At 36.4% G+C, this 72,089-nt stretch overlaps 1 non-coding gene across 1 annotated transcript; it reads right to left on the bottom strand.

Annotated features, from left to right (window-relative positions):
* Positions 1 to 45,540: 45,540 nt before the first annotated feature.
* Positions 45,541 to 45,647, bottom strand: LOC141675495 (small nucleolar RNA R71). Its single transcript, XR_012556144.1, has one exon. It is a non-coding gene; the product is annotated as a small nucleolar RNA R71 (small nucleolar RNA).
* Between the last annotated feature and the right edge of the window lie 26,442 nt (positions 45,648 to 72,089).

The raw sequence follows: 72,089 nt of genomic DNA, 5'->3' as shown, positions 1-72,089 counted from the left end.
GTTATCGAATTCCGATTCGGGCGTGCAACATATCAAAACGAAGCTCTCAAAAACCTCTTTCTGAATTCACCATCTATTTTTATGCAGAAATCAAGGTATTTTTCATATTGAATTGTTTTATTTCAAATTTATTAAGGGTTTATATATGAATTTTTGTTCTTGATGTTGTTTGTGTGATTTGATGCTAGAATCATGTAGATCTTTTCTTCCTGGTCATTTTAGTATATTATATGTCAAATTTGGAGTTCAATAACATGTAGAAAATGATGCTTGATTCTGGAAATTTGAAAGTAGGGTTGTAGTTTCATATGAATGTTTTTAATTTGAATTGGGATCTTCTTTTCTGCTGATTCTGGACGAAATATGATATCATTAACAAGTTCAGTAGACCTCCAGGAGTCGATTAACAGTTTTCAATCGTTCAGAGGAGTAGAATTCAGGCAGATCGGAAAAGAAGAAGACTCGCCGGCGACAGTGAGTTTCTTCGAATTTTCCGATATAATCACGTTATGGGTACTGAATTTGACCACGTAATCAAGTTTCTGGGGACGCCCTCTCGTGTTCTGGAAGTTTTGGTTGTTATTCGCCGCCGATTTCACCGATTCCGGCGAGTCAGAGATCGCCGGTGATGAAATTGCAACTCAGTCCCTCGATTTTTGGGGATGGTGACTTTAAGTCACCAAAGTTTCTGGATTTGCAAAAATTGCCCTGACATATTGCAAACTTACAGTTTAACCCTACGACTAAAACTTTCAAAACCTTACACTTTAACCCCTAAAATTTATATTTTTAAAAATTGTTTTTATTCATTTAGTTTAATTTCAAAATTTAGTATTTAATTACTGAAGTGAGTATGGAACTACTAGTAAGTATGCCACCCATGATTATCTTGTGAAGTGAGCTAGATGAATTTTAAAGAAGTTTGAAAAGATTGGAAATCGAGAATTTTCTTGGAAGTATATGTTGATGTTATGACCAAACATGATGTGTATATATTAGTAATGTGATGTGATATTAGTCAACCTTGTTTTGTAAAATAGATCTGATGATTACTAGATGGATTTGTTATATTTAGTAATCGTAAGAGATGATGACATGAGTGTTACCAGTATGGAAAGTTAGAAGTGAAGTTACGAATAAGATAATATGCAACGGTAACTGGAGTTTTTGTCAACCAATGAAGGAAAATGGACCAATAAAGGGTAGAAGATATATGGAAATGAATGGGCTCTTACCTGATTGTTTCCTAAATTTGATACCTTGTAGTTGTTGAGAAGGACGGCAACCAACTCATATAGTAATGACGACCAGGTGTATGATTTTCAAAATTTTAATCTAGTTTTCAAAATAGATTTTCTTAACAAATTTTTTCTAAAAATCCTCTGAACAAAACAAGTTTGAAAAACTTGGTTGTCCAACTACAACTTGGGTTTCACGATTGTTATAAGATTTGGATTACCTAGAAAAATACTGGTTCTAGAAGTTAGTATGGTTCGTTTAGAAGACCAAGTGGACCCGATATTATAGAGAAGGTTTGATTGTTCCTAGCAGAAGAATGCAAATGTTGTTTGATAAGTTTAACGACAGAACTAATGTAAGGAGAAACTGTTCATCCAATTTCTGAGGCGGTTAGAGTTCGAAGAATATGTCGATTCACAAGAAGCCGAGTATGAGCAAAGAAGATTGAGAAAATTTTCAGACTTTTTTAAAGGAAGAACGTTATTAGCAAAAGAGGCGATATGTTAAATGATCAGCAGCATAAGCGAAATTTGAAGTTATGATTATAAATCTCGTAAGACTGTAATTAGAGTCAAATTATAAATATGAAAGCGCGATGCTAAAGATACAAGACCCGGTACAGGGGATATTATTCTAATGATCGATTAAGAAGGCATGTCAGAGAACTTTCTAAAGTTAATATATGACTCGGATTGGGATCTATTGATCAGACAAGAGTTGAAGCTATAAACAGATGAAATGTGGATGGCGACCAATGGTATCATTCTTTCCTATAATCCTATATATTTCTATGAATCTCGAGTAAAGTATGAACTTCTTTCATGATCAACTCTATAAGGTGACAAGAAAACTGTTGACTCTCTTTCAAATCATTCCTCCTTTAAAATACTGTTTTTTTGATGGAGACAAGTAGTGTTATGGTGTGACGCTTTGTCGAAATGACAAAGAGTTTGTTGGGACGCCACCTAATCATGTGTTGTATACCATATAGTATGAAAGACTGGCCATCTTGAGTACAAATATGGTTGTCTCACTCATATCCAAATCATCATTCATTTTTTCCTTTTTAATTATAATTTCTTGATTTATGGATCTTTCCGATTATTTCTTTGTACTCTTATTCCTTACAAAAGGTCTCCAATGAGAATCATATACACAAATTCCCTTCTTGCGTAAGGTCTATTGCTTGAGTGTTTTATAAAGGAAATAAAATGAACCCGTATAGCAGATGGAGTTACGTAATAAGTGTGGATAACTGCAAGCCAACAAATGGTGGACATTTACGTGCAGAAAAGAACCATTATGCCGATAATGGGATTGTTGCGAGGAAATCAAATCAGAAGCGGAGAATCTGTATACAGGATACGTTTCAAGTCTGAGATTTTAGCATAGTTAGCAAACCCTATGAGGTAAATTAACTAGAGGAATAAGAAAGTAAAGCTGCGTATATCGAATCAGGAAAATGATTGATTGGACAATGGAAGTGAACAAAGAAATTCTTAATGATAATCAGATAATCGATTAATACGTTGTGAAGATGAAGCATACCTCAATTAGGTGGGAGATATTTGTCATGAAAATTCAAGATCGAAGAAACACTAGTTAGGAATAAACTTTGAGTGTGTTCATCAGGGAATGGTTGGGCTTTCCCACTCAATTAAGTGAGTAATGGTAAATTTGATGCTCATAATTGGGTCAGCAAAGAAGGTTCAGTATGGAAAGACATAAGGGGAGATTAAGGTATGGTGGTTTGACTGCAACAATTTTTAATATGTGATACTTTAAAACCAAACGAATTCATTCGCAAGATTATAATAGTGTTGGTTAAGACCACGTGCTGGTTATTAGAAGTTGAACAAGTTGACTAATAAGAATAAGTGTATGTTTTCAATGATGGCTAAACTAATACTTCGAAAGCTTGAATTGAAACATGGACTAGAAGAATTTTAGAATAAGTTGTAATGGTACTCATTAGTGATATTCTGTTATAATCAGAAGATATGAAAAAGTATGGTATAATAAGAATTGTTCGCTATAATCTTAAGGTGAACTAAAGATATGAGTTATACTAATTGGTATTATGTATGGTGGTGAAATGGTGAGTTTAGAAGGCGGAAGTTAATCGGTCTATTTATGGGTTAATTGTTGGTTATGTGATTGATTGTTGTTGTCGGCTTGAGTCCGACTGGTAGTCAATAATATAAAGGAGATGCTGCCTAAATTTTCGGAGAATACCCTACTATTGAAGATAGAAAATATAATTTCGTGTGTTATTGATATTTTTGTTAATACTCCAAATAATTGTGATCTCAGTTCTTGAAAAAGGTTATTACATCCAATCCGACTATAAATAATTGGTCTTTGATTTCATTTAGCTAGTCATCATTTGGTGCGATTGATCAATTAAGTGAGTTAATTGGGTAATTTTACCAATTAATGGTCAGTTAGATGGAAATCGATTCCAATTAGATTAAGTCAAATTTTGTAGTGACTTTCGAATCCGAAATCAAAGCAATGAGGAATTGGGAAAAAGTAAGGACACCTGTAAAATTCAGAAATTGCTGCAAATGTGTAATTTTTTACTTGGATAAATATGCCCTTCATAATGGACAAGAGAAATAAAAAGTTATTTGTATGGACGAGTGAGGAGAATGTTTTCAAGAGCTAAAAGATAAGATAAAGCAACTAGAAGAAAGGAAGGAAAGGAAGAAGGGGGTGGAATAAAGCAGAGATTAATAACTACACCAATATGGGTTTTATTAGACAATCAAAGAGATTTTATCATCTGCAATAAAGTTTATGAAAAGACATCTTGTTTCTAAATTGTTTTGATAATCATACAATAAATGATTTACCAAGTATTTCTGTTTTGGATAAAGTGTGAGATACAGTTTTAATTCAGTTTATGATTGATGTTGATACTTAAGTTTTTATTAAATATCGAAAGTTGTATTAATATAGATGATTGATGTTTACTTAAGAATGGGATATTGTGAGCATCAAAGTTTGTATTGATATCTAATTTGATATGACATCAAAATGAGTATTAATGTCAAGAGTTCGGATTTGAATGAGCTACGAGAATGAAGATGAAAATAGGAAAGGAAGTGGAATCAAAAGGATGATGAAGAAACTTTATAAGATGCCGGGATATAGGTAAGATGTGGGTATTATGTGGGATTGGAGTAAAGTGAAGAGTTTGAGGGAAAAAAATTTAAATTTAGATATGGAATGCATCTCAGAAATACGATTGAGTACCGAGGGCGAAAATAAAATATCCAGTGACCAGATATTAAGAAAAAAATGGGGGGAACATGTAAATAAATGTTATACCCACCCAAGAGTTAAGGCGGGACATGAAAGACTAGATGGATACAGTTCTCCAAGAGACGTCGTAGTGAAATCACCTGAGAACCAAAGGTGAGGAAAGCGTAAATTAAATTATTATTGATAGGTTATCCAAACACAGTCTTGCTCTTTTATTAGTAAGCAGTTTGTCCAATAACTAGGTTAGTTGCTGCCTGAAAAAAATGTTGGTACGTCATCAGATCCAGAAATTAATTGTAAATGATCAATATTGTCTGATTTGAGATTTGACAGGAGTATTTTCTTTTAAGTAGTAAGAGATTTTCACTTGGTAAATATACTCGACGGTGATTTAAGGGAACTAAGATATATTGATAAGTTTGTGCAGAAATCATATCCAGTCAAGCTTTCTCGTTGATTCTTAATTCGAAAGTAATTTCGAGAACGCTAGAAATCGAATACATCATGGTTTCAGCATATCATTCACAGATGGACAGGAAGATTAAGGGAACGATTAAAGAGCCTCGAATGCGATTGAAACTGATTACAACCAGGTTATTTGAACAAAGAAACATTTGGGAATGAGGTTCAACAACTAGTAACTATTGCATACATTCACGATCACGAATTACTAGAATTAGAAAGAAAAGAGAATTAATATGCATTATGTTGGTCCTTTTGAGACGGTAAGATACGGAAGAATATTGTGAGTGAATTGGCTTTATCGCCATATGTATAGCAGGTTCATAGGGTGTTTATACGTGCATATTTAGGAAGAGTAATTTTGCTCCATTATATATAAAATAGAGGCTTGAATTGAATATTATGAGCGAATAATAGAATATGATGTCAGCCAGAGGTTGTTAAGTAATGAATGATGTTGCGAGTAAAATTTATGAAAAGTTGTAAGGTTGAAGGATCAACCTGAGAAAATGGAAGTGAGATACTTGAATAAATCAGTATCTGATCCTTAGTGTGATTCTAAGGGCAGAATCCTTTTAAGGGGGGAAGGATGTAATATCCGGGATATTGCGTGTAATTATTTTTATCGATAAATGATTATTATGTGATTATTATGTGATTTTTGGTGAATTATTTGATGATCGGTGTTGTTGTGTGGATGTTGATATGTGGTAAAGTATAAGTATGTTAATTTTATTATGTCCAGAATAAAATTTAGATAGTTAAGTTATTTTTCTGGAAATTCTTGGACTGTTATATGATTTTATATGATTTTATGAATTTATTAATATTCTCTGAATAATTGCAAAACTATTTTATAAAGCCAGGAATCGTCCGACTTCAACCATTTTTACAACCCGAAACTCTTCCGAAAACTCCTTCATAACCTAATCTGGTAATTCTGGACATTTTCCGTGTTTTTACTTTTTCAATCCGGATTACAGTTTGATACAATAATAATTTCGGTGAATCAACAAAACCCGTACTCTCGAATAATGGGATATTATTACATTATTTTCATATAAAGTGTTTTTATCCAAACCGGGTACCAAATCGGATCATTTTTGCAGTTACTTAGCGGCTAAGTAACTAATTTATCGATCTAAAACGATCCAACATGAACCAATATTCCATAAATATATATAGCCCATTTATTATTTCATTTTATTCGTATAATCATAATCAGTCAGTGAAATCCCGTAAAATACAGTGAAAACATCGAATTAATACCGCATTCTTGAAAATCAATCGCACAAACGGAAAAATTATCGAACTCCGATTCGGGCATGCAACATATCAAAACGAAGCTCTCGAAAACCTCTTTCTGAATCCACCATCTATTTTTATGTAGAAATTAAGGTATTTTTCATATTGAATTGTTTTATTTCGAATTTATTAAGGATTTATATATGAATTTTTGTTCTTGATATTGTTTGTGTGATTTGATGCTAGAATCATGTAGATCTTTTCTTCCCGGTCATTTTGGTTTATTATATGTCAAATTTGGAGTTCAATAACATGTAGAAAATGATGTTTGATTCTGGAAATTTGAAATTAGGGTTCTAGTTTCATATGAATGTTTTTTATTCGAATTGGGATCTTCTTTTCTGCTGATTCTGGACGAAATATGATATAATTAACAAGTTCAGTAGACCCCCAGGAGTCGATTAACAGTTTTCAATCGTTCAAAGGAGTCGAATTCAGGCAGATCGGAAAAGAAGAAAGTTCGCCGGCGACGGCAAGTTTCTTCGAATTTTCTGATATAATCACGATATGGGTACTAAATTTGACCACGTAATCAAGTTTCTAGGGACGCCCTCTCATGTTCTGGAAGTTTTGGTGGTTATTTCACCGATTCCGACGAGTCAGAGATCGCCGGTGATGAAATTGTAACTCAGTTCCTCGATTTTTGGGGATGGTGACTTTAAGTCACCAAAGGTTCCGGATTTGCAAAAACGGCCCTGACACTTTGCAAACTTATAGTTTAACCCTACGACTAAAACTTTCAAAACCTTACACTTTAACCCCTGGAATTTATATTTTTAAAAATTGTTTTTATTTATTTAGTTTAATTCCAAAATTCAGTATTTAATTTCTGAAAATTATTTTTAAATTAAAAGTAAATCTTAATTAATTAATTAATTAATTTTAGTTGATGATTAATTATTTAATTATTTAATTAATTTAAATATTAATTGATTAAATAATTTAATTAGTTATTAATTAATTTAATTAATTATTTAATTAGATTTAATTATTTATTTTAATTTAAAAATTCCGATAAATAGTTTCGAGCTTTAAAATATTATTTTAAATTATTTTCAAGACTCGATAATTATTATAAAATTATTTTAAGGTCAGATTCGGGTGTGTTTGAACCCTATTATTTAATTATAAAATGATTCGGAGTCCCGTTTTAATTCCAAAAAAATGTTCAAAAATTCGTATTAAATTCCTAAAAATCATTTTGACCCTGAATCTTTTTTGATAAATTATTTTAATCGAATATCTTGCATGCTATGTGCTACGTGTTATCTGATTGATGTGTTATATGCGTATGTGGTTACTGTTTGACGATTTTTGCTGTAACTTTCAATCCGTAAATTTGATTTGGGTAAAACGGAGGGTAGATAAAAGCTTATGACGTCTATGTGATGATTAGAATAATATGAGATTGATTATTGATAGATACTTGTCATGCCTAGCAGAGTAATCGAGGCATAGAAACAGAATGCCAGTGATCAGTAAATAGAACTGAAGCATAGAAAAAGAAAGCAAGTGATCGGTCATTAGAAGCAAGGCATAGAAAAAGAAGATAAGTGGTTGTTGAGTAGAAATGATAGACGAATGCAAGTGAAGTTGGTAATCATTCGTGATAAAGAAAGTACTTCTGAACCTTTCTTCAAGATATATTGTAAATATTTTCAAACTTTCTCATAACATGTTGCTATTATTCAAAATAACTCATATTTTATATTACAAGCGCTTTAAACTACTCAAGCTTAAACCCTGATTCTTATTGATCTTGAGCCATAAGCCTTATTCTTCATAAATCATTGACTGTTGAATTCTCAGATACGAGCCAAACGCATACGATACTACTCCACAAGTACATATCTACCACATACTGATTCTGATATTGAATTGCTTGACATACCAAGCCTTATTCCCTGTTTAACAGAAGACCAATCATTGTAACCCTTGAACCCCTGGTTTTCTACTTTTTGATTCTTTCCTTGAGTGAAAGCCAATCTTTTTGAATTCCTTGTTATACCTTCATGGTATTGTGAATCACCCTATGCTTCAAGATAAATGTTGTTTATGTTTCATATTATTTAATTACATTGGTTATCATATTGAATTATTTTAGAATCGGATGGTTTTATAAAAATGGACTAGATTCGTGGTCATAATAGGCCAATACATGCCTTGGATCCAGTATATAGAGCAAAGCTGGGAGCCTTGCTCGGGGTTAGTGCGTGACTGATCAACAGCCTAACCTTGTTTTTTAAAATGAAAAGTGAATATCCAATTCTAATCATTTCTTATTCAGAAACTTGATTCTTCTGAATCATTTCAACTGGTTATTGTTTAACCTCAGTTATTGTTATTATGACTTGTTGAGCTAGTTAGCTCACTCTTGCAAACCTTTTTATATTTTCAACAATTGAAAAGGAAATTATTGGTAACGAGGATTCCCAGTCCAGTGCGCAAGCTAGGATTCCAGGTTAAGTTGGCTCGAGCTAGCAGGAGCTTTATATAGTAGATGATTTATGCGAAATTGTAAGAATGATATAATTATCAGATGTAAGTTGAACGAGTTGGGATTTGGTACGATGTAATAAAAGATAATATTGTGGCTTATTTTCATACTTGAACCTGTTGAGATCCATGGTTATGAAAAGAAGGGTCAATGCATATAATATTTTATATACAGGTTTATATGTTGTGTGTGTGCGTTGTGAGCCCCAAACTTCTGACCCGGGTTTGGAGGGCGTTACACACCCTAGGTTCTTATGAGGGCTATTCTTGAATTGAAAAATCTTTCTAAACATGGCAACCGTGGGAGATACATCGTGTTTGGCACATTGTGACAAAAAACAGATAATTAACCTCCAGGAGTTTGGAGGAAGTTGGCAAGGGCTAATACCCATATCAGCTAGCAAAATTGGAATAAAAGGATGAAAAGGAAGTCTGATACCTGCCCTTAAAATGTCCCTAAAGACACATATGGAGTCCTTCTTCCAGTGGCAGGCCCTGTCGGCTGGACCTACGGGAACCAGTTTGTACGCCTCCTTGATCTTGAAGAAAGATTTAATTTTGTCCAACTCCTTTGGATCCCGAAAAATGTTGACATGATCAAACGCGTCTAGGTGGGCGTTGGATGGATACTCGTCCCCTCGGGTATTGATCATATCAATTAAGGAAGTATACCTTGATCGAATGGGGAACTCGTTCGACTTTTTGGCCACGTTCATCTTGGCCAAACGAGCTAATTTCTTATCTGCCATCTAAGGAAACAGAAAAGAAAACAGTTTTAGACACAAACTTTATACATAAAGAGTGCATAAAAATGAATAAAGTAAAGAAAATGTCTATCTTACCTAAAATAATGCTAGAAAAGGGGGCTGATTTGCTAGAAAGAAAGCATCATGGAACTAGAAATCCGACCTACAGTGATCCTTAAGCCTCCAAGATTTTTGAGAGAAGAAGAGAGGAAGAGAATTGAGAAATGAGAAGTGAGGAGTGGACAACTCCACTCACTCCTTTATATATGGAAAAGAGGGAAGACGAAGGGACAAACAACCCAATAAGTTGGAAGCCCAAAGAAAGAGCCCAAGATCTAAAACATTCCAGAATATCCCCGGGCATTCTGAAGAAATCTAAAGGAAATATATATAAATGTAAATCCAAATTGAATTTGGAAAAGGCCCAATTCAAGGCCCAAATCCAAATTGAATTTGGAAAAGGCCCAATTTAAGACCCAAATCCAATTTGAATTTGGAAAAGACCTAATTAAAAGTCCAATTAGGAGAAGACAAGGCCCAAATCCAAGTTGGATTAAGGAAAGTCCAACCCCATACAATTAACTCATCCAAATAGGCCAGGATTAAGGTCGTGTACGAGGTCGTGAATCCTGTTCGAAATGTTTTGAACAGATGCCAAAAAAATACCCACCATACAGACCAGAATTGAGGTCTTGAATCCTGGTCGAATTTATTCGAACATGAGACAAAAAATGACCAAACTTTCAACCAAGATCCAGGTCATCAAAATGACTAGGATCCAAGTCGAGGTCAAGGTCGTAAATCCTGGTCGAATTTATTCGAACAGGAGCCAAAAAATGACCAAATTTCGACCAAGATCCAGGTCATCAAAACCGCTAGGATCCAAGTCGAGGTCAAGGTCGTGAATCCTGGTCGAATTTATTCGAACAGGAGCCAAAAAGTGACCAAAATTTCGACCAAGATCCAGGTCGTCAAAATGAATAGGATCCAGTCAAAATCCTGGTCGAGGATCCTGGTCGTATGTGTTCGACCAGGCATTAGGAGTTGGCCATAATTTTGATTAGGATCCAGGTCAAAATTTCGACTAGGATCCTAGTCAAAAAAGGGTTGAAATTAAAGAAAAATTCCTGATAATTAGAGAAAATTATTGGAAATTCCTATAAATTAAGGAAAAATCTTAGAAATTAGGAATAAAACCTATAAATTAAGGGAATTCCTTGAAAAATTCCTGAAAATTATGGACGTATTCCGAAAATTAAAGAAAAAATCATGTAAAACCCAGAAATTAAGGGAAAAATACCAGATAATTCATAAATAATAGGAATATAGGTAAAAGAAAAGTGATAAAGGGATTCCAAAATATCCCTGAAACCGTGTACAAGGCAAATTATTGTAAATGTGTAGGTCGCTCCACACTTTACGCAAAAAAGATACCCCGTAAGGGAACGAATGAACTTAACTTCTGCGAAATCTTTTTACGATTTCCCAGAAGTTGGGGGTAAATGATAGGGAATAAAATAAACTCTGATTGCGTAATTGATATCGCACTAATTATATCAGAACTGGGCTAACAGCTAAGGACATTAGAATGGGCCCAAAACCCTGAATATTAATTAATTTCGTAATTAATTAATATGGGATAAATCAGGTGATAAATAAAGTCCGATTAAGGATATAATTTTTTGGAGATTGGTCTCCAAGAAACCTCATAGGATAAAAAGTCAGTTTCCTACTTCCTAGGTGTTATGGATAAAAAATATGTATTTTTTTAATTCGAGTATTTAATGTCAGGGTTTGATAAGCTTCAGGCTTTAATGGCTGCGCTTGTATTTTATGGCTTGAATCTGCCCTCACAAGATGCCTACATACCTTGGCGTATGCCAAAGATCAATCCAAAATATAGGTCTTGGTGATACTTGCCATCGGGGCTATGTCAGCGAGAGCTCACCAAGGACGTAGTGACTTTCATGTCCTTCGAGGACTGAGTCTAAAATGTTGTTCCATGTAATGGCCTCGTGGCTTGTAGGATGCCTTCACGGCTTTGTGACATGTGGAGCACTTATCACCAAAAAATTTTTAGGAATTTTTCCGTACCTCCGGGTATTTTTCATAATTTTTCCTAATATTTTGGGAATTTTTCCGTACCTCCGGATATTTTTCATATTTTCTCCTAATATTTTAGGAATTTTTCCATACCTCCGGATATTTTTCATAATTTTTCCTAATATTTTAGGAATTTTTCTATACCTCCATATCTTTTTCATAATTTTACCTAATATTTTAGGAATTTTTCCGTACCTCCAGGTATTTTTCATAATTTTTCCTAATATTTTAGGAATTTTTCCGTACCTCCCGGTATTTTCATAATTTTTTTAATAGCTTAGGAATTTTTCCGTACCTCCGGGAATTTTTCAAAATTTTTTCTAATATTTTTAGGAATTTTTCTATACCTCGAGGTATTTTTTAATAATTTTTCCTAATATTTTAGGAATTTTTTTCTACCTTCGGGAATTTTTCATAAGTTCCGTACCTCCGGGTATTTTTCATAATTTTTTCTAATATTTTAGGAATTTTTCTATACCTCTGTGTATTTTTTTATAATTTTTCCTAATATTTTAGTTATTTTTCCGTACCTCCGGGTATTTTTCATAATTTTTTCCTAATATTTTAGGAATTCTTCCGTACCTCTGGGTATTTTTCATAATTTTTCCTAATATTTTAGGAATTTTTCCGTACCTCCGGGTATTTTTCATAATTTTTTCTAATATTTTATGAATTTTTCTATACCTCCGTATATTTTTGATAATTTTTCCTAATATATTAGAAATTTTTCCGTACCTCCGTGTATTTTTCATTATTTTTTCTAATATTTTTGGAATTTTTCCGTACCTCCGAGTATTTTTCATAATTTTTTCTAATATTTTAGGAATTTTTCCGTACCTCCGGTTATTTTTCATAATTGTTTCTAATATTTTTAGGAACTTTTCTATACCTCCAGGTATTTTTTATATTTTTTCCTAATATTTTAGAAATTGTTTTCTACCTCCGGGTATTTTTTAAATCCGAGTATTTTTCATAATTTTTTCTAATATTTTAGGTATTTTTCTATACCTCCCGGTATTTTTCATAATTTTTCCTAATATTTTAGAAATTTTTCCGTACCTCCGGGTATTTTTCATAATTGTTTCTAATATTTTAGGAATTTTTCCGTACCTCCGGGTATTTTTCATAATTTTTCTTAATATTTTAGGAATTTTTATAATTAAATGTGTAAATTTTTAAACTTCAGAAACCATCGTGCAAAGTCCGCAAAACTAGAGGTACTAAATAGTAATTTTGCCATTTCCCTCCCAACAATCGACCAACAGTCTGGTCGAACTATCCACTCCTTTGACGCCCTGGTCGAGTTACTTTTCGAGCAGGATTCTGTTTCATTTTCAAGTAGAATTCTCGTCGACCAATTTATTTATTTTTTCTTTCTGTCTTTTCTCCCTTTTTTTCTTATTTTTAAAAAATATTATTATTAAATAATAATATTTAATTATTCAATTTTTTTTAAATAATATTGGCCCCAAAATTAGGGGTGTCCAACCCGGATAAAATTTCACACGAATAAATTTTGATCCGAATTTTAATATTATTATTTCTAATAATGATTTCCTTCCTTATATTTATTATTTGAATAATAAATAAAGTTTTTATGGAGGGGTCTTATGCAACATGATTGAGGGATTCTAATCATTGTAGACCAGGAATTTGCACCTTTCGGATCAGGAATTCATACCCTTTTGACCTGAATTCTTGGTAGAATTTCGACCAAGATGCATCCTGGTCAAAATCGACCAGGACTCTCGTCGGATTATGGATGATTTTTTCACTCTGGTCTGATTGATTTTCAACCAGGATGCAGCCCCCTTCCAATAAGGACTTTCGTCAGATTATGGGTGATTTTAACACTCTGGTCGAACTGATTTTCGACCAGGATTCCTGACATCGTATACCAGGAATCCTAGTCTTTTAGACCGAGAACTCTGAATTACGGGTTACAAGCCTTTTAATTGCCATAACGTTTCGCTCTTTGCTCTGATTTGAGCATATAATATACCGAAATGAAGCTTATTACGAGCTCTAACTCATGATGGCATCTTTAAATTTTTTCTTGTGTTCCTCGATTCCTCAATTTTGACAGAAAGTGGCCTATAAGAGCTTTCAATTAACGGGATCTCTACGAGCCTTATTTCTACTTAGTCTAACCAGGTGAGTTGTCCTACTTATATTCCCAACGATATTAAACCTTGAGGGTTAAGGTATGTCAAGTTTGAGTACCTTATTTTCTCAAACTGTTTCCAAGTTTGTGGGATCCTTGTCCCAAATATGTTAATATTTAAGATGACTTTTCGAAAATAGGTATTGCCTTTCCTTTTTACCCAACTCGGAACACCTTGAGTTTTACGAGGACTAAGTCTCTCTACCGAAGAAATCGTTCTTTTATTTTTACAGTATGGTCATCGAAACTTGTTTCAGATGCTCAACAATCCCGATGTTGGCTTCATCAAATCTAAAGTATGTGTCATGTCTTCCTCATTCTCCCCGGGCTCAAAGACCTCAACCTTTGGAGTTGTTTGAGTGATTCATAATGGCATCACAACCTCAGCTTTATCATCCATCAAGAATGGTATAACTCCTATCATTTCTTTACAAATGGCATGTCTGCCTACTGCCTAGTCATTTCTCGAGTATTCTTCCCTCTTTCAGTCTATCAAGGATTACTCGACTTCCTACCTCGGCTTGCCCTTTCGTTTAGGGGTGAGAAATAGTTGTGGAGCAGGATTTATTATCACTCTTCTCAAATCATTGATGTTGTACTGTCTTCTATCACCCGTCACTAGGATTCGTGGGAGTTCATACCTTTATATCGCACTTTTCTGTGGGAATTGTGTCACTTGGATGCTATTTATACAACCAAGGGTTTCAGCCTCAATCCTCTTTATGTCAGGATCTACCTCCAGGAAATGTGTGTGCTGACATAAAGTATACTTTCTTATCATAATATTTGGCATCATCCATCATCTTTAGCCAATATAATTCCAACAAGTAAGTTTTGAGTGTCGGCCCCGTACCCCGGACGTAACCAATGTTTCTTCTCATGTATTCCTTTAAGACCAACTCCATTTTTAGGGTTCTCAGGCATTTCAGGTAAGGAGTCACAAACTACTTCTTGTATAAAATCCATGCAATCGGATTAAGCTTTAAAGCTTTTTCCAGCATTTTTCATGTTTTCATGGCATCGTCGGGTCATCGACTAGTTTGAGTCGAGACTTCTAGGAAATGAGTCCTCGCACATATCGGTGCTATCAGCTTTGTATTATTTTTTAGGTCTTTGAGACTTAGAAGTAAAAACTTCCCGTATAATTTTGTATCTCTTGAGTCACAGCCCTCATGCCTTCCTTCCTCAGGATGTAGAATTCATCAAATTCAGTCATGACTTCACAAGTCTCTCATATCTTGTTGGCAAATCTATTTATTCTAAAACTCCAGCCTTCTGGTCGACTTATCTTTAATTTAGACATCCTGGTTGAACCGTATGTCGGTCAGGATTCAGTCTCCTTTAGACCTGAATTCTGCTCGACTACTTTTTTTTAGTGTCACCCCTGCCCCCTGGGTGCTGTTTATGGATGAACTTCTTTTGAGGTTAATTCCGCTTCTTAGGGTCCCAGGTATTCCGAGTATGGAATCACGAAGAATTTCTTATGTAACACCTCTCAACCAGAGCGTACCTAGGCGCTTTTCCAATGGCTTTCATGCCTCATATGCATTGGGAAACCACTAGTTTCTTGGTAAACCTTCATAAAATTAACCCAACAATTTTCCACACCTACTGGTGGTATCAACTTGGAATCAATGCTTCAGGTTCCGAAATTTATAAATCTCTATCGTTGAATATGCAAACTCAAATAGGATATTATCCTTCATGATTTCCTCCACTAGGATGTAACTTTACATAACATCCATTGAATTTATTCACGGCTTTGCATGCCTCTTTCATACTTTGTTTCGAATTCCCTGTTTACTTGAGAAATCACCAACACCGAGTCTCCATTGACTTTGAGGTTTTCAACCCTCAAGGTTCGAGCTAAACCAAGTCTGACCATCGAGGCCTTATTTTCAACTTCATCATTCGTTATTGAGAAATCCAATGTCGAGGTTAACTATATCATTAATCCGTCACGAATTTGCAACACTCACTTTTGTTTTAAATGTTCCATCAAAATAGAGAACCAAATAGTACTTCAGTATGATCTCTTTATCTTGTCCTACATATTTCCTTGCCCTCATAGGGTATCTCATCCTTCCCCCGACTTCTTGGTTGTCAATGGGACATTCGACCATGAAGTCGGTCAAATCTTGAACCTTAAATACGGTACATGTTTATACTATATTTGTCAGGCACGGTTGTCAACTTAAACACCTTTCACCAGCCTCAGGGTTGTGCATTGTGCCCCCCGGGGCTAGTTTTGAACATTTGGAAATACAGTTTAACTTCCTCATGTCATGGTCATGGCTAACACGAACTTCTCAATACTAGTGTTATTCACATAAAATTTCACTGTCCTAGCTTGTGGGTTGCTGAGCCTCCATGTCTTTTCTCACAAGGGAAAGTCTTAACTACGCAAATGAGTTTTTCATGTATAAATTTAGTACTTCTTCTGGTGTTCTGGTTTTCTGTTTCTTCAATTTCTCAAAGATTTCATGGCTTTCATCAATCCATAAAGGGTCCTTTACTTTCTTCAATATCGTGAAGAAGGGAAAACACTTGTCACTGGGTTCGGAGATGAACCTCTCCTAAATCGCACTTTTAATTTCTCTACGTTCTTAATGAAAGATGAGGGTTCTATAACCAGGAATCTTATCAACATTGGCCTTGATTCCCAACTCAGAGATGTGACCTCGAAGACAAGCCTTATTGGATTTAACATTATCATGTGGTGCATCAGCACTTCAAATGCCTCTCGGAGGTGTTTCATGTATTCTGCCTTGTGTAGGCTCTTAATTTTATTATACGATAGACTCTCATGGTCTTTCAATAGAGATGCTCAAATTTTTTTACTTTCTAGCCTTTCTAAGGTGGCATCTGGTTTCTCAAATTAAAAGAAGTAAAAAGATACATAATATTACAAAGTTAATGAGGAGTGGTACCTTAGAAATGTCGTCCTTATAGTTAGCTTACTGTTTTGTAGTTTCTCGCCTACCAAGGGCAAGAATTCCTCTTCATTTTTCTCACTGTACTCCGGTTACAAGTGGATAAAAATCGTATCTGCTTTGAATTTCCTCATTACTCGTCGAACTTTCGGAATTTCACGTCTTCTTTTGGGAGGACCTGCCCCCCGACTCAATCAGGCCTTTAATCATAGGAACATATCATAAAAGGCAAGTTGGGAATTAGCGAGTCCCATTTGTCAAGAATCTTTCAGAGTTTTATATTATAATATGACGATCATCAGGTCTTCATGGAGGAATTTCATCCCTTCCGAATCAGAATCATCAAAGTTAGTGGCCATTTCCACTGTCGCTCCTTACGGTGTACTATATTTCAGGCACAATCTTTCATTAAGCTTCTTGAAGTCCCATCAGTCCTTAGCCTTCTAAAGGTCATTTTGATAACTGGCACTCAGGGATGCGTGTTTCTCTAGAGTATCGTGTTCTCCCCTCTATTATTTTAATATTCCACTCTATTGCTTCCTTCACTATTCTGGTGAACCTGTTCGGTAATCCTCTCTGGACTAGGAACTCAATTTTATTCCTTAGCTAACGTCAATCGTCGATGTCCTCTTCGTGAAATCATGGATATAAATTCGTGTTCCTCTTTTCAGGGTTGGTGCGCAGTGGCATCGGCCATATACAGTCTTCATCTTTTCTAATTTTCATCAATATGCGGCTTTTTGGAGCATTAAAATGTGCATGCTTGGTGAACTTCGATTCTCTATTGTTCTTCCTCGGGGGAGAGTCTCCATCAGGGATACTTATCCTTAGCATCATACTTTTGATCTTCCTGTTGCTTCTAGTTGTTATCTTCATTTCCTCCTATCAGGGGTCAAATTCTTCTTCATGTTATTTATTTTCACCTCCCCGCTGTTGCAACCTATATCTGTTTTTCATATTGTTTTGGGCGAACGATAACTTAAAGTTAACATCCCAGGCTCCTTGTTGGACTATCACTGACATCCTATTACTCAAGTATATGTTGATCATGGGTTTTCTTTGAATCGGTCTAGGTCATACAAGGATTCTTTTTATCCTCATTTCATGTTCTTGGGGATGCAGTGTGGCTCATGCACATTTGCACCATAATCGAGTCATGCCCCCCGGGTTTAATAAAATGTCACGCACTTTATAAAATCATGCATCGGCTATTGTAATAGAGAGTTTGAAAACTTTCTTACATGGTTATATGGAATACTGAATCCATCATACGCCCAGATTAGGGGTACCATCAACTTTCTTGAAATATAGGTATTCGTAGTTTCTCTCATGGAGAGATACGTGGGATTATTGAGACCTTCAAAGGGCATCAAATCCTTGGGATCAATCCTTGGAACTTCCGTCTTCTTTTTTCATGGAAGGACGTCTGAACCAACTATATTGGGTAATCGACCCTCGGGGTCCAGGCTTTCCAAATGTTGCAAGTATTTGAGTTTGTTATTCCCTCTTCAGGTTTCTCTTTCCTCCATTAAATCACGAGTTTGATGAGATGAAAATCCGATCTTCATCATCCTAAGCTTTCAGTCCTTGAGGCCTTCGAGGCTTGGGACATCTTTCTTTGGTCGGTCACTTCCTGGACGTTGCCTTCTTGGAGTGGTATCCTTCTCACTTCATATTTCATCGTCCTCTGTCTAGGGACTAGAATAATCACAAATTTGGTCATTGATGGGTTTCAATCCTTGAATATAAGGGGGTGTATATCCTTTGCATGGTTGATGTTGAATTCCGCTTCCTTGGTTATAACCTTTAAATTCATATCCTGGATCATCCATGGTTCGGGAAAGGAGGACATTGGTAGAGCTAAGGTCTCAATTACCATCTAAAATTGGGGAATCGACCCTTAAACATGAGGATTCTATCTTTCAAATTTGGGGATCTAAAATTGTCCCTTCGGATTAAGATCAAGTTTTTGCCTAACGCATCTCCCAACTTGTTAAATCTTGTTGATGTGCTCCTCATGAGCTCGAATTCTTTTTTGCAATGGGTCAAGTAATCATCCTTTCGCGCTCTCGAGACTGAGAACCTATTCTGAAAATGGGCTATTTGTTTGGTTGTCTCCTTCGTGGCTCGGTCACCTTATCAGATGGACGATCACTGTCTTAGATATTAGGACAAAAGAAATCTCTGACTCATTAAAGAATGGGGCTCGACCCTTACAAATACCATAATTCTACTCCTAATGTGGTCGATGCCGAAGTTTAGTCTAATCAGGTGGGTTAGCTTCCTCCTAGAAGAAAACATAATTGTTAACATCTGAAATACGATTGGGGATTCATCCCTTGGTTTTGTACTCCTTGAGATTGGATATCGGTCCTTTGAATCAGCGTTCGGGTCAAAAGAAATTCCATAATTATGGGACCGGATTCTTGATTTTGTGATTGAGAGTTGTGGTACTCCTCCAATGATGGAAGCGATAACTTGAGTTGTGGCTGGTAGATCTTGATTGCTTCATGATTTCAGATCTTTTTGGGGTTTTCGGATGTGTGCTTCATGAGCACATATCCTCTTCTTTATGATTTGGGAATTCATCCTTTCATGTCTTCGGGGCTAAAAAATGCCCTTTAACAACAGGTTCCTCAATCGGCTGTACCCTTCTTGGGGCGATCTCCTCTTCATATCAACGGTCACTATCCTCGATATGGGGAACATAGAAATCGTAACTTCTTCCTTCAATAAGGTTTAGCCCTTGCAAATACTGATGTTCGTACTCCTCATGTACTCGGTCTTACATTCTTCCTCAAAATTTTACATCCCGTAAGGTGGGTGATCATTCACCTTTAAGGCAAGCACAATTATTAACATCTGAAATTCAGGTGCTCATTAATGAGAGTACCATCTATAGTTTGGGATTCTTCCCCTGATTCTTCATCCCCTAGAGTTGGACACCATTCTTTGGATCAATAGTTAGGTAATGGAGATCTCCATCCCTAAGAGATCAGTTCCTCAGATATTGAGGTTTGACTGTGGTAAAATCTCAATAATGGATGCGATGTTGCGTATTTCAGAAGGTCATTTCCCGGTGCTTTTTCGTGCTTTCATGGTTGTCGTATTCTTCCCACAAACGGTGCCAAATATTATGGATAAAAAACATGTAATTCTTTAATTCCAGTATTTAATGTCAGCGTTTGATAAGCTTCGAGCTTTAATGGCTGCGCTTGTGTTTTGTGGCTTGAATATGCCCTCACAAGATGCCTACGTACCTTGGCGTAGGCCAAGGATCAAGCCAAAATGTAGTTCTTGGTGATACTTGCCCTCGGGGCTATGGCAGTGAGAGCTCACCAAGGACGTAGTGACTTTCATGTCCTTCGAGGACTGAGTCTAAAACGTCATTCCACGTAATGGCCTCATGGCTTGTAGGATCCCTTCACGGCTTTGTGACGTGAGGAGGTCTTGTCCCCAAAAAATGTTCTGCCGAAGTTTAAGGGGTAAGACCCTTTATATAGACGTTGAGATTCTCCACCTCAGATTGGACTTTGGAGTCCTAGAAAGCAGGAATTAGTTTCCTTCTGAATTTGGGTTGCTAGGAGACTACTTCTTGTAGAAGTAGTTACTTATTTGAACATATTTATTGGGCTGTTTAATTAGCCCCTTTATTAATTACGAAATTAATAAATAGTTAGGGTTTTATGCCTCATTAATTGGGAATTCCCCTTTGAACAAATCATGTCTAATTAATTGGACATTAACTCCGCAATTAGGGTTATTTTTATTGCCTATCACTAGGACTCCAAAGTCCATTCTAATTTAGAGACTTGCCCACCAAGTCTCCTAACCCTAGTCCAATTTAAGGAATCCCAAATATCTATAGAAGGGGCCTCACCCCAAAGATCAGAACTACGTTTTGACTTGATCATTGGCAATTAGCAAGGTACGTAGGCATCTTGTTAAGGCAGATCGAGTCACGAGACATAAGAGCAGTCAAATCGAGCCTCAAAGCTCACAAACCCTAGTAGTAAATACAACGATTAATATAACTTAGTTTTCATTCCATAACAATATACAAGTTACTCAAGGCTCTCTATGGACTAAAACAAGCACCTAGAGCTTGGTATGACAGACTATCAGAATTTTTGATTAAGCATGGATTCACTAAAGGCACTATTGACAAGACTCTCTTCTAGAAGAAGCATGGTGATGATATGATCCTAGTTCACATCTATGTGGATGATATTATCTTTGGTTCTAAAAATGAAAAGTTGTGCCAAAGAGTCTACAAGCTTATGCAAAGTAAATATGAAATGAGTATGATAGGGGAATTGTGTTACTTTTCTTAGACTTCAAATCAGTCAAAGAAGTGATGAAATCTTCATCAGCCAAACTAACTACAAAGTTGGATAAAGATAAAAAGGGCAAAAGTATAGATATTTCAAGCTACAGAGGAATGATCAGATCCTTGCTGTACTTAACTGCCAAGTAGACCAGACATCATATTTGTAACCTTTCTGTGTGCAAGATTTCAATCCAATCCAAAAGAATCACATTTGATGGTTGTGAAGAGAATTTTTAGATACTTGAAGGGAACTCCAAACTTGGGATTATGGTATCCTAAGGGAACTGGTTTTGAAGTTGTTGGATACACATATGTAGATTTTTCTGGATGCAAGGTTGACAGAAAGAACACTAGTGGAAGCTTTCAGTTTCTTGGACAAAGACTTGTATCCTGGTATAGCAAGAAACAACAATTTGTATCAACTTCTACAGCTAAAGCTGAATACATAGCTTCTGGAAGTTGTTGTGCTCAAGTGCTTTGGATTAGAAATTAGCTTATGGATTATGGCCTAGTGTTAAAAAAATCCAATTATATGTGACAATACTAGTTCTATATCTATTCTGGCTAATCCAGTTAATCATTCTAGAACAAAGCACATTGATGTAAGGTACCATTTTATTAGAGAGCATGCTGTAGATGGTACCATTGAGCTTATTTTTGTTCCAACAGAAAAATAGTTAGCTAACATTTTTACCAAACCTTTGGATGAAGCAACTTTCACCAGGCTTGTTGGTGAAATTAGAATGTTAAATTCTTATCCTGAAGGAAAGAACTCAGCTAATGTTTTGCAGCTGATTAATTTCTAGTTAATCAAAACTAATTTCATTTAATTAGAAATTAACTGGAATATGAATTTCAAATATTTTGAAATCTCTGCATATTTATTTTTCAAAATTCAAAAATTTAGCTTGGAATTTTTCAATTCTAAGAAAACTGTCTGAGTGTTGATTTTCTTTTTCCGTATGAAAATTTAACACAAAGCAGAATCAAAGTGATCAAAAGTATATAGAGAACTGAGTTCTCAATAAGTCTAATTGACTTATCGACAAGTCATTTTAAGATTTCTCGAGTGAGTTCTCGATAAGTCAATTTTCTGACTTCTCGAGGGACTTCTCGATAAGCTTTGTTATGATTTATAGATAAGTCATTGTAGAGTTCTCTATAAGTATTAACTCACAGAGTTCTCTAAAAGCATGAATTTTAGACCTATAAATAACTCAGAACTGAGATAATTTAATATGATAAATTATTTTGGTTAAATACTTTTGATAAAAAATTTCTGATTTTATTTTGATTTATTCAAATAAAAATTGAGAATAATTCAGTCTATTTAGGACAAACTGGGTATTTATTTGACATCTCGATAAGTCTTTTTCTAGTTCTCGATAAAAGTCTGGAAAATAATATATCGATATGTATCTATTCTTTTAATATGACTTCTCGATAAAAAAATTCCAAATGTTTATTTTAAGTTCCTGACAAGTCATTTAACTTTTACTATAAATACCCATACATCTCGACATACAGCTCTTTACGCGTTCGAGAACTCTGAGTGACCTAATTTTCTAATCCAAACCGATTTCTCTCTCGTTTCAAGCTCTTTCTCTCTCATTTTTCTTACCCATTCTTTCTTACTCAACAACAATGGCACTCAACAATGTTAGAGATGAAATCCCCAGAAATGGAACCAACTACCTTGCTTTCACTGATGCTAATCAAGCTCTTGATAGTTTAAAGGGGTTTGTCAAGTTTTTGTCTGAATCTTATCTTGTAGGTGCTTTAACAGCTAACCCAATCCTGTACTTGGATGTCCTGCATGAGTTCTGGACAACAGCTGTAGTAAGGACAGTTATGCATGACAACTCTGTATCTATGGTGGTGAATTGCTCAATTGGAGGCCAACAAATAGAGTTCAATGAGCTAAATGTGAATGCAGCTTTAGGTTTCCCAACTGAAAATCTGGTGGAGGTGCCAACACAGGATGAGCTAGCTGAATTCATGGATTTCATAAACTATGGTGGAAGAATCAACCTAGCAAGTCTGAACAGAACAAACCTGAGGAAGGAATGGTCCTTCTTGTATTATTCTATAGTGAGGGCCTTCACTTGCAGAAAAACAGGATATGACAACGTATCAAGTGTGGTGCAGAAGCTGGTGTTTTTCGTAGCCCACAACAGACACTTGAATGTTGGTCTATTGATCCTGGAAGAACTTGCCACCAGGCTCACAATGCCCCTAGCTGCAAGAGGTAAGGAAATTTTCTTTCCTAGGTTTATTATGTCTACATTATATCATAAAGTTTCTGACATTCATTTACGTAATGGTATAGATAATATAAAAATAGGCAATTGTAAGCAAATGTCCAAAATTATATTTGGCTCACTTATAGCAAAGAATAAGGTAAGTGTGAGTCTTAAAATCACTCCATTTATAATGGAGAGGTTTAAGACTTACCCTTATCCTATGCCTGATATGAGAAGCAATGCTAACTGTAGTACAACTATGGCACCTGTCTCTGTGGAAATACAAACGTAGGACAACCAACAGGGGCCTTCCCAAGCTGAGACCACTTCTTCTATAGCACTAGAATCTAAGAAACCAACCACTTCATCCTCTCAAAAGGATGAAGTGAGTAAAAAGAAGAGAAAACAGGCAAACTTGACAATCATAAATGAGAGTGATGAGGAATAGATAAAAATTGAGTCACCCTTGTCAAAAAGACAAAGAAGGCTAAAAACTTAGAGCTGACCACTCAAACCACCTCTACATCCTCTCAAAAGAATGTAGTTGTAAAACAGGGACAAGAACAGACTCTAGGGGCATCCTCTCAACAGGGTGTCTCTATTGAAAAGAGCACTCTCCCTAGTGTACCTTGTAAAGAGTCTGCACAAATATCACTTGAACAAATTTAAGTGTATGAAAGGAGAAATAAAGATGGCACACACAAGGAGAGCACATCTCTTGAAGCTCCCTCATTTACTTTGGGGAGCTCCCAATATTCAATAATGACACTCAAAATCTCATATCTCAAATTTATTCTTTCTATAATGAAACTCTTGATTAAAGTTCTCAAGAGTTACCAACTTCAAGTGACATAGTTCTAGAAACTGTGATCACCACACATGAACCGCATTCAGTTGGTGAGAGGCTACATGCTGGGGTAGACCTTGATGACACAAACACAAACACAGGGGTTTCATCAGTTTTCACTGAAGACCCTGTGATAGATAGAAATGCACCTTCATGTGCAAATCAAGCTTCACATGTTGTTAGGTTTGAGGGTAGTACTCCTGAGGGGGAGATATCTAAATCCTCTCCAATTCAATTGGAGGTTCCTCTTATGGGAACAACTCCCCTCACAACCCTAGCTGAGATTGTTCTCATAATTGAAGCTAGGAGTTTAATTGCCAATGATCCTGCTATGGCGGAAGCAAGTTTACCACATTCAAGTGCAAGCTCACTGTAAAATGAGCAAGGGTTTTATGCTAGAGTACATGACAGTAACCTAGATAACTCCCCTCCAATCCAAATGGAGGTTCCCACCACAAGAAAGGAACAACAAACTGTCAAAACCACAGAGCATTCTGTGAGTCAAACTGTGACCTTAGTCACAGGTGGTTTTAACCCATTAGATCAACCTTCTACTTCTCAACAACAATAACCACATCTTATCTCTTAATGGTTAAAGACAGCTGAAGCTCAACCAAATACTGTAAATGATCTTCTAGTTGATCAACTATCTGGACTTGCTCAAATCTCTTAACAACTGTTAACTTCAGATATGTCCAACCAGGATTATCAGGCCATAATGCTCACATATCAGACAGAGGTCCAAGAATGACAAGCTAAAATTGTTAATGAAGCTGAACAGGATGGCAACTGTGATGCTTGGCTGAACAAAGACTACAGTCTTGAGATGGATGATGTCTTGGCCAAATTCAGGGAAGATTATCTAACCATTCCAAGAAGCAATGCAAAGACCTTAACTCCTGAGAAAGTCTATGAAGCAGTTAATGAAATTCACAAGGCTCAACTCAAAGCTTTTCACCTAATTGGTAAATCTCTAGTATTATCATTGAATGGTCATCAAGATAAAATCAGAAAGATGGTGAGAGGGAAGAAGGATGAGATTATACCTTGTCAAGTCAAGATCACTTCCAAATTTCAATATTTTGTCGACCAAATGGCAAGATTTGATCTGACTGCTGTAGATAAATATGTCAAAAATCTCAGATAGTCCTTCATAGCTTTGCATAAGGTGGTTCAAAAACAAATTACAAGCTCAAATGATACCAAGATCAAATTGAACCAGCTTCATGAAAGTAGATATGATCCTTCTGCACTGCTCATGGAAGGAATTAAGGAAGCTGTGGAAGCAACCTTTGGGTCCTCAGTCCCTTCAAGCTCTCAACAACCAACTTGTACATCCACAAATTTACAAATTCAATCTCTTCAAGAACAAGTTTCAACTTTGCAGTCCTCCACTGACTCACTCACAGCTCAAGTGCAAGCTCTCAATACTCTAGTGAAGAGTCAACATCCAGATATACAGATCTTGGTGGACTCCCACAAGCATTTACAAATACAAAATTTTGTGGCTTTGGGAGCTATCATGGGAAAGCTTAACATTTCATTGCCTGCACTTCCTGAGATTGTGAGGCCGGAAATACCAACTTCCCTACTCATGCCTATTCCCAAGACTAAGAGGGAGATAGAAGCTAGGATTCCACAATCCAAGGATGCTGGTAAATCAAAGGAGCCTAGAAAATTGACATCGACTACTCAGAATGGTCAAAGCTCTTCTAAAGCTTAATTATCAAAAGATGTTAGGAAGGACAGACTTCTAAAAGCTGCAGAAGGACCCTGTCAGGATAAATAATTCAATGAACTTCTGTCAGTTTTAAGGGTGTCTCTCCAGAACAACTACATCACTTACAAAAGAGCACTGACCATCAATATCAAATTTGTTAGAGTGGTGATTGTCAAAGTTGATAACTTTCTGGAGAAAAGGATCATATAAAATATGAATGATTGTGGACTGGGAAGATGTCTACATGTGTCTTTCTTCAATATTCAAAAATTGAGAGCATCTGAGCTGGATGTGGTGATTGACAACGTACACACAGTCATTCCAAAGGACACACAATTGCTACATGAACTCAAGAAGGCTCATATAGATACTTTTCCTGAAGCCTATCTCTATACAAGCAAAGGTGTGGCCTACATCTGTTCTTAATCTAAGAAATGTAAACTCTTCACTACTCCTAAAAATTGTGTGAGAGGAAACATGAGGTTGATTATGACTTTTCAATCTGATCTAAAATACAAAATGAACAAGAAAATTAAAGATGAAGAGATGATCATGATTCTTGAAGGATACCCTGTGAATGCTGATACCATATTGCCAAATTTACAATACAACTTAAAGGATGACAAGGATGATAATGAGCAGAAGCAATATGATCAACAACCTTCTAGCTCAAATCCAAGTCAATCCTCTAGAGCAACTGGCAACAAAGAAAAGAAGCAGGATGAGAAGAAAGGAGATGAGAAGAAGAAAGGGGATGAAAGAAGAAAGAAGAAAAAGGAAGATGGCTTAGAACCACAACAACCCAAAATATCCAAATCAACCAAGCTCAGTCTTCTAAGCCAGCAAACTCAAATACCAAACCACCTCAAACCTCAAAGCCAAAATTCTTATACAAACAAACTGCTAACACCTTACTAAAAATACCAATCATTTCAAGCCAAACATCTCTAAAGAAAATCTCAAACCTACCTTCTGTTAAGCAACCAACCAAAATTCATTATAAATTTGTTTGCAGAAAACCAAAGAAAATGCAAGTTACTGAGAGGGCCATCGGGAATTATTTCAATAAAAGTGACTTTCTACCTCTAAACTAGTGCACCTCAGATGAAGACTACTTTCAAAAATTAGCTGAAGAAATGGTCAGAGTTTGGGTTGTAACATTGGGGAAGTAAGAATCTACTATCAGGATGGAACCTTCACATTTCTTGGGAGCAATATAATGGACATATTTTCACCAACAGAACTCAAAAGGGTGATAAGCTTACTGAAGAACAAGGACACTGCAACTAAAGTATGGAGATCTGTTTTGGCTGAATGATTGGTACAAAGGGAAAAAAGAAGAATAAGAGAAAAGGCTGAAAGTGAGGAGAGTAAAAAAAGTATATTGAGGAGATAGAAATATATATACAAAGATCAGAGGAACTCAAGGCAAAGGGGATGAGCAGAATCACCAAGGATGGAGAATTTCTAAACATCAAGGATGGAAGATTCTCAAGATTTAGGACTGGGTTCTTGAATGGTTATTCATTAGCAGATAAACCCAAACTTGTAGAAGCTCTAAGAGGAACACCAAACATAGAGGAACTGGAAGTGCTTGTAGAGTTAAAATACCTCGTTAGAAAAGAAACAGGAGATGAGAAGTTTGATTAATGAATGTATATGTTAAACTCAAGAAATACTTATGTATAAATTATGTATTTCTGTCAATTCTTATGTAATGTTCTATTGTTAATTGTAGCTTGGGGTTAGTCTTGTTACCAGGCATGAATTTATGATAAGCAGTCTTCTCACAAATTGGGGAGATTGTTGTGCAAGACATGCCTATACTATAACAAGACTAAGTCAAATTGATAGCCCTAAGTAAGTTGTATGATAATCTAAGTTTGCATTCTGTATTGTATTACTTGAGTCTGTAAAAGTGTAAATAAATTAGACTAGAGTATTTTTCTGTAAAAAGTCTCAAGCCTAAGAATAAACTTTGGAAGAAGATCATGAAGATCATGCCTCAGAGAAAGTGTGAAGAAGCTTGGAGTTGAATAAATCTGTTTTGAGAAAAACATTCTAAGTCAAGAAATCTACAAGTCACAGGTCAAGTCATATTGAGAAGTCATTTGAGAACTCCAGAATGACTTATCGACAAGTCAAAAATAGCTTATAGAGAAGTCTCAGAGATATCGAAAAGCCAAAATGAAGATATAAAGATTAGAGACAAGTCATTTCTGAATTAGAGAACTATGAGATATCGATAAGCCAAAATAAAGACATGAAGACTAGATATATCGACAAGTTATTTCTACATGCAAAGACTTGGAGACCACGACAAGTCAAGCTCATTCGAGAACTCAGAGATCTCGACAAGTCAAGCTCATTCGAGAACTCATAGATCTCGATAAATCAAGTTCACATTCAAGAACTCAGAGATCTCGATAATTCAAAACATCTATAGAGAACTAAGAGATCTCGATAAGTCATTATACTTATCGAGATGTCAGTTCTCTATAGTTCAAACTGGAGATCTCGATGTAAAACTCAAAGTACAAAATGCAGACCAGTTAAAGATCCAAGATTATCAATCAACAAACAAATCAATCACTGATTTGAAAAGTCTATAAAAAGCAGCTTGAAGAGTACAAGATCAAAGGCCAAGATTAACTGACAAAGTAAAGTCACAGACATGCACGATTTGCAAAGATACACTAAGCCAGAAATAGAAAGTTTTAGTTAACTTAAAATAGGGTTTAGTACATGCTATTGAATGTTGTGTAAAGCCTGTATTTACTATTCTATAAAGTAAACACCGGATTCTTTGTTTTAGGGGTAACAAATAGATCTAAAAATCTTGTAACTCTCTCAAGAAAGAAGCTGAGTTCTTTATCAACAAAGAACCCATAAATTTGTAGCAAGACATACGTGATTTTGATATAAAATTAAGTGAGTTTTGAAGATAGTGTGTTCATGTGCATGTTTTATTATTTCTGTTAAAACACTTTATCTCTATAAGTTAGATTACTTTGTTCACCATATCCATAACAGTTCAAAAAGGTTAAAATAATCCAAAACACATTCACCCCCCTGTGTTGTATTCATTACCTAACATACTATACTAATTTCTAATTTTATCCTACATGCTGAAGCTGGTGATGAAGTTCAACAAATTATGCAAAATCCAATTGCTATTGAAGAATCTAATGATGATGAAGAAGCTAATGTTTCAAATGCTCTTATAGATCCTGAGGATGATCTTTTCTTCCTTGAAGATATGCCTATACATGTAAGACAACATAAAATGAAAGAGTTAGATGCTAAGAAGGAACATGATTATGTTGATAATCTCTGGAATGCTAAATAGAAAGATGATACATAACCTATTTCCAGAACAAAAGCCGTTGCATATCTGGAAACAGAAGAACATAAGATTAAGAATCCTGATATGCTGAATCATATGAAAGCATCAACTTTGGTTGTCAGATCTTTACATACAGCTCAAGAAGCAACTACTTCAAAATCAATTAGATCAAAGATTCATTAATTGCTTCAAGGATGACTACATATCAGAAAATTCAGAAACAAATTGCACCAATAGTTGTCAGACAGAATGTAATTGAAGTCAATCAAGCTAGATTGGAAGCTAAGCAAGCTCAAATGTCTGATCAACTTACAGAAGTACAAAATTCAATAGAGATGATTCTTTCTCTACTTCTTGGTCATGATGCCAAAAAGGGGGAGAAAATTATTAAATATAAATACAAGTAGCTGACATTGACAAATACTGATGATGAAAATCCCGATGGAGGTAATAAGGGGGGACATAAGGATAGTAAAAGGAGAAGAGGTGAAGAGCTAGTTGGAGTTAATGGTTCATCAAAATCAATCACTAGACATCAATCTTGACAAGGAGGAGAGAGTAAGATATTTGAAAGAAGAGTTAAAGAATTGATTGTGACAACAACAATGCAACATTCTTTATAAGTCACAACTGCTAATGAAGACCAAGGTATTCTGGAGATAGAAGTTGGTACTGAAGCAAGTCAATATCTTCAAACTCTGAAAGTAAAAGAAATAAAGACAACTCTATTCTACAAGGATTCAAAGATTCAAGCACTTGACTCTGAGGTGAGTAGAAAGAGAAAATCATGGAGTTGATCTTGAACAACTATGATAAATGGAGGAAGACTTCAAGAATTCCATGAAGACGGAAAATACTGATATTGCTGTTATGTCTCAAGTACTTTATGAAGATGATCCTTTTAACAGAACAACTAGAGGTGTAGTTATAAGGGAAGTGAGTCAGGAAGAGGATGAAAGATCTTACCAATCTCAAGATATCTAAAGGAAAACAGAAGATATGAGAGAAGTCTAAAATTTCAAAGCCTAAAGCCAAAGCTGTTGCAAATAAGAAATCTGTATCTAAAGTAACTAAATCATAAATACTGATAGATCCAATCTACATAGTTGCTCAATATTTTGATACTGATGAAATTACTGAAGAAGAAGAAAGGATTATGGAGCTGACTCAGCTGATAAATTGAATTTAACCTCTGACATTACTCAAGTTAAAGAAGAAGTTGTTATTTCAACCAAACCTTTGATTCTACTCATGTTGTTGATTTCTCAAACAAAATTTAAGAAGATTTATCAAATCCTTATTCTGAAGACATAGTCTTGATAAGTGAATTTTATATCTACGTGGAACACTTCATTACAATCTTAAGTTGATGTTTTCGACTCAAGTTGTTGGTATTTTGATATATTTTTATGTTTTTGCTTCTCAAGCACTAGTTGGAGGATGAATAGAGCTTTTATTGAATATATGCTGAAAAGAGACAAGAATCTGAAGTGAAGGCCATTCCCAATTTGTGGAGGATCTCGAGAGCTTTGTGTGGACTGCTTATTCATCAAATTCTGATGAGTGGAGCAAAATTTACAGCAAAAAAAAGAAAAATCAGTATTCCAACTACAATAGCACGGCGCGCCCGCCGGACTTCCAGAAACAGAGCGCGCCCGTGCTGCGAAGTGGGGAGGCTGCGCTGGAACCACAGAAACAGAGCGCGCCCATATTGGGATAGCGCGTGGCCGCGCCAGGTCGTTTTCACAGAATCCTGATTCCAGTCTGATTTTGAAAGTTTGGAAGCCCAGAATGACCAGAAGCCTATATATATCAATAAAAATACATTTTTAACAATAAGGAGACCTTAGAGAGCAATAAGAAGACCTAGAGAGCACGAGACGGCTACGAAAAAAAGACTTTCGTATTCTTTAATATAGTTGATACTTGGATGCTAGTTTTCGATTTGTTTTTCAACCCTAGCACTCTTATATTATTTATTATCATGTTTTTATTGGAACCAATGATGACGATGAGTTCGATTATGAACTAATCGTTATCGTTGGGTTCTAGCGGATTTATTTATGGATCTTTTTAGTTAAATTATTTAAATACTGTTACGACCGGCATTTTGTGTAATATTATTTGTAGACTTGGTATAATATTAGAGCTGAAAGTAAATATACTTAATTGTTGTACGTTGTGTGAATGAAAATTTCTGCATTTTAAATTTGCTTTATGTAGTATATGATTTTTCAAAGCAAGAGTTTATTTATTTCCCTTATTTTTGATTTATAAGGAATATTCTAAAACTTGGAAAATTTTCTTTTAAAAGTTATTTTGCTCACAAATTTCAAAAGTGATTTTATAAAATTTCTAAAAATCCAAGTCATTTTATGGTATAAATTTTATAATTTTTGAACTTGTATTTTATTTTATAAAAATAAATCTTTACAAATTTTATTTGTTATAATTAGCAAATTACATAGAAGCCCTTGCATGCAAATCACCCTTCTATTCTCTCAAAGGGCAAAGAAGACCTTTCCAACCCCACTAACTCATTTGTTGATTACCAAATTACCACAATAACCTTGCATGCAAAATGGCATAACTTTAGCTAGACATCATTTTTGTACATTCTCACTTCCACTCATTATTTTGTCAACCCAAAAGCATAAAACCAAAAACCAAGTGGGAGAAGTCATTTTTCACTCACTCCACACTCCAACACACCTCATTTTTTCTCTCCTCCCCTCCCTCCCTTGTTGCTCTCGGCCGAAACCTCCCATCCCCCACTCCCTTCCATTTTTCATTCCATTTCTCATATTCCCTAGTGTAAATCTTCTACCTACATTCATTTTATATACTTCCCAAGAGTTTTGTGACTTGAGAGATGAAGTTTCATGGTTGCATGTGTAGTTCTTGTGTGATCTCCAAAGAGAAACTCTTGATTCTTGTGAATTCAAGAGCTTTCTATGAGATACATTTTATATATGTGTTAACTAAGTGTTTTATGGAGAAAACATGCTTTAAAATCCTTTACATTCTACTGAAATTTCATTATATATTCATGTTAGCCATGTATGCTAGTTTTAAGATATTAAAATGATGATCAACCATGTTTTCCATGCTACTCTTTTCGAAATCATGTTGTTATGTCTAAAAATCTATAAATTCGAAATATGTATGCTTAAAATAGATTGTTTCCATGATAAATTTCTTATTAATAGTTAAGAGAAGATATATTTCATGAATATTAAGGATGAGTAATAGGTACAAGTCGAATTTGCAAGCATTTAAACTTTATGCTTTAGCCGAAATTTTGTTAAGTGTTTCCATGAGTTGCATGTTATATTTTTTGTTGCATGTTGCCGTTCTTGGGAATGGATGATCTCTCCTCCTGTTGAGGCACTATTTTAGGACATTAATTCACTAGGTTTGCTTTGGTAAGGGTTGGATGCTTGGTTTTTAAGCGGGAGTTAAGGTGGAAAGGCATTAGTTAGTGTTTGTATTTTTCCAGATTTGATGCACTAATTTATGGGGAAGTTTTGAATGAGCATTTGTTGTGCACTTTGAGGCCCAAGACACCAGAAGCTAGCACTAGGAGTATATAAAAGGTTTTAGGTGTTTGTTGGAGGTTTATAAGTCGTTTGGTTGGGTGCACGAGTGGAATCACAAAATCTGTCCAGCAGGGGACAATTTTGTTGCAACTTAGAAATAGGAAGTTTTGATCATGTCATGGGTAGGCCCTCATTAGGCCCTGTTGGGCCTTAGTTAGAGGGAGTGTCAGAGGAGTTTTTCCAGCCATAATTCATAGGATTTGAGTTAGAACCATGTGTCACAAGTTAGTTCAATTCTGGTCGTATTCTGCCCAGAAAAACAGGGGAACCATGGACTTTAAGCTTAGGCCCAAGGAGGCCCAAGCTAGGCCCTTGAGCCACATTGAGGTTGGGAGATGCCTTATGGTCAGAAGAGTCTAGTGTAGAAGTTTTGGAGGTAAAATTGTAGTTTAAGAGTGTCTAATGCACTCAAGAAACCATAGATGTCATTCTGAAATTTTCCTTAGTGAGCACTTTCACTTACCACATAGTTTTAGAGCACTTATGAGTGAGACCTAGGTTTACCACTATGGTTGCAAGATAGTATAAAGCCAGTAGAGTAAAAGGCCAAAGTGAGGGTAAATAGGTTTTGGATAGTTTAGTAAAGGCACATCGAGTTAGGAGGCCAAAATTTGGAGACTTTGTCTAGTTTAGCGATCAAGTGACTTAGTTGGGGATCGAGATCATCCAAGCCTAGTGTTGCATTATGGTGTGTGTGATATTATTTGATATTAAAATATGATATGTGAGTATATGTGGCTATGTGTACATTTGTATTTATAAGGTGATTAGAAATTGCGTGCATATAGGCCTAAGTGCCATTTGTGCTTAATTTCGGGTTGTAAATAGGTTGAGTTGGTGAGAATATATTATAATGAGGTTATTATTATTTATGTAGGATCTCGAGACGAGGGTAAACTTGCCATAAAGGTCGAGTAAAGCTTCCAGTTGCCCCTACCAGCCAGACCAGACCAGCCTTTCTCAAGGCAAGTGATTCAACCTATTTTTTGTTTACACTGCAAATGTAAGATAATTAGTTCATATATATTGATGCGAGTATCCTGAGTTATCTTGATATAATTAAACCAAGCAATTCTTAAATCTATCTTCGTATTATATAGAAATGCCATGAACCCTCAAGTATATATTGCAAGTAGATCAAAAGTCGTATCACGCTAGAATATCAAAGTAATTGGAATGCAATGATAAAATAAAGATTTGATATAATACTTGATTGATCCTCTTGATTATCATGCTATTGATTCCTAAAATATTGACATCTCACCCTGATGCTTGAACCCCAATGGAAACTTTACCTTGATACCTAAAAGCCAGATATTCTTTAAAGTTGTTCTTAATTGATTGATAACCCTTTTTCTTACCCTAAAGTTCGACAATCCTGATATACCTTGAGCTAAAGATCATTTTCTTCATACCTTAACACCCCTAGTATTAATGAAGCTTATCTTCTTGATGTTCTAGTACTTGTACCTTGTCGAAAACCATTGCTTTAAGCCTAGTTTGGCATTACTCTTTCATATTATCCAATAGGCTTGCTAAATCTCCTTGTCAAAGTTCTTGTATATGGAAACCTCTCAATTACCCTAATATAGTAAAGTCTAATGGATCATGGCCCTGAAATTTGGTAACATATTTCCAGTTTTTCAAAGTTGATCTATAATCCCTTGATAAAAATGTTTACTATTTAAGAGATTTTATTATAAATCGGCATCAGTTTTTGAAATGATTAAAATGTGGATTTTCAGTCCCAAAGGGGGATAAATGTTTTCTTTGAATAGTGGATCTGGACTGAGACGCGAGTCCTTTCCACACTTATATTGTAGGCTTAAAAGTTGCCTAGGGATCCCATTAATATTTTAGAACCCAACGAGGTTCGGGATTACTTCGCGGCTGATCACCGGCTGTAATCCGTAGCGTCATAAAATGATTTTGGATTAAGTTATGATTTTGAAAATGTTTTGATTCAAGCAAATGATGCCATCACATAAAATTTCATCTCTTGTTATTATTAGTTATATCTTCGCATTGTCATTCTTTAATATATATCTCGATTTATGTTTCGTATCGTACTATTTAGCACTTGTTGAGCATTTGGCTCACTCCTTGCTTTAACCCTGATATTACAGCTAGCATCTATGGTTAGATTCAAGCAGATAGCACGTAAGACTTGTGACGCCGATGCGTATGTCCGAGCTCAGGTAGAATAAGAGATAGTTTTATGTGAGGACTCGATATTAAAATCAGTTGTAATAGTTAGTAGTGTTGGGCTGTTCCAAACCCTAAACTGTAAGATCTTGGATTCATATGTATTTACTTTCTTTTAAATATTGTAATAGTTATATATTATGTTTTGTTTAGTTGGGGGTGTGACAGGTTTTAGTATCAGAGCCACGGTTTAGAGTCCATGGACAGCCCAAATAGGTTATAGGATATATGTATAGGTTATAGATAATATGTGAGAGAGTAGGTTAAGTTAATTTATTATTAATACTCCTCTTATTGGTTTGTCAGCAAAGGGCGCATTCCTCGTCATCCTCTGGGTCGGACGACACTATTGCTTTCTCCGTGTATGCTGAGTTGAGGCACGAGTTTGACATGCTTCAGGGCAAGTACGACCTACTGATAGATCGACTGAAGAACGTGTATCCGGACAGCTGAAATTATGAAGGGAAGCCTAAAGAGCAGATGACTGCGAGACTTGAGACTTTGGTTCAGTACGTCAACACTAAGCTTGAGGAAATGCCATCACACCGAGACCGTACCAGTCAGTATATCATCCAGATGGTGGCGGATGACCTCCAAAGCATTGTGAAGACGCTTCGAGAAGAGAAGACTACCAAGCCCCGTTCCGATGGAGTGGAGCCTTAGTTCTTTCCATTATCTACCTTCCATGTTGTAGTATTATCAGACTTCATAGAAATTCCCAATTTTTTCCTTTAAATAAGCATGTTATTACTAGAATTAGACTTTATCTCGATCTTGATGTAATGAGACCTTTAGATTTCCAATATTATGCACTATCGTTCCATTTTCTATCAACTGTTATCTTACGTCTTTATATGCATCACCATATATATTTAATTTTAAACTTGACCTCATATGTAAATAAGAATGCCATGCGATACCCTCAAATTATTTCATCATTCATACCTGTTTTGACATAACTCTTGTTTCAGGATCATGTCACCCAAAAAGAAGAACCCAACAACCACATCCACCACAGATCCAAATATTCTTCGATTACTGGAAACCTTGCAACAACAAACCAACACTATAGCTCAACAACAACTAACTCTTCAACAACAATTTGAAAACCAAGATAACCGTGAACCACACCAACCACCTGATCCACCAGTACCCCCTCGACAAGTTGTCACTTTCAAGGCTTTTCAGAATGTGAATCCACCTGCATTTTATGATACCACTGATCCAATAATAGCTAACACATGGATTAAGGAAATGGAAAGGGCTTTTGAGTTGGTACAGTTAGGAGACAATCAGAAGACACCATATGCTACTTATTTTTTGAAGGGCGAAGTCATCTATTGGTGGGAATCGGTAAAAGCTATGGAAGCAACTCAGCAAGTTTCTTGGGAAAGATTTAAGAAGTTATTTCTGGAAAACTATTACCCTAAGTACATGCAGAATCAGATGGAGCTTAAATTTCTTGAATTGAAGTAAGGGAACATGACTGTACTGGAGTATGAGAAGAAATTCACAGAATTGTCAAGGTTTGTGAAAAAGTATACCAGCAGTGAGGAGGAAAAAGCGAAGAGATTTCAACAAGGATTAGAGCCTTGGGTCAGAGATAGAGTGGCTATATTTGAACTTGATACTTATGCGGGAGTAGTATAGAAAGCTGCTCTGATTGAGAATAATGGGATGCAGTCAAAAAAGGAAAGGGATAACAAGAAGAGAAAGGTTCCATTTTATGGAGAAAAGTCTGAAGCCAGAATTTCACAAGATCGGAATGTAAAGATGTTTGGATTCCATAAAGGCGGAAATTTTCAAAAGAAAGGGGATTTGGGCAAAAGACAAGAATCGAAAGGGAACAACCAGACAAGTCAAGGGCAAGTTGGAGAAAATAGATTCCAGAGACCGGAATGCAAGCATTGTGGAAGAAGGCACACCAGAGTGTGTAATAAGCTGAGCATGACATGCTATAGGTGCAACTAGAAGGGACATTTGGCAAATGAGTGTAAGATGCCGAAGCCAGGAGTTACATGTTACAAGTGTGGAAAGACTAGACACATAGCTAGGGAGTGCAAGACAACCGGACCAGTCAAAGCTCTAATGAATGTGGCAAGTACCAGTGTAAGCGTGCCAGCCGAGGTATTGGCATTACCTCCACCACCTACAACAACCCCGCAAGCAACAGCAAGGATATTCGATTTGAAAATGAAGGATGCTGTTTAGAACTCTGAGGTGATAGCAGGTGCACTTTTACTAAATAATGTCAAAGCTAAAGTATTGATTAATTCGGGAGCAACGAGATCTTTCATATCAGAAACTTTTGTTGATAAACTTCAATGTGATAAAATGATTATGAGGGAGGTAGTAAATGTGGTAATTGTGAACCAAGAGAAGATTCTTGTGAACCAATTATGTCCGAAGTGTGAGATTGATATTTCGGGGCATAAGTTTTCAGCCGACTTGATACTCTTCAAGTTGGGAGAGTTCGATATAATTTTAGGTATGGATTGGTTAGGGAAGAATAACGCCCAGATTAATTGTAAGACCAAGAAAGTGTATTTAAAGACGAAGAGTGGAGAGAAGGTAGTAATTAAAGGACAGAGGCAAGAGTAACTGTTTCTTATAATCGTTCAGGCTAAGAAGTTACTTAGAAAAGGTTATGAGTCGTTCCTAGCTTATGTAGTGGATTCAGAAAAGGGCAACCCCAGCATAGAAGATATTCCCGTAGTTAACGAGTTCCCAGATGTGTTTCTAGATGAACCACCGGGCTTACCTCCAGATCGATAAATCGAGTTTGAGATCAACCTTGCTCCGGGCACGAAACCAGTTTCAAAGGCCCCATATAGGACGGCACCAGCAGAAATGAAAGAGTTGGTGAGCCAGCTACAAGAATTGTTGGATAAGGGAGTGATACGGCCATGTACGTCGCCATGGGGAGCACCTGTTCTGTTTGTAAAGAAGAAAGATGGAAGTATGCGGCTATGTATATATTATCGGGAGTTGAATAAGGTGACGATTAAGAACCGCTACCCGCTACCAATAATAGATGACCTATTTGACCAGCTGAAGGAAGCAAAGTGCTTTTCAAAGATTGACTTGAGATCAGGATACCATCAACTTAAGATCAAAGAAGAAGATATTCCCAAGACAACATTCAGGACCAGATACGGACATTATGAATTCTTAGTAATGCCTTTTGGATTGACTAATGCCCTGGCCGCATTTATGGATCTGATGAATCGGGTATTTAAAAAGTATTTGGACAAGTTCGTAGTAGTATTCATTGATGATATCCTTATTTATTCAAAGTCGGAAGAAGAACATAAGTAGCATCTATGGATAGCATTGGAGATACTCCGGCAAGAGAAGTTGTATGCCAAGTTTTCCAAATGTGAGTTTTGGTTAAAGGAAGTTCAATTTTTGGGACATGTCATTGGAGATGAAGGAGTTAAAGTAGATCCGGCAAAGATTAAGGCGATTATGAGTTGGGAGAGGCCAAAGACACCTACGGAAGTGCGAAGTTTTCTAGGATTGGCAGGGTATTATAGAAGGTTTGTCAAGGATTTTTCGAAAATCGCCACGCCATTGACTAAGTTAACCAGGAAGAATCAGAATTTCGAATGGAGTGCAGAATGTGAGGATAGGTTTCAAGAATTGAAACAGAGATTGGTAACAGCTCCGGTGTTAGTACTACCAGATGACCAAGGAAACTTTGTGATTTTCAGCGAAGCTTCACATAAAGGATTGGGCTGTGTGCTAATGCAACACAATAAGGTGATCGCGTATGCATCAAGACAGTTAAAACCGCATGAATTAAAGTACCCGACGCATGATTTGGAACTAGCCGCCATAGTGTTCGCACTTAAGATTTGGAGACATTACCTCTACAGGAAAAAGTGTGAAATCTATACGGATCACAAGAGTTTAAAGTACATTTTCACTCAGAAGGAGCTCAATATGAGGCAAAGGAGATGGTTGGAATTAATCAAGGATTACGATTGTTCAATAAATTATCATCCTGGAAAGGCGAATGTTGTAGCCGATGCATTAAGTAGGAAGGAGATGTTGAATATGATGGCAACACCAAAGGAACTGTCTGAAGAGATTAAGAAATTTGGATTAGAACTTTGTGATTGTGGAATAGTAGAAGAAGTTTGTCGTGTAATGACTTTTCAGCCAACACTAGTGGAAAGGATAAGGAAATGTCAGGAAGAAGTAATGGAGAAAGAAAAGAATCAGCTAATTGGAGAAGAGATTGGCACTCAAAGGGATGAGCAAGGTATACTAAGGTTTTCCTCAAGAATTTGGATTCCTCATGTACCTGAATTGAAGAATGAGATCCTACAAGAAGCCCACAATTCAAGATTTTTAATCCACCCGGGGAGCACCAAGATGTAACAGGACTTAAAGCAGAACTTTTGGTGGCCAAATATGAAGCGAGACGTGGCAGAATGGGTTGCAAAGTGTTATACTTGTCAGAAAGCGAAGGCAGAACATCAACGACCAAGCGGATTAATTCAGCCCCTAAAGATTCCATAATGGAAATGGGAAAATATTGCTATGGACTTTATAGTGGGACTACCGCGAACGAAATCCGGATATGACGCTATATGGGTTATAGTTGATCGCCTTACAAAGTCGGCGCATTTCCTTCCAATTAATGAGAAGTCGTCAATGGATAAATTGGTTCATCTATACGTGCGTGAAATCGTACTAAGGCATGGAGTACCCGTATCGATAGTTTCAGACAGAGATCCCCAGATTTAACTCGAGATTCTGGAAGCAATTTCAAGAAAGTCTTGGCACGAAATTGAACATGAGTACGGTGTACCACCCGCAGACCGATGGTCAGAGCGAAAGGACAATTCAAATAATCGAAGACATGTTGCGCAGTTGTGCAATCGATTTTGCAGGAAGTTGGGACGACCACTTGCCATTGATAGAATTCTCTTTCAACAACAGCTATCACTCCAGTATTGGCATGCCACCATACGAAGCTTTGTACGGACGAAAATGTAGATCACTGACAAGTTGGGATGAAGTAGGAGAAGGAAGGATTCTAGGCTCAAAATTGGTACAACAGTTGCATGAGATAGTCAAGTTAATTTAGAAAAGGTTGCTTGCTGCTCAAGATAGACAGAGGAAGTATGCGGATCCAGCGCGTAAGGATGTTAGATTCCAAGTAGGCGAAGCCATTTTGTTAAAGGTGTCACCAAGTAAAGGGTTGTCTAGATTTGGCAAGAAAGGGAAGTTAGCACCTAGATATATAGGTCCTTTTGAAATTTTGAGTCAAGTGGGGAAGGTAGCCTACGAGTTAGCCTTACCACCTCAGTATCAGCATGTGCATAATATGTTCTATGTGTCGTTGCTTAAGAAGTACAATCCTGACGCCAGCCATGTAATAGAATATGAACCTGTAGAAATTCAGGCAGACCTGTCATTTGTGGAGCAACCTGTCAAATTACTTGACTGGCAAGTGAAGAGTCTTAGGAATAAGTCGGTAAGGTTAGTGAAAGTACTTTGGAGGAACCCCAAGGTCGAAGAATCAACTTGGGAGTTAGAGTCTGATATGCATTCCCGGTATCCTCATCTGTTCTCTTAGATTCTCGGGACAGAATCCCTTAAGGAGGAGAGGATGTTATGACCTACATTTTGTGTAATATTATTTGTGGACTTGGTATAATATTAGAGCCGAATGTAAATATACTTAATGGTTGTACGTTGTGTGAATGAAAATTTCTGCATTTTAAATTTGCTTTATGTAGTATATGATTTTTCAAAGCAAGAGTTTATTTATTTCCCTTATTTTTGATTTATAAGGAATATTCTAAACCTTGGAAAATTTTCTTTTAAAAGTTATTTTGCTCACAAATTTAAAAAGTGATTTTATAAAATTTCTAAAAATCCAAGTTATTTTATGGTATAAATTTTATAATTTTTGAACTTGTATTTTATTTTATAAAAATAAATCTTTACAAATTTTATTTGTTATAATTAGCAAATTATATAGAAGCCCTTGCATGCAAATCACCCTTCTATTCTCTCAAAGGGCAAAGAAGACCTATCAAACCCCACAAACTCATTTGTTGATTACCAAATTACCACACTAACCATGCATGCAAAATGACCTAACTTTATCTAGAGGTCATTTTTGTACATTCTCACTTCCACTCATTATTTTGTCAACCCAAAAGCATAAAACCAAAAACCAAGTGGGAGAAGTCATTTTTCACTCACTCCACACTCCAACACACCTCATTTTTTCTCTCCTCCCCTCCCTTCCTTGTTGCTCTCGGCCGAAGCCCCCCATCCCCCACTCCCTTCCATTTTTCATTCCATTTCTCATCTTCCCTAGTGTAAATCTTCTACCTACATTCATTTTATATACTTCCCAAGAGTTTTGTGACTTGGGAGATGAAGTTTCATGGTTGCATGTGTAGTTCTTGTGTGATCTCCAAAGAGAAACTCTTGATTCTTATGTATTCAAGACCTCTCTATGAGATACATTTTATATATGTGTTAACTAAGTGTTTTATGGAGAAACCATGCTTTAAAATCCTTTGCATGCTACTGAAATTTAATTATATATACATGTTTATCCATGCATGCTTGTTTTAAGATATTAAAATGATGATCAACCATGTTTTGCATGCTACTCTTTTCGAAATCATGTTGTTATGTCTAAAAATCTATAAATTTGAAATATGTATGCTTAAAATAGATTGTTTCCATGATAAATTTCTTATTAATAGTTAAGAGAAGATATATTTCATGAATATTAAGGATGAGTAATAGGTACAAGTCGAATTTGCAAGCATTTAAACTTTATGCTTTAGCCGAAATCTTGTTAAGTGTTTCCATGAGTTGCATGTTATATTTTTTGTTGCATGTTGTTGTTACTGGGCATGGATGATCTCCCCTGCTGTTGAGGCACTATTTTAGGACATTAATGCACTAGTTTTGCTTTGGTAAGGGTTGGATGCTTGGTTTTTAAGCGGGAGTTAAGGTGGAAAGGGATTAGTTAGTGTTTGCATTTTTCCAGATTTGATGCACTAGTTTATGGGGAAGTTTTGAATGAGCATTTGTTGTGCACTGTGAGGCCCAAGCCACCAGAAGCTAGAACTAGGAGTATATAAAAGGTGTTAGGTGCACGAGTGGAATCACAAAATCTGTCCAGCAGGGGGACAGTTTTGTTGCAACTTAGAAATAGGAAGTTTTGACCATGTCATGTGTAGGCCCTCATCAGGACCTGTTGGGCCTTAGTTAGAGGGAGTGTCAGAGGAGTTTTTCCAACTATAATTCATAGGATTTGAGTTAGAACCATGTGTCACAAGTTAGTTCAAGTAAGGGCGTTTTCTGCCCAGAAAAACAGGGGAACCACGGACTTTAAGCTTAGGCCCAAGGAGGCCCAAGCTAGGCCCTTGAGCCACATCGAGTTTGGGAGATGCCTTATGGTCAGAAGAGTCTAGTGTAGAAGTTTTGGAGGTTAAATTGTTGTTTAAGAGTGTCTAATGCACTTTCACTTATCACATAGTTTTAGAGCACTTATGAGTGAGACCTAGGTTGACCACTATGGTTGCAAGATAGTATAAAGCCTGTAGAGTAAAAGGCCCAAGTGAGGGTCAATAGGTTTTTGATAGTTTAGTAAAGGCACATCGAGTTAGGAGGCCAAAATTTGGAGACTTTGTCTAGTTTAGCGATCAAGTGACTTAGTTGGGGATCGAGATCATCCAAGCCTAGTGTTGCATTATGGTGTGTGTGATATTATTTGATATTAATATATGATATGTGAGTATATGTGGCTATGTGTACTATTGTATTTATAAGGTGATTAGAAATTGCGTGAATATAGGCCTAAGTGCCATTTGTACTTAATTTCGGGTTGTAAATAGGTTGAGTTGGTGAGAATATATTATAATGAGGTTATTATTATTTATGTAGAATATCGAGACGAGGGTAAACTTTCCATAAAGGTCGAGTAAAGCTTCCAGTTGCTCCTACCAGCCAGACCAGACCAGCCTTTCTCAAGGCAAGTGATTCAACCTGTTTTTCGTTTACACTGCAAATGTGAGATAATTAGTTCATATATATTGATGCGAGTATCCTGAGTTATCTTGATATACTTGAACCAAGCGATTCTTATATCTATCTTCGTATTATATAGAAATGCCATGAACCCTCAAGTACATATTGCAAGTAGATCAAAAGTCGTATCATGCTAGAATATCAAAGTAACTGGAATGCCATGATAAAATAAAGATTTGATATAATACTTGATTGATCCTCTTGATTATCATGCTATTGATTCCTAAAATATTGACATCTCACCCTGATGCTTGAACCCCAATGGAAACTTTACCTTGATACCTAAAAGCCAGATATTCTTTAAAGTTGTTCTTAATTGATTGATAACCCTTTTTCTTACCCTAAAGTTGAACAATCCTGATATACCTTGAGCTAAAGATCATTTTCTTCATACCTGAACATCCCTAGTATTCATGAAGCTTATCTTCTTGATGTTCTAGTACTTGTACCTTGTCGAAAACCATTGCTTTAAGCCTAGTTTAGCATTACTCTTTCATATTATCCAATAGCCTTGCTAAATCTCCTTGTCAAAGTTCTTGTATATGGAAACCTCTCAATTACCCTAATATAGTAAAGTCTAATGGATCATGGCCCTGAAATTTGGTGACATATTTCCAGTGTTTCAAAGTTGATCTATAATCCCTTGATAAAAATGTTTACTAGTTAAGAGATTTTATTATAAATCGGCATCAGTTTTTGAAATGATTAAAATATGGATTTTCAGTCCCAAAGGGGGATAAATGTTTTCTTTGAATAGTGGATCTGGACTGAGACGCGAGTCCTTTCCACACTTATATTGTAGGCTTAAAAGTAGCCTAGGGATCCCATTAATATTTTAGAACCCAGCGAGTCCTTTCATCTCTTGTTATTATTAGTTATATCTTCGCATTGTCATTCTTTAATATATATCTCAATTTATGTTTCGTATCGTACTATTTAGCACTTATTGAGCATTTGGCTCACTCCTTGCTTTAACCCTGATATTACAGCTAGCAGCTATGGTTAGATTCAAGCAGACAGCACGTAAGACTTGTGACACCGATGCGTATGTCCGAGCTCAGGTAGAATATGAGATAGTTTTGTGTGAGGACTCGATATTAAAATCAGTTGTAATAGTTAGTAGTGTTGGGCTGTTCCAAACCCTAAACTGTAAGATCTTGGATTCATATGTATTTACTTTCTTTTAAATACTGTAATAGTTATATATCATGTTTTGTTTAGTTGGGGGTGTGACAAATACCTTAGTGTATGGTGATTGTATGATAACCTAGTATTGGTTGTGCTTATTCGTCTTATGTGTGTAGCTAACATATAAGATAGTGTGTTAATCTTTATTGAAGCGACAGTGAATATGGAGGTTTAGAACTTTCCATGCTAGCATAGGTTTATGTGTTATTATTATGCATGATTGGTAGGTAATTTTTACCATCTTACTTGCCCTATGTAATCACGATAGATAACTTGCGCATTAAACGGTTATGTTTTCAATTCTTATAGACGTATAAGGACTAAGAATAATTAGTGTCTATTCAACTTCTATCTCTTTTGTGGATGCTTGATAGTAGGGTATTCGTACAACAAAAGTTGGCGTTTACTAGTTTCGTGTTATCTGATTAGTGTCATCACCATTACATGCTAAGGTTAAGAACAAAAAGGCTATTGAATAAAGTATTTAATGAAGTTAGGATCCCATGTTTGTTATATATATTAATTCAACCATTCTTGTTCTCTTAGTTATAATTGTTAATTTAATTCTTAGTTATAAATAATCTCAACTTGTTATTGTCTTAGCATTGAGTGATAGCCATACCATTGCTGCATAGGTGTATAATCTTAATTTAACTAAAAGAGTCTCTGTGGGAACGAATCTGATTTATATCTTATACTACTTGCGAACGCGTATACTAGCATGAATTTTAGCGCATGTTTTCATCCTAACAGGTTTTTGGCGCCGTTGCCGGGGACTCGATGTTAATTTTTAGTTTATGTGCTTGTCATCAGTGGTCGTTAAAGTTCACTGACTCGGACTCTTTTACTTTCACGGTTTACTTGTGTTTCAGGTACTCATTATAATGGGAGATCCAGCACCACGAACGAAAGCCTTGATATATTTTTCTCAACCCAAGATCAATGACAGTTAATCTAGTATTATCAGGCCAGCGATCGCAGCTAATACCTTTGAGATCAAACCTGGCATAGTTCAAATGGTACATAATTCAATCCAATTTGGGGGTTCTCCAAAGGAAGATCCTAATATGCATATTAGGGATTTCATCGATATCTATGACACCTTCAAGTTCAACAATGTTTCTGAAGATGCTGTGAAGATGAGACTTTTCCCTTTATCTCTAAGGGATAAAGCCAAGTGTTGGTTACACTCTCTACCAGCAAGTTCTATCACTACTTTGGAGGATCTTGCTCAGAAATATCTTACTAATGTATTCCCTATGGAGAAGACAGCTGCACTCAGGAATGCTCTTACTCAATTTGTGCAGCAATCGGGAGAAACTCTATGTGAAGCTTGGGAGCGCTATAAGGAGATGCTTAGGAAGTGTCCTCATCATGGAATGCTTGATTGGATGATCATCAATTATTTTTACAATGGTTTGGGAGCACAGTCAAGACCAATACTCGATGCAGCATTAGGTGGAGCATTATGGGCAAAGAGCTATGAGGAAGCTTATGAGCTAATTGAACTGATGGCTACTAATGAATATCAGTATCCAACCCAGAGATTGCCACAGGGCCAGGTAGCAGGAGTTCTTGAGGTGGATACAGCTACGGCTATCACTGCTCAACTAAAGGCGTTGTCAATGATGATCGATTCTCTGGCTAACTACGGTGTTAATCAGATAGTCAGTATTTGTGAGCTGTGTGCAGGTCTGCATGCGATGGAGCAATGCGCTATATCTAGTGACTAAACTCAGTTTATGAGCAACTTTCAGAGATCGCAGCAGCCAGTTCCTGCCACTTATCATCCTGACAACTGGAATCATCCTAACGTCAGTTGGAGCAACAATCAAAATGCGATGCAGCAGCCATTCCAGCAGTTTGGAAACAAGCAATTTAATTCTCCTGGTTTTCAGCAACAATTTACACCAAGACAACAACTCCAACTTTAACAACAAACTCATGATTCAGGTCAATCTTCGAATGAAAAATCTGAATTGGAGGAGTTGAGACTTATGTGCAAAAACCAGGCTCTTATATGCCAAAGCCAGGCTATTTCTATCAAGACTCTGGAGAACCAAATAGGGCAAATTACTAACGCCTTATTGAATCAACCGCCAGGAACGCTTCCTAGTGATACAGAAGCCAATCCAGGAAAGAGGGAAGCTGAAGAACAGGTGAACGTCATCACCTTGAGGTTTGGAAAGGTCGCAAGTCCCCAAATTCAGCAAGACGAAGAGCCTGAGAAATCTCAAGTTTCAAAAAATACAGTTGTGGCTGAAGAAGATGTGCATAAGGAAGCAAAAGTGGAACCAAGGAAGAAATTCTGTGGAACACACTCCTCCTGAGGGTAATACAGGGGAGAAATAGGTCTATCCTCCACCTCCTTTTCCTAAGAAGCTACAGAAGCAGAAGTTGGATAAGGAATTTGCTAAGTTTCTGGAGGTGTTCAAGAAACTTCATATCAACATACCTTTCGCTGAAGCACTTGAACAGATGCCTAGCTATGTGAGGTTTATGAAAGGTATTCTCTCTTGGAAATTGAAGCTCGATGACCTAGAGATCGTTGCTCTAACGGAGGAATGTAGTGAAATGCTGCAATAGAGGTTGCCTCCGAAGCTTAAAGATCCTGGAAGCTTCACTATTCCTTGCACCATCGGAAACTTGTCTTTTGACAAATGCTTGTGTGATTTGCTTGAGGTGGATACAGCTATGGCTATCACTGCTCAACTAAAGGCGTTGTCTATGAAGATCGATTCTCTGGCTAACTACGATGTTAATCAGATAGTCAGTATTTGTGAGTTGTGTGCAGGTCCGCATGCGACGGAGCAATGCGCTCTATCTAGTGACAACTCAGTTTGTGAGCAACTTTTAGAGATCGCAGCAGCCAGTTCCTGCCACTTATCATCCTAACAAATGGGATCATCCTAACGTCAGTTGGAGCAACAATCAGAATGCGATGCAACAGCCATTCCAGCAGTTTGAAAATAAGCAATTTAATTCTCCTGGTTTTCAGCAACAATTTACATCAAGACAACAACTCCAACTTCAACAACAAACTCATGATTCAGGTCAATCTTCGAATAAAAAAGATGAATTGGAGGAGTTGAGGCTTATATGCAAAAACCAGGCTCTTATATGCCAAAGCTAGGCTGTTTCTATCAAGACTCTGGAGAACCAAATAGGGCAAATTACTAACGCCTTATTGAATCAACCGCCAGGAACGCTTCCTAGTGATACAGAAGCCAATCCAAACAAGAGGGAAGCTGAAGAACAGGTGAACGCCATCACCTTGAGGTCTGGAAAGGTCGAAAGCCCCCAAATTCAGTAAGACGAAGAGCCTGAGAAATCTCAAGTTTCAAAAAATACAGTTGTGGCTGAAGAAGATGTGCATAAGGAAGCAGAAGTGGAACCAAGGAAGAAAACTGTGGAACACACTCCTTCTGAGGGTAATACAGGGGAGAAATAGGTCTATCCTCCACCTCCTTTTCCTAAGAGGCTGTAGAAGCAGAAGTTGGATAACCAATTTACTAAGTTTCTGGAGGTGTTCAAGAAACTTCATATCAACATACCTTTCGCTGAAGCTCTTGAACAGATGCCTAGCTATGCGAGGTTTATGAAAAGAATTCTCTCTCCAAAATTGAAGCTCGATGACCTAGAGACCGTTGCTCTAATGGAGGAATGCAGTGCTATGCTGTAACAGAGGTGGCCTCAGAAACTTAAAGATCCTGAAAGCTTCACTATTCCTTGCACCATCGGAAACTTATCTTTCAACAAATGCTTGTGTGATTTGGGAGCTAGCATCAATTTGATGCCCTTTTCTATCTTCAAGAAGCTTGGTCTACCTGATCCGAAGCCAATATATATGTCCTTGCAGTTGGCCGATCATTCTATCACATATCCACGAAGCATTGTGGAGGATGTGTTGGTCAAGATGGAGAAACTTATCTTTCCTGCTGACTTTGTAATTCTTGACTTTGAGGAGGATAAGAAGATTCCCATCATCTTGGGGAGACCATTCTTGGCTATAGGCCCAACTATGATCGATGTGCAAAAAGGAGAGCTTACGATGAAGGTTCAAGATCAGAAGGTCACTTTTCATGTGTTCAAGGAATTATAGTTACCCACAGCTAAAGAGGAGTGCTTTAAAGTAGAGTGGGTTGACTCTGTCATGAATTCAGAGCCTGAGCAATTGCCAAAGTCAGATACCTTAGAGATATCCTTAATAGGGGAATCAGTTATTGAAGATGAAGAAGGAGCAGAGCAAATGCAGGTTTTGAATGCACCTCCGTGGAAGAGGAGGTTGGATATGCCATTCGATTCTCTTGATTTAGCAGAGCTAAAAATTTCTCAGGAGCGTTTTGAACCATCTATTGAAGAAGCTCCCATACTTGAGCTTAACCGACTGCCAGATCACCTGAGTTATTCATTCCTAGGTGCACCCTATGATAAGGGCTTGGGATATATTTTTGATGATGTAGAGGGTAGTCGAACGGATCCTCTAGTGCCTACAGAGGGTTCTTCTCATACGCAACAGGCAGTTGATAGGGCCGGTGTTAGTGATATGTAGTACAGGCAATTGACTAGGCGTATGGAGGCCATGCATGACATTCATCATTGTTTTGCTACAGATTTGACACAGGCTTTGGGCACTATTTTCCAAGCCACTGGTGTCGAGGTTGATTGACCACCTGATCCTCCACCCAAGGACGGTGTTCTTTCTGACGACTAGGTATGCCTAAAATCCTTATTATTACCTTCAATGAGGACATTGAAAATTTTAAGTTTGGAGGTGATAATGTAAGGATTAGTTTGTGTGTGTCCATATTGTTCATATAGATCCATGTTGCATATAGTTGTATTTCATTTGTAGTGTTGCATGAATGTTCATATAAGACATATTTATTTTTTTTTTTATGTGATTTCATATAGTTGTATTTGAATGCATATTTAGCATGATCCCTTCAGATGAACTATGTTATTTGATAAGTTGATGTTGATTTGAGTGTGGTGAGGACGAATAGAGGGATGTTTAAGTCTTAATGAATTGATTTGCATGCCAGAAACAAAAAAAAATTCACAAAGTCTTATAGTTTTGCTTTTAAACTAGATCATGATCATACTTGTTTATTAGTTGAGATTTAATCACTTGGTTATATTTAGAATTTGTGGTATTCTCATAATGACAAAAAGAACACTGGATTTTTAAACTGGAGAAAAACTTGGATTTCATTGTTTGTTGTGAATAACGCTAGGCCTCAAATGGCTAGTAGCCGGCTCATATTTTTATTATTTGTCTAGGGTTGAATGAGATGGAGTGAAACGCACTCATTCAGAAATCGTTGAAAAAAAAAGCAAAAAAAAAGAAAAAAGTATGTGTTTATGCATAATTGATCAAGAGTGAGCTCTGTTGGGAATATGTTATGAACTTGATGATTTCATTATGAAAACGCCTTAGTAGATTCAACTTAGTGAGAAATATAGCACTCGACGGTTGATCAAATATAGTCCCGACGGATGACTCAATATAGTCCCGACGGATGATGATTTGACATCCATCGAGTGGGTAGCTTATGTAATAATGAGTCATGTAGCACATTTCTACAAACACCTTTGTATAGATTATGTAGTAGCATATAAGTCATGTTGACTTTAATTAGATATGCAGAATAGGTTTTATTAATTGTAAATATAAGATATCTTGTAATTCTGTATAAATGAAATGAAGTCAAGTGCCAAATAGCTACCTGACGGATGATCAACAAAGCTACTCGACGGATGATAATCATGTACCCGACGGATGATCAATTCAAACATCCGTTGACAGTGACAACATAGTCACATGCGTCGAGTGTATGCAAAAGGAATCTGGCAGCCTATTCAACTAGGTTTTTGAGAACAAAGAAGTATTGCCATTTCCATGCTATTATGAAGATATTCAAAGATGCTGGAATAGAGTAATGAAGCAGCATAGTATTAGAATTGATAGGTTTTGTTTTATTATCTTGTCTTATTACTGTGTAATCTTGATGATATATAAACCAAGAGTAGCAAGTAGAACAACAACAAGACTAAGCAAGTATTTTCTCAGAGAAACAATTGTAAGCTGTATCCTGTAACATTTCTCTGTAAGTTTAGTTGTTCATATTTGTAAGCACCTATGAGCTATTCAAGCTTCACAGGGTTCTCTCGATATATATATGTATATATATCTCTGGTGGATACATTCAAATCCACCAGAAAGTTTTAAAGACTTGTGTTTTTATCACTTTGTGTTTTGATTCATTTTAACTTGTTATAATTCAGAAAAAGTTTCAAGAATTCCATTCAACCCCCCTTCTGTAATTCTTGTTGCATTGTTAGGGAATAACAATTGTTATCAGAGAAAACTCTTGAAGAACAAAGAGTTTAAAGATCACAACAAACAACAAGATGAATAAGAAGGATGTTGGAGACAAGATTCCTTTTCTGGACAAAGATAATTACCATCACTGGAAGGTAAAGATGCATTTTCATTTACTTTCTCAAGATGAGGCCTCTGTGGATTTTATAGAGAGAGGCCCTCATGTACCAATGAGAGCTGCAACTAGAAATGAGCCATCAGTTCCCAAGTCAAGTCATGAATGGTCAGATCCTGATATTGAACAAGTCAGGAAAGACAAGAAGGCCATGAATATTCTGTTCAATGGAGTTGATGGTGACATGTTTGACAACATCATCAATTGCTAAACTGCCAAGGAAGTTTGGGATATAATTCAGATTATTTGTGATGGCACTGAACAAGTTACGGAAAATAAGATGCAGCTGCTAATTCAGTAATATGAGCACTTTCATTGTGAAGATAGTGAGTCTCTCACTGACATTTTTAGTAGATTTAAAAAACTACTAAATGCTCTGAAGTTGCATGAAAGAGTCTATCAGACAAAAGACTCCAATTTTAAGTTCCTTAGATCTCTTCCAAAGGAACGGAAACCAATGACAGTCTCATTGAGAAACTCTCAAGATTACAAGGAGTTTAGTTTGGAGAGACTGTATGGCATCTCAAAAACTTATGAGCTTGAAATAGAGTGAGATGAGAGGATGGAGAAAGGAAAGAAGAAAGGAGGGTCCATTGCACTGGTTTCTGAGATAGAGAAAGAGAAGGAGATGAAGATAGAAGCTGTTGAGTCTACTTCGAAGGTCTGTGAAAACAAGGGCAAGTGGCTGGTAGCAGAAAATGAAGATTCTTTGAGCCAAGATGATATGGATGACATTGATAAACATCTAGTATTTCTTTCCAGAAGATTTGCCAAGCTCAAGTTCAAGAAGAACTTTGGAGCAGCTAAGCCAAATAGAAACATGGTGGATAAATCAAAATTCAAATGTTTCAAATGTGGCTTGGCAGGGCACTTTGCCGGTGAGTGTAGAAAGTCAGATTCCAGCAAGAAGAAGTTTGAGCCTGTGGATGATAAACAGAAATATTTTGAGTTACTCAAACAAAAGGAAAGGGCTTTCATTACACAAGAAAATGACTGGGCAGCAGATGGTCTGGATGAGGATGAAGATGTCAGCTATGTCAATCTAGCCCTAATGGCCAAGTCTGATAAAACAGAGATAAGTTCTTCAAGTAATCAGGTAATCACCACTAACCTTGCACATTTATCTAAAGCTGAGTGTAATGATGCAATAAATGATATGTCTACATAATTATATCATTTGCGTGTTACACTTAAGTCCCTCACTAAGGAAAATGCTAAAATCAAATAAAACAATTTGTTTTTAAGTGAGAGAAATAATGTGCTAGAGTCTCAGTTTATTCCTTGAAGAAAGAAGAGATTTTAAAGAAGTAGCTTGAACAAGAACAGAAGGTGATTAAGGCATGGAAAACATCTAGAGATGTTCGTGCTCAAATCACCAAAGTTCAAGGTATTGAGTCCTTTTATGATGCAGCCTGGAAGAAGAATAAGGAGAAGCTGGAATCTAAATTGATTGAAGGATTGCTAATAGATGTGGACTCGACGGATGATGAGAGCCATCCGTCGGATAACCAAAAGGATTATCCGTCGAGTGACATAAATCCTCATCCGTCAGCTGTAAGCAAATCTTTGAGTAAAGCCAAACTTGCTAAGTTAAATGAAAAATATGGATCAGTTTCCAAAAACTTCATTTCAGAGAAACTAGTCAAGTGAAGAAAGAGAAGAAAGTGAATGTTGGTCATCTGTCCATCAAGCAATTGAATGACAGACTAGAAAAGATTGAAGTTAAAATAGAGGCTAAAAAGAACAACAATAGAAATGGTAAAGTAGGGATTAACAAACATAACAACTACACACCTGATAAGTATGCTCCAAGAAAAAACTGTGTTAAGTGTGGTAGTGTAAATCATCTGTCTGTTAATTGCAAAACTGCCATGCCCACTTCCATATCTGTGCCACCTCATTTTCCCAACATGAATGCCATGCCTTCTATGCATATGAATGCTATGTCTACACAGAATATTAATGCACAATTTGCTAATATGCCATTTGCACCTAATCTTTATTATGTTGCATTTAGTATGCCTCAAATGCCATTTAGCATGCCCTACTGGAATAACATGTTTACTAATAGCATGCCATTTCCTGTTAATCAAAATGTGCATGATAATTCTGTTTTAATGAATGGTTTCAATGGTCCAACTCAGATGACTAAGGATGAATCTGATATCCCCAAGTCAAATGAGATCAAACCTAAGAAACAAAAGAAGAAAGCTAACAAGGCAGGACCCAAGGAAACTTGGGTACCAAAATCAACTTGATTTGATTTTAATATGTACAGGGAAACAGAAAGAATCTGTGGTACTTGGATAGTGGTTGTTCAAGACACATGACTGGTGATTCTACCCTGCTCATAGAGTTCAAGGAGAGAGCTAGCCCAAGTATTACTTTTGGAGATGACAGCAAGGGTTATACTGTGGGATATGGCTTGATAGCAAAAGACAATGTCATCATTGAGGAGGTTGCCTTAGTGGATGGTCTCAAGCACAATTTGTTGAGTAGCCAGCTTTGTGATAAAGGCAATTCAGTAACCTTCAACTCAGAAGCTTGTGTTGTGACAAACAGGAGGAGCAACAAAGTGGTTCTCACTGGAGTGAGAAAAGGAAATGTGTACCTAGCTGACTTCAACTCATCAAATGCAGAATTTGTTGCTTGGCTTCTCAGTAAAGCAAGTCAAGATGAAAGTTGGCTATGACACAAGAAGGTATCCCATCTAAACTTCAAGACCATGAATGAGCTTGTAAAGAAAGAACTGGTTAGAGGTATTCCTGAAGTGGAGTTTTCTAAGGATGGACTGTGTGATGTTTGCCAAAAGGGAAAAAAAATCAAAGCATCATTCAGAAAGAAGCTTGATTCAACAATTGAAGAACCTTTGCAACTGCAATATATGAATTTGTTTGGACCAGTCAATGTGTTGTCCATCTCAAGGAAAAGATTTTTCCTAGTAATTGTAGATGATTTCTCAAAGTTCTCTTGGACATATTTCCTTAAGTCTAAAGATGAAGCTAGTGAAATCATCATCAATCACATAAGGCAAGTCAACAATCATCCTGATTTCAAAGTTAGAAGAATTAGGAGTGACAATGGAACTGATTTCAAGAATTCTGTTATGAGAGTATTTTGTGAAGAGAATGGTATTATGCATGAATTTTCAGTAGCAAGAACTCCACAACAAAATGGAGTAGTAGAAAGAAAGAACAGATCACTTATTGAAGCTGCAAGGACAATGCTTCAAGAATCTAAGTTACCAACATATTTTTGGGCTGAAGCTGTAAATAATTCATGCTACACTCAGAATATTTCTTTGGTTAATCAGGAAAAATGCATGACTCCCTACCAATTGTCCAAGAACAAGAAGCCAACTCTAAATTTTCTTCATGTCTTTGGCTGCAAATGTTATATCTTGAGAAATCAAACTGATCAGAATGGGAAGTTTGATGCTAAAGCAGATGAAGGAATTTTTGTTGGATATGCTGTTGGTAAAGCATACAGAGTCGATAATCTGAGAACCAACATTGTTGTGGAATCAATATATGTTGTATTTGATGATAAAAAGATTGAAGGACTACAAGATGGAGATTACCATGAGAGCCTCAAATTTGACAATAAGGAGATGGTCAGTGATGACAATGATGATGAAAGTGATCAAGAAACAGTATCAAAGGATAATGCAGAAAAATCTACTAACAATGAAGCACAAAATTCAACATCTGTCGAGTTGCAAAATGCTTCATCCTTCGGGAGACAATCTACTTTATCCGTCGGGAGATAATCAGCTTCATCCGTCGGTACTCAAAATTCACAATCCGTCGGGTCATCAAAAGGAGCTGAAAGTCAGAATAGATCACTTACAGAAAATTCCCCTTTCTCAAATCATAGATTCACAAACTCAAGGGGAGTTTCTACTAATCAAAACTCAATCACACATCAAGACAACAATGAGGCCTCTTTATCTAGAGCTAATTTACCTCAACAAAGGAAATAGACAAAACATCACCCTTTTGAGCTCATCATTGGTGATGTTTTTTCTAGAGTTCAAACAAGGAGAGCAACTGAAGAAGAATGTCTATATAGCAGTTTCCTATCTAAGGAAGAACCAAAGAAGGTAGAAGAAGCTTTGTTGGATCTTGACTGGATTTTAGCTATGCAGGAAGAGCTAAACCAATTTGAAAGGAACAAAGTTTGGAAGCTGGTACCCAAGCCTAAAGGAAAGAATCCAATAGATACCAAATGGGTATTCAGAAACAAGAAGGATGAAAATGGCATTGTAGTCAAAAACAAAGCTAGATTGGTTGCTAAAGGCTATTTTCAACAAGAAGGAATAGATTTTGATGAAACCTTTGCTCCTATTATAAGACTTGAAGCCATCAGAATCTTCTTAGCCTATGCAGCCCATGCCAATTTCAAGGTCTATCAAATGGATGTCAAAAGTGCCTTCCTTAATGAAGATTTGGAGGAGGAAGTCTATGTCAGTCAGCCTCCTGGTTTTGAAGATCCAAATTTTCCAGAATATGTCTACTATCTTTTGAAAGCACTTTATGGACCGAAGCAAGCACCTAGAGCCTGGTATGACACTTTGTCAAAGTTTCTTTTAGAGAATCACTTTACTAGAGGTACTGTAGACAAAACTTTATTCTTTAGAAATGTTAATGGCTCTAGCATACTTGTTCAAATTTATGTAGATGACATTATTTTTGGCTCTACAGATGAGAAACTTTGCAAAAAGTTTGCCAAATTGATGCAAAGTAAGTATGAAATGAGTATGATGGGAGAACTAACTTACTTTCTTGCTTTGCAAGTTAAGCAAGTTAGTGATGGAATATTCATCAGTCAAACTAAATACATTTATGATCTTTTAAAGAAGTTTGATCTAATGGATTGCACATCTGCAAAAACTCCCATGGCCACTGCAACTAAGCTTGAATTAAACACTACTGAAAAGTCTGTGGATATTTCAAGTTATAGGGGCATGGTTGGCTCACTTCTGTACTTAACAGCTCGTAGGCCAGATATAATGTTTGCTACATGTCTTTGTGCTAGATTTCAGGCTGATCCTAGAGAATCTCACTTAGTATCTATTAAGAGAATTTTCAGATATATCAAGAGAACACCAAAACTTGGCATTTGGTACCCTAGAGATTCTGGTTTTGATCTAACTGGTTATTCATATGCAGATTATGCAGGTTGCAGAATTGATAGAAAAAGTACAACATGAACCTGTCAATTTCTAGGAAATAAGCTTGTGTCCTGGTTCAGTAAAAAGCAAAATTCAGTTTCTACTTCTACAGCTGAATATATTGTTGTTGGCAGTTGCTGTGCACAGATTTTGTGGATGAAAAAACAATTGCTAGACTATGGTCTGCAAGTGGAAAGGATTCCTCTTTTCTATGATAACACAAGTGCAATTGCCATCACTGAAAATCCCGTACAGCACTCAAGAACAAAGCACATAGACATCAAGTACCACTTCATAAGGGAACATGTGATGAATGATACTGTGGAACTACATTTTGTTCCAAGTGAAAAGCAGCTGGCATATATATTTACCAAGCCACTGGATGAATCCACCTTTTCAAGGTTGTTAAGTGAGTTAGTTATGCTTAATTACTCTTGAATCTATTCAGATAATTTGCAAGTTGTAATACAGCCAGAAATTTAATTGCTTTTTCAGTGTTGGATGAAATTTTGACTAAGTCAAAATTTAAATCCCGACGGATGATCATTATTCATCGAGTTTGATCATTCGTCGGAATACAATTTATTGATAAAGTCTATTATTTTTTCAGAATATTTTATGTCTCGACGGATAACTATTTATCCTCATCCGTCAAATTGTCTAAATCCTAGCCGTTAATTTTTTGAACATTATCCATCGAGTATACTTACAGTTTGTAAGCATAACACGACGGATAAGTAATGGAATTTTTACAGTTTACTTTTAAACGGCTATTTTGGGCAATTTTTATTGGTCACTTTATTTTACTTTATTATTTTTGACAGTTATTTTTGAGAGAGTATAAAAGCAAAATTCATTTTCATTTCTTTTCTTTTATCACTCTCAATTCATCTGCTCTAACTTCTCTCTTTCTCAAAAGCACTTACTCTCTCTCTCTCAGCAAGTTTTTACTCTCTAACAATGGCACCAGTTGTCAAAATCATGTCACAAACTGAATTTATCTATGAGAAGAACAACTTCACAGCTCTTGTGAACAAGGGGATTCAGCAGTTTGGCGACTACCACAAAATGATGCATTTTGTGAAGAACGGCAAACTCAACTATGCCATGCTGGAATCACCCACCATCTACTGTGAGGTTGTTGAAGAAATGTGGACGACTGCAGTGTACAACTCAACTGATAAGACTATCACTTTCGATATTAAAGGTAAGGAATTATGTGTTAATAGTGATATTGTTAAAGCATGCTTCAAGTTTCCTGATAATATTGTCACTACTCCACACACAGACACTGATATTGTTAATATGCTTAATTCCATGGGCTATGCACTCTCTACTTCTAAAGTAAGTGAAATTAGGAGATTGGGTCTTAGGAAGGAATGGAGTTATCTGTGTGATGTAGTCACTAAAGTATTTTCTGGTAAAATTAGCAATTTTGATTCAGTTAATATCTCTATGCTCAACATGCTTTACATGCTAGTAACTGATAATTTTTCAACTTTAGTGATCTAGTCATATTTGAGTTGGGGTTTAAGTTAGGGTAGCTGAATAAGAGGGGTAAATATGTTTACTATGCTAGATTTTTAATGTTGCTTGCTAACCACCTCTCTGAGGATATTGTGCTTGAGAACCCAACCAACAAGTTAGATTGTTGGGTTATTGGTTGGGTTCAAGAAAGGAGAATCATTGCAGATTTGAATAGGGCAAACCATCATAAAGAGGTGCCACTCTTCTACTTCCCATTAATGGAAGCACCTCACGTAAGTGAGGTAATTTCCACTGTCTCTACTCTTCCAACCTCACAAACTTCTTTGCATTCTAGTGTAGCTATGACAACTGTGTCATTGACCCAACAGCTGCCTACCCAAGCTACCAAATCCAAAATTTCAAAAAAAAGACAAAGAAAGCCCCCTATGGTGTCTCTCAAAAGATGTCAGTTGTAAAATCAACCAAACCTAAAGAGGGGAGTGTGAAGGTGGGTAAGAAAGGTGAGGGACAGGGTGAACATCAAAGAAACCCTAAGGATAAGGTTGGAGAGGTGAGTGTTTCCCAGCCTAGACACACTGCAGTTTCCCAACAAACTGCAGTGCTTAATAAGGATATCAGCTCATTACTGGTTTCATCCTCCCAAAAGGATGTTACCACTGAAACAAGCTCTCAGCCAAGAGCACAGGCAAAAAGGGTAAAGGACACAAGCTCACCCCAAACTTATACTAGAAAGAAGAAATCAAAGACCCTTGGGGATGCACAGGGTTCACACACTGTGCAAACTGGTGCTAAAGACACAGTCACTGCACCTTCTCAAAGTCAGGTTGATGTGGCTCCAATAAATGTGGAGTCACAGCCAAAATCACTAATAATAGAAGCACCTGAAACACCAAATTCTCCCACACACTCTTTGGATGTTGACATGATCAACACATCACTTCCAAATTCTCCATCTTTAACTCTCATAGAGAAGCCAAAAATCCAAGCAAGTGAGCATCATCTTCTAGATGATTTGTTGGCTCACTTGCCATTTCTTTCTGTGACTGTTGAGACATCTGTGCTAAAATTTTCATCAATCTGCACAGAGTCCACAATAGTCTCCACTCCAAACTCATTTATTTCTGTTGGGAATATGTTGTGAACTTGATGATTTCATTAACAAAACACCTTAGTAGATTTAACTTAGTGAATTATGTAGCACTCAACGGATAATCAAATCTAGTCCCGAAAGATGACTCAATATAGTCCCAACAGATGATGATTTGACATCCATCGACTGAGTAGCTTATGTAACAATAAGTCATGTAGCACATTTCTGCAAACACCTTTGTATAGATACTGTAGTAGCATATAAGTCATGTTGACTGTAATTAGATATGCAGAATAGGTTGATTAATTATAAATAGATGATGTCTTGTAATTCTGCATAAATGAAATGAAGTCAAGTGCCAAATAGCTACCCGATGGATGATCAGCAAAGCTACCCGACGGATGATCAACAAGGCAACCCGACGGATGATAATCATGTACCCGACGGATGATCAATTCAAACATCTGTTGACAGTGACAACATAGTCACATGCATCGAGTGTTTGAAATAGGAATGTGGTATCCTATTCAACTGGGTTTTTGAGAACAAAGAAGCATTGGCATTTCCATGCTATCATGAAGATATTGAAAGATGCTGAAATGGAGTAATGAATCAGCATAGTATTAGACTTGATAGGTTTTGTTTTATTATCTTATCTTATTACTGTGTAATCTTGGTGATATAAACCAAGAGTAGGAAATAGAACAACAACAAGACTAAGCAAGTATTTTTTTCTCAAAGAAACAATTGTAAGCTGAATCCTTTAGCATTTCTCTATAAGTTTAGTTATTCTTATTTGTAAGCAGCTGTGAGCAATTGAAACTTAACAGAGTTCTCTTGATATATATATATATATATATATATATATATATCTGGTGGATACATTTAAATCCACCAGAAAGTTTTAAAGACTTGTGTTTTTATTACTTTGTGTTTTGATTCATATTTAACTTGTCATTCTGCACTTTGTAAATCAAAACACTGACATATATATTTTAAGTTAGAACATTTTATAATTCAGAAAAAGTTTCAAGAATTCCATTCAACCCCCCTTTTGTAATTCTTGTTGCATTGTTAGGGACTAACAATTGGTATCAGAGTAAGCTCCTGAAGAACAAAGAGTTTAAAGATCACAACAAACAACAAGATGAACAAGAAGGATGTTGGAGTCAAGGATCCTTTTCTGGACAAAGATAATTACCATCACTGGAAGGTAAAGATGCATCTTCATTTACTTTCTCAAGATGAGGCCTATGTGGATTGCATAGAGAGAGGCCCTCATGTACCAATGAGAGCTGCAACTGGAAATGAGCCATCAGTTCCCAAGCCAAGGCATGAATGGTCAGATGCTGATATTGAACAAGTCAGGAAGGACAAGAAGGCCATGAATATTATGTTGAATGGAGTTGATGGTGACATGTTTGATAACATCATCAATTGCAAAACTACCAAGGAAATTTGGTATACAATTCAGATTATCTGTGATGGCACCGAACAAGTTAGAGAAAACAAGATGCAGTTACTAATTTAGCAATATGAGCATTTCCACTTTGAAGAAGATGAAACTCTCACTGATATCTTTAGTAGAGTTCAAAAGCTACTAAATGCTCTAAAACTGCATGGAAGAGTCTACCAAACCAAAGATTCTAACCTCAAATTTCTGAGATCCCTAAAAAAAGAATGGAAACCAATGACAGTCTCCTCGAGAAATTTAAAAGATTACAAGGAGTTTACACTAGAGAGACTGTATGGCATCTAAAGACTTATGAGCTCAAAATAGAGCAAGATGAAAGAATGGAGAAAGGAAGAAAGAAAGGAGGGTCTCATTGCACTGGTTGCTGAGTTAGAGAAAGAGAAGGAGATGAAGATAGAAGCTGTTGAGTCTACTTCAAAGGTCTGTGAAAATAAGGGCAAGGGGCTGGTAGCAGAAAATGAGGACTCTTTGAGCCAAGATGATATGGATGACATTGATGAACATCGAGCATTTCTTTCCAGAAGATTTTCCAAGCTCAAGTTCAAGAAGAACTTTGGAGCAGCTAAGCCAAATAGAAACAAGGTGGATAAATCAAAATTCAAATGTTTCAAATGTGGCTTGGCAGGGCACTTTGCCAGTGAGTGTAGAAAGTCAGATTCCAGCAAGAAGAAGTTTGAGTCTGTGGATTATAAACAGAAATATTTTGAGTTGCTCAAACAAAAGGAAAGGGCTTTCATTACACAAGAAAATGACTGGGCAGTAGATGGTCTGGATGAGGATGAGGATGTCAGCTATGTCAATCTAGCCCTAATGGCCAAGTATGATGAAACAGAGACAAGTTCTTCAAGTAATCAGGTAATCACCACTAACCTTGCACATTTATCTAAAGCTGAGTGTAATGATACAATAGATGACATGTCTACATAATTATATCATTTGCGTGTTACACTTAGGTCCCTCATTGAGGAAAATGCTAAAATCAAAGAAAATAATTTGTTTTTAAGTGAGAGGAATAATGTCCTAGAGTCTCAGTTTATTGAATTTGAAAAATTGAGAATTAAGTGTAAGATTGCTAAGGATGAATTAACTGAGACCTTGAAGAAAGAAGAGATTTTGAAGAAGCAGCTTGAACGAAAACAGGAGGTGATTAAGGCATGGAAAACATCTAGAGATGTTTATGCTCAAATCACCAAAGTTTAAGGTATTGAGTCCTTTTGTGATGCAGCCTGGAAGAAGAATAAGGAGAAGCTGGAATCCAATTTTATTCCACAATTATCTGCCAATACACCTTAAAAGGTTTTCTGAATAAATTTACATTTTCTTTGCCATTATTACAATTCATAAATATACATAATCTGATACATCAAAAGTTGAAAGCCTACCCTATTGGTAGTTCCTACCTCAGCTACAGCGACATCAACGCCTATAGAAACTGCGGAACGTTTCCTATCCGCTCGTGAATTGGGAACTTGGTCCTGTTCATCTTGCCTATCTGATGTTGTGTGATGAAAGAAGAAAGCAAGGGTGAGCAGCAAGCCCACTAAAATAATATTTATAATAACTTACAATATATGAGCATTCTCATAGTACTCAAGAAAGTCTTGGTTAAGAAGAAATGAACCAAGTTGATATCTTAATGCGATGAAGTCGCAAAATATTCAGTATATATATATATATACTTTTCAAAATATTTGAAGTCCTCTTCCATGCATAATACACACAGAGTTCCAGTATATAACTGTATAAAAATATCGTTGCAAGGTGATCTCATATATCTAACCTTGTCTCAACGTTTTTTCTGAAAATCTTTGTCATGCATAAGATAATCATTTACTAGATATAAGTTTAAAAGATGAAGTTACAAGATACTCCAATATACTTATATCTTTTCCAAATACTACTTGAACTACCACCGTTCAAGTTATAATTAGTTTCAAAAGTTCATCACACTGATGACTCTACAAGATAAGACTTGAATAGATTCAATCTTTAAAATATTTTGAAGGAAATGAAGTTATGATATACTTCATTAAGTCCCGATATATATATATATACACCTATATATATACATACGTTTCCTGAAAACCTCTGTTATGTAAAGTATGAACAGAATTGCAATATCCAATTAATTTGGAAAGGAAAGGATTTTGGCATAAACCTGATATCTTGCTGATCAGGCAAAGATACCAATAAGTAACCTTTTCTACTAGTAGATGGACGAATTACCCACTGGTCATCACCCTGGTCGCAATAGGACCTTATGTTGGACTGCCACTCAACCACTTATGCATTTGATGGACTCCCACTAAGCCACTTACACTATCATGGACGCCCACTGAGCCCATGTTGCTTATGCCGACTCGATAGATGGACTTACTTCCCGAACGTTGGGTAAGTAATCAATTCATTTACCAAAACTGCAACCTTGTTGCGAATATAAAATACACCATAGAGCCGGATCCCTCAGGTTTTGAGCGAGAATTTAAATCCCCTTTTTAAAAGGAAGATCTTAAATATAAAAATGAGTTTTGGGATCCGCTCTAACTTTTAAAAATCATTTTGAAGACTCGAAAACACTTTAAAGAGTGTTTGGAGTAATGCTGATTTAATAAAGTAAATCAGTCCCAATATATTAGAAAATATCTGAATATTATTATTCAAATAATATTCCCATAAAGAATAATCTTTATACAAATAATTGAAGTAGAAGTTGTAAGACTTATACTTGAAATGAGTATTAAATAACCAAAGATATACTTATACGAAAGTACTATCTTTATTTGAATAATCGAAAATAAGTTTGATTATCGAAACATTATTCTTTAATAAAATAAAGAATATTATTAAATAATAAGCGGAGTCATAATACCTCGAATGAATATTATAAATAATATTCATTAAATAAAATAAAGGAGTCAATACATCCTCAAATGACTATCCAATTAATAATCATAAAATAATATAAACTGAGTCGTAAGCCCTCGGATGAATATTTGAAATAATATTCAATAATAAAATAAAGGAGTCATAAGTCCTCGGATGAATATTCGAAATAATATTCAATAATAAAATAAAGTTAAAGTTATCGAATAAACCTTATTCGATTAATAGTTTTGAAAACTATAAGCATATATATATATATATAAATATATATATTATACTCGGGAACATCGACTCCCGGTTTAGAAATATGTTCACCTTTTGATCCCCTATACTAAGGGTAAATTCAAATACCGCTTATCTCTAGCATAGGTATTATGCAACTGTAAGCATTTTAACCAACATATATATAATCCAAGAATATGAAATAGACATGCATATATACCATATCACATGCTACAATATATCGCAAGAATTTGCTAATAACAAATATGCATTTATCGCAGGATCATGCATATACACATATACATCACAACAACAGTATAACGGGTAGAAAACTTGCCTGAGCGACTGGGGGTTACGAATGGCTCGGGACGAGTCTGGTAACCTATAAACAACAAGTAAGTTGGAATTAAACCAAAGTCACTTGTAAATCTATACTCTAACCAACTCAAACTATAACGCTCGTTTTGCGCTTACTGATTCTCTTAAGTCACTCGAGTACCCTCGGCTCCACCATTTTTTAATAATTTAACCATTACGAGTTTAAAGGCGATTCCTTCGCGAGTGTCCTACCAACTGCCTAACACTCTTACCATAATTGTGTCATACATTAATTAACCCTTTTTGGTCTTTAACCTATGTTTCAAAGTAAGGCGAGGGGAAAATTTTTGTTCGCGAAACGCCGTTACTTAAAACGGTCGTTTCTCCTAAACCGTATATCGGAATCAAACGAACTACATATCAAAACGAAGCTCGTAACATGAGCTATCTAAACAGGGCAATGATCAACATCTAGCTGGGGGTTCTCGGGTCCTAATGTTATGAACAAAAGCAGTCTAAAGTAAATCGGACATTACGACGGCTATGTTTACGCGATTTTCCAAATTTAAACCATTCCAAAACAACCACCAATCAATCCAAATTCACAACCCAATCAAAACTCCATCCATCCTACATCATAACAGCCCCAACAACTCCACATTAACAATTTATACTTATTCCCCACATGAACTAAAAGCTTTACTTAGGTTTCTTAACTAATTATCAAGATTTACAACCCCAAAAATACCACAAACCAACTAATCTCTACAAACTCAACCAAACTTTAAACAATCAAGCATCATGCTTCACATATGCTATATCAATCATATTCATTCATAATTACTCAAAACTAAAGCTAGGGTTTGGAGTTTATACCTTCCTTGGAGAGTGGAGAATCAAGAGAATGGCTTGGAATCACCCTTAAAGTCCTTATCCAAGCTTAATCTAAACAAAACTTCAAGAACACAAATTTTAGTTCTTGAAAAACACTATTCACCATCTTCTTCCATGATTTATAGAAAAAGATTGGCTTGGAATTAGAAGCTTAAACTTATAGGAAGTATGTAACTATCCATGGGGAAGCTTAGATAAATACCTTGCTAAATAGTAAGTGGTGGAGCTTGGATCTTCATTTTTTAAGAAAAGAAGCCGAGAGCTTCATGAAGAAATGGAGGAGTTTTTGTGTTTTGTTTGGTGAAAAATGAAATGTTTGCTTGGTTGGTTGAATTTTGAGTTGTTTTAGGTTAATTACTTAATTAACCTTGATTTTGTGTGGTTATAATTCAACCACACTTCCTTCCCTTCTATGTCATGCTTATGTCATCATGTGGTGTCATCCTTCCCTCTTTGTCCTCTTCCTATTGGTTGGATGACATCATCCCCTCTAATCTCTTTAATTAACTTCCTTATTGTTTGCCTAATGACCGCTGATCTGTTATACGGTTCGCTTAACTTTCGTTTTCGTTTATCGTTTATCGTTTGAGGGATCATACCCGGGATCTTATTACTTAGGTTCCCTTAACCTTCTCAATATATTATATTCCTTTTATGATCCTCTCTTATAATGCTTTAATTTAAATCCTTTTTATCCTGTTACCTTATACTCAATTCTTTCCGTATCTAGTGGATTTCCGGGAAAAATCAAAGTATTCGGAATTGGATTCTGACGATCTTTACATACACTTATATACCATATAAAGTACTAATAAAATCTCAGAATATCCATAACAGAACCCCTACATAGTGTGGCATGAAAAGTTTTCTCATTCAGCAAAAACACTATTCATAAGGGTTTCAAAAATTTCCAAAAATTGGGGTTATTACAGTCTCCCCTCCTTAAAAGGATTCCGTCCCGGAATCAGATAGGAAATGAATAGGGATATTCTCTTAGCATTGCACTCTCTAACTCTCGAGTAAATTTTCCCACATTGTGGTCCTACCACCAAACTCTGCCTAGTTTAATAACCCTTCTCCTAAGCACTTGTTCCTTTTTACTCTATAACCCTTCCTGGTTGCTCCATATAGGTTACGTCGGGTTGCATGTCTGTGCGCTCATATGCCCCTATTTATCTGGCATCCGAATTACACTTTCTTAACATTGATACATGGAACACGTTATGACTTGCTACATGTTCTGGGGTAAGGCTAGCTCATATGCTAACTTCCCAATACTTCTTAATATATCCGAGGGTCCGACAAATTGTGGACTTAGCTTTCCTTTCTTTCCGAATCTCATCAATCCTTTCCAAGGGTTTCCAAGGGGATACCTTTAACAACACTAGGTCCCCTACTTCCTATTCTTTGTCCTTTCGTGTCAAATCAACATACTTCTTATGTCCATCTTAGGCTACTACCAGCCGTCCTCTGATTAAATCTATTAAATCCTTGGTCCTTTGGACCACTGCTGGTCCGAGCATCTTGCGCTCTACAACTTCATCCTAACATAAGGGAGATCGACGTTGTCTTCCCTCAAGGATCTCATAAGACGACATCTCGATACCTGACATACGATCTATTGTCGTAAGAAAACTCAATCCGTGTTAAGTGATCATTCCAAATTCTTTCAAGTCTATTGCACAGATTCTCATTATAGCTTCTCGCATTATAGCTTTGGCGTCTCAATACCCATTCTTTTCCAGTGCGTAGTCGCTACTACCTTCCGTTCCTAATATTATACTAGTTATACTTTTGCTCGTTAGCGTTCTATAACCTTTTAATAACCACGTCAACCTTAGTATCACAAATGTGTTTCCATTCCGAATACTACCACAACTTTATTACTCCTTTTTCAGCTGTTTCTATTTTCCAAAATTTGATCAATCATATAGAAGTAAAGGAATTTGTTGAGAGATCACTATGATCATGAACACTTGTTATATCGCATAGTTAGTACAGAAGGTGGCCAGCCTTTAGTACTTGACAAACAATTAAACAACATGTGGTATCCGACTAGGCTTCTATCACAAAGATAGATAGTCATTCGGCAATACCTCCCCTTCTGGAAGGGTTGTTCTTCTCAGCTTACATGAAATGAAAAGAAGAGAAAAAAACGAACTGAAGAGAATTGTATATATGTAAAAAATATTGCCATAAAATATCTGGCTTGGAATCTACCTCTGAATTATAGAGGTTTGTTATAGGAGAATAAAACATATATGTATTTATATCAACATCAAGTATTATAGCATCGTATTTCACATGCCTAAATATTTTTGCTATTCCGTCCATCATTCTATGGACCCATGCTCTTCCTTGAGCTTATACACAATCACCTTTGAAACTCCTTCGATATCGAAAATCGAATCTGGGATCTCATTCTAGACATCATTGTTACTAGAATTCTATGCTCGCACCGCAACCTTCGTCCTATAGTAATATGACTCTCTATTGATAAGAAGGAATAAATATTCAATAGGTAGATACTCTACTTAATTAGTCTATCAATGATAACTTATACACTACCATGACCCGATTAGTGGTACTTAATCTCAACATCCATTCCAATACAACTCTCATGGTTATAATCAGCTCATTACTCGCAAAATCATTGCTGCCTTACTATGGTCCACCACTGACCTACTGTCATCATTCACTTTCCATGAAATCTTAATATCTAACCATACGGAGTCCATATATGTCGTATAAAATTCTTCTAAGGAGGTAACATAATCACCATTCATGATTCATGAAGAACACTCCTGATCCTGACATACATACATGACATGAAGCAGATAAAATTGCAGAAGAGTTTCAATCAAAGCAACGATAGCAGGTTAATACCATTCTTACTCGTATGCCTTAAATAGAAGACTTAACTCAAGGGTTCGTCTAGTCCTTTTTGAAACATGGTCCTGGCTTATCTTAAGATAGTATCTCCTGAGATAGATAGCCCGCTCATGGCGATTACACGAATTAAACCTTTACCAACTACTATTACTGTTGGGTATTGTATAGTCATTAGAAGGAATGTCAATCTTCCAAACCATAATACAACCTTCATCGCTTTAACCATCATCACTGTATTCCTTTGGCACAAGTGCCTATAATTATCCTCTTACCTTTAAAGTGTCGGCCACCTCTTTGGCCTTTCCTGATAGTAAAATTTCCTTACAGTCAGTGTCATTTTAACTACCTCCAAATAAATTTTCTACCTTATTTCAATCACAGCTTATGTGAAGATGTTTTCCTTAAAATCTGATGAGTAAAAAAAATATTACCATTTTTCCATAAGTTATTGCCTCAGTCTTTAGAGGTTAATCACTGTCACGACTGACTCTCAATCATAATTAGAACATCTTTTTATCTCAAGTCCTAATTGCCCTGAACAACTTCGACCATTACTGGTTCGATCCATACCTTCTCGTGGTTTAACACGTGCCCCACTTGGCATCATTATAATTACGTCATATTTCCTTTATCATCATTTCTATTTTTTTGAGAATTTTGAATATTACCTTTCTCCTTATAAAACCTCTAAGGTTATCCTTGAATCGTTCCTCCTGTATTCCCTAGATACAGGGCATATCAAAATACCATTTACTAATACTAAAACCATTGTCTATATACTTCTGAAAAATTTCTCCACTGATTCTTAAAGGTTGTTGTTACCTTAACCCTTTCCAAATCATACTGTCAAAACTCATACTGTCCCTATTAAGGGTGAAATGCCAACCTTTATGCATTCCCCTAGGATTCATTTTAAGTTACCGATGTTCTATCCGTAATTCCACCTTTAAAAGGTACCTGCATCCTTCCATGGATAAATCAAGTCATATATCCCTGATAAGGGTGTCTTATTCAATCATTCCCACCTCGATAGTATATGCCTAATTTCACAATAACATCTGTATACAAAATGAGGTTAATCAAAATGGCCTCCAAAAGATAACAACGGTTATCCGCTTTTCTTGCCTAATCTGGTAACGATAACAAGGATGTTCTGAAAGATATTGGCCGTGTTCAACGTGAACTTCTTCTTAATAATTCCTTATTTACTTTTGTTGTTCATCTCAACAGTCATCTCAATGTTGGGATATCTTTCATACCTGGCGTCTCCCTTTCTGGGTATCAAGCCACCGGTCTTACACTTCACATTCTTGAAGGTCACTTCCTTCATCCAATTTTCCTAATTTCTTACTTCCTTGTCTCCTCAGTCTATCCGCGTCTCATTATTTATCCTTCGAACTATCTCAAGGTTTCCTCGAATCCTCCTGACTTACAGGGGATAAAATATATGTATCTCTTATGCCTTCAACCATCAATTTTAACTCATGGTGAATCACCCTCATCCTGACGAATGCATACTTTTCTATTTCTATTGCTACGAGTCTTTAGGGTTTCCTCATACCCAACTCCCTTATCATACCTCAAACTCTATTGCCTTTATATTCCTTTCCACTTCAGTTTCTTTTTATTTTCCTTTCTCTTGTCATTATTTCATGAACCAACACAACATAAGCATTGATTTCAAACATCCCGTCATTCTGGATTCGTGTCCTCAGAACGAATCTTGATAACTTTTACAACTTAGATTCATAATTCATCATACTCGTCTGCCTTTGTTCTGGCTCTAAAGCTTTTACACTATCTCCATAACCTTGGGAATTACTTTCCCGAAAACAATTGACTGAACTTAAATCAGTTTATTATAATCTCTTGCTCTGTGCCTTCCTTGGTCTTTCACCAGCGGGTGGTCTCTCTCTTAGGAGGGTAAGTGACAAAAACAGTCTTTTGTGGTTCATCAATCATTTAGAATCTCAAATGATTCCTATATTTCCTTTAGCCAGGCTCTTGCCTCGACTGGGTCAGCTTGTTCCTTGGAACTCTGAGAGCTTAGCAACTTAAAGGTCTTGAAAGAATTTCTCACCGCATTGTTTACTCAGGGTGGTGGTTGGGGATAATAGTCTAAGTTCTGTCTAGAAAGGTCCATAAATTATCATATAGGAGTACCGTCTCGGTTCTCCTTTCCTTACTCAACTTCTATTTCCTTAGTCTGAACGTTTCCTCCTCCTCCCCGTAATCGGGGTCATCCTTCATGTTTTAAATCCTCATTTTCCACTTCATTATGTTATGGGTTCTTTCTATCTTGATGGCGACCTCCCTGACTATCACGTTCAGGGTTAGCTCTTAATCTTATTCCTCAAACTAGCTTTCATCTAAGATCCCATCTTTAATCTCTTGAACATTTGGAACCCAAATTCTGTAGGAATACCTCATTATTCCCTTATCATTTTTTTCTCGATATTAATCTTTTATGTAATCATTGACTCTCTGCCTTCATTCATCAATTTTTCTGGCACAATATGTTCTTTTCCAATAATTCGGACTGTGTAGCAATCTCAAACAGCTTTTCGGTACCAGCTCCGGTTACCTTCATATCTATTTCCATTTTCTCAAAATCTCTTATCAACTCTCCCAAAGACATTATCATCTTGAGTCTCTCCTTTACACTAAGGGCATTAGCCACCATTTTGGCTTTCCCTGGATGATAAAGAATCTCCCAATCATAATTCTTGATTAGCTCTAACCGCCTCCTCTGGCGTATGTTGAGCTCTTTCTACGTGAAAATGTACTAGAGCTCCTATGGTTTGTGTAAATCCCGCACTTCTCTCCATACAAGTAGTGCCTCCAATCTTTAGGGTAAAACTATTGCCACGAGCCTAAGCTCATGGGCGGGGATATCGAATTTTATATTCTCTTAATTGTCTTGACACGTACGTGATTACCTTACCGTGCTGCATAAGCACGCACCCTAAGCCCTTGTGCGAAGCGTCACTACAAATCACAAAATCTCCTTTTTCCATCCGGCAACGCCAACATAGGGGCCATCACCAATCTTTGCTTCAGTTCTTGAAAGCTGTTCTCGCATTTCTCTGTCCATTCAAACTTCTTAGTCTTACGAGTAAGCCGCGTTAAAGGGGCTACTATCTTTACAAACTTGAACGAATCTCCGGTAGTGACCAGCCAATCCTACCTCTGGTAATTCCCCTAACTATGGTCATCAATTCCTCAGTGGTCCTTTATTCATTCTTGTCAGGACCCTCCACGGGATTCTTCTCAGCAACAATCCCTTCTAGGACAACATCCTCAACCGCTACGTCCTCAATATGAACATCATCCGGTCCCTCATTAGGGTGTTCCATTGGATCCACAATCTGATCTCCAATAACTAATAAAACATCATCGCGTTGTTGCTCCTCAACCTCAGGGTTCGGTGTCCCGCTACCATATACGATAACGAACTACGCTTCTATCACGATATGTATAAGGGTTCCCATAAGGGTTTTAACTGTCAGTACTACATTAGGTAGTCCGACTATGAACTTGGCAAGAGTTCTTATTATCTTAGTGAACTTATTATCTTAACGTCACATCATCTCTGAGGTTTATAATGCTTAGCTCTGATACCACTTCTGTAACACCCCCAAATCCGGGGTCGGGGATCCGGGTTGTCACGAGTTCCATTTCCCTTAATAATACCCAATCTTAATAATTAATCAAATACTTTGTACTGTGACCCCACAATAAACACACACACCACACGTTATAGTCTCAGAGATGAACATCCAAAAATAATCACAAGTCATTTTATTCCACAATTATCTGCCAATACACCTTAAAAGGTTTTCTGAATAAATTTACATTTTCTTTGCCATTATTACAATTCATAAATATACATAATCTGATACATCAAAAGTTGAAAGCCTAGCCTATTAGTAGTTCCTACCTCAGCTACAGCGACATCAACGCCTATAGGAAACTACGGAACATTTCCTATCCGCTCGCGAATTGGGAGCTTGGTCCTGTTCATCTTGCCTATCTGATGTTGTGTGATGAAAGAAGAAAGCAAGGGTGAGCAGCAAGCCCACCAAAATAATATTTATAATAACTTACAATATATGAGCATTCTTATAGTACTCAAGAAAGTCTTGGTTAAGAAGAAATGAACCAAGTTGATATCTTAATGCAATGAAGTCGCAAAATATTCAGTATATATATATATACTTTTCAAAATATTGGAAGTCCTCTTCCATGCATAATACACACAGAGTTCCAGTATATAACTGTATAAAAATATCGTTGCAAGGTGATCTCATATATCTAACCTTGTCTCAACGTTTTTCTGAAAATCTTTGTCATTCATAAGATAATCATTTACTAGATATAAGTTTAAAAGATGAAGTTACAAGATACTCCAATATAATTATATCTTTTCCAAATACTACTTGAACTACCATCGTTCAAGTTATAATTAGTTTCAAACGTTCATCACACTGATGAGACTACAAGATAAGACTTAAATAGATTCAATCTTTGAAATATTTTGAAGGAAATGAAGTTATGATATACTTCATTAAGTCCCGATATATATATATATATATACACCTATATATATATATACATACATTTCCTGAAAACCTCTGTCATGTAAAGTATGAATAAAATTGCAATATCCAATAAATGTGGAAAGGAAAGGATTTTGGCATAAACCTGATATCTTGCTGATCAGGCAAAGATACCAATAAGTAACCTTTTCTACTAGTAGATGGACGAATTCCCCACTGGTCATCACCCTGGTCGCAATAGGACCTTATGCTGGACTGCCACTCAGCCACTTATGCATTTGATGGACTCCCACTGAGCCACTTACACTATCATGGACGCCCACTGAGCCC

Source organism: Apium graveolens, chromosome 7 (genome assembly GCF_009905375.1).
Source record: "Apium graveolens cultivar Ventura chromosome 7, ASM990537v1, whole genome shotgun sequence".
In the NCBI taxonomy this organism is placed as follows: Eukaryota; Viridiplantae; Streptophyta; class Magnoliopsida; order Apiales; family Apiaceae; genus Apium; species Apium graveolens.
Note: the sequence above shows the minus strand (reverse complement) of the source record. Positions and strands in the feature narration are given on the sequence as shown.